The sequence below is a fragment of the Colletes gigas genome, unplaced genomic scaffold (genome assembly GCF_013123115.1).
Source record: "Colletes gigas isolate AHSC1104 unplaced genomic scaffold, ASM1312311v1 Colletes_gigas_Sc00041, whole genome shotgun sequence".
NCBI classification, from domain to species: Eukaryota; Metazoa; Arthropoda; class Insecta; order Hymenoptera; family Colletidae; genus Colletes; species Colletes gigas.
This window is the reverse complement of record NW_025106670.1, coordinates 20483-82537: the sequence shown is the minus strand read 5'-3', so window position 1 is coordinate 82537 and position 62055 is coordinate 20483. Positions and strand designations below refer to the sequence as shown.

Below are 62055 nucleotides of genomic sequence, written 5' to 3'. Positions count from 1 at the left end.
ATCGTTGCGCGCGCAGGTGGGCCAGCTATCCTGCTCGCGCACAAAGTGTGCCCGAGAGGTGCTGCCAATGAGCGTCGTGGTGGCCACGGCATGAGCGAAACATTGAAAGGAAACAAGGCACGTGCGTGTTGCTAAAAATGAGAGTTAATTCTCGAACATTCCGCCCGCCATCAGCCACTTGTGGCTGATGATTCCGCTGTTGGTAGGATGTTTTGGCGCCTCGTCCTTTCCAAGTTTTGAGAGTGAGTGGACCGGCATAGTCCATGCCGGTATGAGAGAATGGCGATGACGGTGTGACTCGAGAAAGAGGTAGTTGGCCCATCAGCTGATGGGCACGGATCCCCCTTTGGCGAGCACACGTCAAACACCGCAGAATATGAGCCTTGACTGGAGCTCTTCCTCCGATGATCCAGTAGGTTTGTCGAATGTAGGCGAGTGTGAGTTGAGTTCCACCATGAAGAGTTTGTTTGTGAGCGTGATCTATAATCAATTCAGACAAACGTGAGTGGCGAGGCAAAATAGCGGGATGTTTACCCTCGTAGCGGAGCTGAGAGTTTTCCAATCGTCCGCCGACTCTGATGATTCCCTTATCATCAATGAAGGCAGTCAGGTGACTGAAGGCATGAGATGAAGGCAGCAATGAGTGTGAGGTGAGCATCTTCATTTCATGAGCGAAGTAGATGGTCTGAGTTGCCCTGATCCAGAATTTCTGAGCATCTTCCAGATCACTCGGCAAATGTGAGGTATAGGCTGGTGAGCAGTGGACCCCTTTTAATTTTGCTATAAATCTGAAACAAATAGCAGTGATGGTGAGAAGTTTCTTGAGCGTTGAGTATTTGTGAATGAGATCCCACTGATACTCGATCTTTTGGGAGATGAGCGCAGTAGGAATACTTGGACGCGCTTCTAGTGCACATGAGGCGTCCTTGAGCTTCGGTTGTGATGGCCATGAGTCCTGGGGTTGAGTAAACCATGGTGGTCCCGTCCACCATAGCTGATGATGTTCAAGCTGAGCAGTTGAAAGGCCTCGTGATGCGCAGTCAGCTGGATTCGATGTTCCAGACACATACCCCCAATGTGCCTCAGGTGTGAGTTCTTGTATCGCCAATACTCTGTTTCTCACATAATCCTTCCAGCGTGATGCGTGAGATTTGATCCATATGAGTGTGACTTGAGAATCCGTCCACAAGTGAGTTGTAGCAATGTTGAGATTGAGCTTCGCTTGAACATAGCTTGCCAGCCTTGCAAGCTTAAGAGCTGCTGTGAGCTCCAGTCTCGGGATAGTGAGTTTCTTGAGAGGTGCGACCTTCGTCTTGGCGCACACCTGTGACGTCACCTTGAGATTTGTGGACGGTGAGAAGACCGTGATGTAGATCACGGCTGCCATGGCGAGCTGAGATGCATCAGAGAAACCGTGTATTTCCACCACTGAGTCTTGACAGGTGTTGAACCAGCGTGGAATTGAGAGTCTGGCCAGACTTGTGAGATCTTCTCTGAGGATGAGCCATCGTGCTGTGATGTGGGATGGTAGTGATTCATCCCAGTTGAGTTTGTGCAGCCATAATTCTTGCAATAAAATCTTACAGCGAATTATGACCGGTGAGAGGAAACCAAGTGGATCAAATATCTGTGCTACTTGAGATAGTATGAGGCGTTTACTTATCTTGGTTGGGGGTGAGAATGAGTCCTCCTTCGATGAGGATGTAAATGTATCCTTGAGAAAATTCCATTGCATTCCGAGTATTTTGGTTTTGCAGTCGTCCAATGAGAGTGATGAGCCTTGAGCATGAGCTTCAGGTGAGATGGCTTCGAGTAGCGCGGGGCAGTTTGAATGCCACTTAGCAAGTGGGAAACCGCCCGCGTTGCACAGACCTTGAAGCTGATGAGCGAGTTTCTTGAGATCTTCTGGTGAATCTGCTCCTCCAAAGATGTCGTCGACATATCTGGCATGAGTGATCGATGGTACGGCCAGAGGATAATGATGACCTTCATCCTCAGCTAATTGCAGCAATGTTCTGACCGCAAGATACGGTGCTGCCTTGGTACCGTAGGTGACCGTAGTGAGCTGAAATTGAGTCTCTTGCAGGTCCTTATCCACCCACAATATTCTTTGCAGATCCCAGTCGTCTTCATGCACTCTGATTTGCCGATACATTTTGGTAATATCGGTTGAGAATGTGTATCTGTGCTGACGAATCCATAGGAGCACGTCAGCGATGTTGAGCAGTAGGTTTTCACCAGTGTGCATGATGTCGTTGAGAGAATATCCAGAAGATGTTGAGCTTGAGCCATTGAAGACAACTCTCAGCTTCGTAGTCGTGCTGTCTGGTTTCAAAACACCATGATGAGGCAGATAGAAAGTTGTTGAGTGTTGAGTGTCACTGTGAACGTTGAGTGTCACTGGTTGAGAGTGAGAGTCACTAGTGAGTTTGAGCGTCACTGCACTGGTTGAGCGACACTGCGCGACCGTTGGGGCGTGGGCATTGTTCACAACGAACACGCGCACACAAGGTGAATTGAAAGTTCACGAGCGTTATGTTAAGAGAAAACCACAATGGTTTATGAATTCACTTCACACCTTTGCACCATATCATATCGCGATCCGGCTCGAAGGACCAAAAATGTTTGAGATTGAAGTGAACTGTAGAGATTTTCATTGAGATGCCGGTTATGAGAGGGTTCGCGAAAAATGACTATGGTGCAAAGTTAATTAAACAAGGTCTTTATTAACAACATTGTCCCGTTTGTGAAATACATAATTAATGAGCGGTACGTTAAGTAAGAGTTTTACACGAGCGGTTATGAGAAATGGCGATATTATTGATCGCCATTTCTGAGCGCGAGTGAGAATGAGAATCAACCGTTTATTACGAGTTTAAAACTCATAATACCCTTGCAATTATATTAATTGCAAGGGATTTATGAGCGTGAGCCTTGATAATTAGTTGTGAATTAATTACATTGAACACAGTAGATTATATGCGGCACAAAAGAACAAAGGAAACTAAGACTGAAAAACAGAGCACACTTGTCGCGTTTTAGATTACGAACAAGACTGGCTTAATGGCCGCGCTCGTGGTCACCACGAGGTTTCGACCGGCCGGTAGCGAGATCGTTGCGCGCGCAGGTGGGCCAGCTATCCTGCTCGCGCACAAAGTGTGCCCGAGAGGTGCTGCCAATGAGCGTCGTGGTGGCCACGGCATGAGCGAAACATTGAAAGGAAACAAGGCACGTGCGTGTTGCTAAAAATGAGAGTTAATTCTCGAACAATAACATATAGAATACAATTCAGTTCCATCGATAAAAGGTTTTAGAACCTTGTGGGTGTAAGTTTCCTTAATCATAATCGGTAAACATTCGAACATGATTACATACCATACAACTAATGTGCTGTTTGCTGTAATTTTTAAAACTCGTATCAATGTCAGGATTATTTTAGGAAATCTAAACAGATTTTTAGGCGGGAGGGGTGTGCATACAATGGCGGCCAGCTACTTAAGACCGCTGGGTAGTTAAATTGTATTTTTCGTATACTAAACTCATGTGAAATATATTTATAACATCGCAATAATTTTATTTACTGACATAAAAATTCTTTAACCCTACAGGCTGCGTGTTTCCGGTCATTAGCTTGCAAAATCCAGTTATCTGGCGTTTGAATTCTCTGTAAATGGGAGCAATACCTCGTTTAATATATCTGACGGAGAAACAGAATCATGAACCACTTCTCTAGGGCGGATTCGGTCCTCTCGGGCGACCAAGCCTTTGTCTTGTTATATGCATTTTTCTAAACTTCGAACTAAATAAACTTTCACTAATAATAAACTCGAACACTTAAACGGAACGAAAGAATGCTCGACGTCAACTAACGAGTCCTTTGCAAGGATTTCTATTTTTGATTTTCTCGCGCAACCTTTCCGTCTGATCACCCTTTTTCAATTCTCTTCTTTTTCCAAAAGTTTTGGTGACCGGACAACCAACTCGGCTACCTTCAAAGGCCACATTCGAACGTCAACGCCAACCAGACGTACGTTTGCGTTTGAATTTAAGAATCGATAAGGGGCAATATAACTTTATTACCGCAAACTGAAGTAACATTCAATTAGAACAACAACAACTGTTTAATGGATTCCGACATATCAATGTAATTATTCCTTCAATTCCATGAATTCGGCCAACATTTTGTAACCTAACCTCTCCCCAAAACGTTCACTGAACCTCCTCCACCTTTCGCGGTTGATTTCATGCATTTTGGTGAAAATTCCTCGTCGACACGACGTCGAATTCTTTTAAACTTGGACATATCGGTAAAAACAACTTTTGATCATTCTGCTGTTGTCCAGTTGCGATGATTCAGTGGCTCTCTCCATTGATGGAATTAATTCACGAACACACATATATTTCGTGATCGTTCGGTGTAGAGAGTTTATACATTTTTAACAATAACTCTATTCAACAATAAATAACAATAATCTTTTTATCTAAGTACGAGCAGTTGTTTCGTTTATGCTTTTTTTTCGTCATGAGTGGGAACCTTTCTCCTGGCGCTTGCAGCGCCGCCTGGCGTTCTGTAAGCGAAGCTTTCGGTTTCGTTTGAAAATGAACGGCTTCTTTCGAACTATATTTAATCTTCTTTGCACTGTTCGAACACTAATTTCCCTGATAATTTCGATACTGCGATCTTGAATACAGTGATCCATCTTAATTATGTCAACAGTGATGGTAATTAAGGATCTGATGCAACTATGTAACGTAAAAATAAGCAAAAAATGAAAAACACGAATCTTAACACATTACCGACCGATAGCCTATTAATCGACTGTTTTACCGACCGACAGCCGATTAATCAACTGTTTTATCGGTCGGTAAAGTGTTAAGTAGTTGTCCTACCTAATCTGAGAAAATATTAAAAATATTTGCAGTTTACAAGTATTGCAAACAAAATTATTGCGATGTTATAACTATATTTCATATGAGTTTAGTATACGAAAAATAATTAGCACCGTTTATTTCTTCGACTAACCAGCCGCCATTGTAATTCGTATCATTTAAAAAATAATAAACTCCATGTACCTCGAGTTAATTTCGTCTGAAAAAAAATGATACAATAAAATATTGGCAAATATTAATAATGGAATAGAAACAGAAGGGGAAATCTTTTAAAATCGGACTTAAATAAATTAAACTAAACACACAGAAATTATAGATGGTTGATCCGCTGTAAATGTTAAATCGCGAGACAAACTGTATTTAAAAATATTTTATTCGAAAGATTCTCGAAGAAATTAGATGTTTTTCTTACTCATGAACACCGTCCTGATAATTTTACCATTTTTTGTATATTTCTCCAATATGTCGGCTTCGTCTGTATTTTGTAATTGGTTCCAGTCGTGCTGAACGTAATACAAAATCGTTCTCACCTGTCGTGGACAGAATTCGTGATAATCGCCAATGAAAACGCGAGGTGAAGGAAAAAATTAACAATTCGCCATCGCTTACTTTGTCCATGTGGATGTAGAATGTTAAATACTTGTCGAACAATGTATACCAGCTAATGATAAATATCAATGACTTCGAAACCTCTTGTAAATCGTTCTCGTTCGCGAACAACGCGGCTACCTGGAATACTCGTATTTCCTAGACAACCGTAACGCCGTTAAAAACAGAGATTTTTACCTGAAACAGTACAATTATCGCGGGGGAAACCAAGGAACAGAATCGTCGAATCTTTTCCGGCCATCTAGCCTCCATGTTCCAGAGTCCCAAGTATATCAGAAGCTTGTGGGTGAGCTTGTAGTAATGATAGCCAGCGAAGTCCATTCCCGATCGCAAGTTAAAGTACAACTGCGAGTAAACGATCGCTCCTCCGTTCCACCCTCGATGTACTCTAATAAAATATTCCCTCCCTTCGAATTTACCGTGGAAATTCGTAGCAAATTGCATAGAAATTATATCGCAAGTGGCGTATCGATCCGTAATGTAAGTTCAAAGAAAAGTGCCGCTACGGAGAAACAGTTGCATATTCTGTGACATTATATCGTTACATGTAGCTATTTTCTCGCTGTGAACCCTTCTTTTTCATAAATTTTTAACCGATCGCAAGTTGCAACTAGGGGAAAAGTGTCCCACAGTCTGGTTTTAAGACCTCACCTCGCGTTGGAGCTGAACTTACAATCAGTAAGTTGCAATCAACCCTTAAGAGTCAGTTATAAGTAAACCTCGCTCCCGACAGAGAGACTCTACCACGCATTGAAGTCACTCCAAGCGCCGCTAGTTCGATCGCAATACCTAAGTAACAAGAACTTAACAAGAACTTAAAAAGAACTCTTTAAAAAGGAAACTTCTGGTACTTCTAATCAAGAAACCTTCGTTCCACGATCCAAATATCAATGAAACTGGGAATGTGTCGACTCTGTTTTTTAATATTGATACAAATTGTAACAAGATGAACGAATGTAAAGGTACTATTAATTTATATTACTTTGAAATTTTACTACATTTTTAAAACATTGAATATTGGAGCAAAGTATAACATTCATTATTTAATGATAAATTGGATAAATTGTTTAAATGTATTGATACGAAAGAAGTTCCCTGGAAGTCGTCTATTTCAATAATGTGATCGAATGAAACTTTGACAGAAAATTTTTACATCTATCTTCTGCTATTTTGACTATTTCGATCTATACTATCTACAACGCTGAGTTGGATCCAGCAAGAAGAAAATCCTTGTGTAGAAATCCAGTTCCGCTTTAACACTAGATTGCCCAAGGAAGTAATTTTGACTGCTTTTTAATTTCAATTAGAAAAACAATTATGTATATAATGACACAATTTCTTAGAATTTTGTGACTTTTTGCACACCATATAAATGCGTTTATTAATAATTGTAGTTACCTCCTCCCTCCTTCATTTCCGGTATATGTGTTATACCTATATTGGTCAAAATATGGTCATATTGACTGCTTGGGAAATTTTAAATAATCAAATGACTCTTATTATTGAATTGAGTAAATTTCTTATATGACCAGTTCCGACTCTGTATTGAAATAACAGTTTTCATTTTTTTTCGATTACCAACACATGATAACATACAAGTACATGATAAATTGACGATTTGGGCGTACCTAATCCAGACCTAACCCAGATCTAACCTAGACATAACCCAGACCTAACCCAGACCCAAGATCTGGGTTAGGTCTGGATTAGATCTGAGTTAGGTCTGGATTAGATCTGAGTTAGATCTGGGTTAGATCTGAGTTAGATCTGGGTTAGGTCTGGATTAGATCTGAGTTAGATCTGGGTTAGGTCTGGATTAGATCTGAGTTAAATCTGAGTTAGGTCTGGATTAGATCTGAGTTAGGTCTGGGTTAGGTCTGAATTAGATCTGAGTTAAATCTGGGTTAGGTCTGGATTAGATCTGGGTTAGGTCTGGGTTAGGTCTGGATTAGATCTGAGTTAGGTCTGGGTTAGGTCTGGATTAGATCTGAGTTAGGTCTGGGTTAGGTCTGGATTAGATCTGAGTTAGATCTGGGTTAGGTCTGGTTTAGATCTGAGTTAGATCTGGGTTAGGTCTGGGTTAGGTCTGGGTTAGGTCTGGGTTAGGTCTGGATTTTGAATGTACAATACATACCAATCCAGACCTAACCCAGACCTAACCCAGATCTAACCCAGACCTAACCCAGAGCTAACTTAGATCTAATCCAGACCTAACCCAGAGCTAACTTAGATCTAATCCAGACCTAACCCAGACCTAACCCAGACCTAACCCAGACGTAAACCAGACCTAACCCAGACGTAAACCAGACCTAACCCAGACGTAAACCAGACCTAACCCAGACCTAACCCAGATCTAATCCAGACCTAACCCAGATCTAACTCGGATCTAATCCAGACCTAACCCAGATCTAATCCAGATCTAATTCAGACCTAACCCAGATCTAATCCAGATCTAATCCAGACCTAACCCAGATCTAACTCAGGTCTAACCCAGACCTAACTCAGATCTAACTCAGATCTAATCCAGACCTAACCCAGACCTAATCCAGACCTATTGAAAAATTACAGTTTCTCAATAAGCTAAAGTAATACTTGTTATTCGAATCTTTATGCAGTGATACTTGTTCTAACAAGTTGTTTATTTTACTTCTGCGCCCTAAATTCATAATATTATAACATAATATTAAAAATTAATTTTAAACAAATTTCTTTACACATTAGTTAGTCTTTCACAATGAAGTCATTTTGACTGCTTTTGGCCAATATAGGTATATACTAAGTTTTAGTATTTCTAGTGTTAAGAAACGGTTCTTTACCTTATTTACTAATATTTTACTATTTGTTCCGCTATTATTGGATCCCGTAAAGTTTGTATCAAGTCTCGATGGATGATATTACCATAAAATAAGACGCTGTGTTTCTTACTAGCTGAAATGTAAATTACAATTACACGCATTCCTCGTGGGCAACGTTATTATTAATAAATAAAGCGATGTACCGTTGAAAATCCTTCGATCGATGCGTAATAGAAGTTATAAAATGTGAAACGGAAAGGTTCGTTGCACCTTGTCATGATGATTAGCAACAATTTCTGTGTAATTATAGACATATTGTACCACTTGGTGTGGTATCTGAAAATATCGAGAAAATCGAAACTCTAGATTGCCTCGTATGATTTTTATTTAGCGTTTTCAAAAAATACAGCAGTTTTTTCACGCTTACATCACCGTGACGAAGTTGTTCGCGCAATCCAACAGTTGCTGTATCAAATAATTTATGTAAAACATATACAACAGCTCGGAAATGGAGAACAGTAACGAGATCAGGAATTCTTCGAGGTCGTGTGTCGAAAATGCTGCTCGAGACAACTGGAAACAAAGAGTGCCTTTTTTAATACCACGAGCATGTTCTATTTATCGGTTAACGAAACGAATTATAATAGTTACCCACGCGAAATAAATTAACGCTCAAGGATACGACGCCGAGTATAAAAAGAACAGAATAAGAGTATCTCTATTTTCCTAGTTTGACCTTGAGTTTCTTGTTCGAGTGCAATTTTCTCCCTTCTTTCGAACACGCCGGCCGACATACGTCACCTTCGTTACGTGGATATACATCGACTGCTAGAACCCTGAAACGTTTAACGCATGCGCAGAAAGGAATTCCGCGAGGGGAAATTCCCAGTGCGCATGACCAAAATTCCCACGATGTCCATCACTGTCTCTGACTCTCAGTCACTGGGATCGCACTGTCGGCGTCACGAATTGTCGCCGAAAATATTTACTCGAAGATAATTACCCTTTAATACTTTCACTGTGCGTTTATATAAACATTTGAAAAATGAGTTTTCTTGGTGATTATACACAATGTCCATTCGACAAATCGCATCGCATTATACGTAGTAGATTGCAAACACATTTAGTTAAATGTGCGAAGAATTATCCAGGTGTCAAGCTTGTGTGCATTTATGATGCTTCGCACAAAGTGGATCCACAGAATTACGAGGTGAATTTTTCATTGAAATTTTCATTTTTCCACATCTCGAAATGTTTCAGCTACTTTGCGCGCCGAGATTCTTTTTATTTCTATGTGTCTCTGCTCCTATTCTCCATTTCTTTTTCTCATCCTTTGTTCTCTCTTGGTTTCTTTTTTCTCAATTTCCGAAGGAATTTCTCTTTTTTCTATTCCGTTCATTTTTTCGACTCTTGTTTATGTTTAGAATCACCTTAAAGAGTGCGAAAGCAGTGGAAATATGAAATGTTATGAGTATTCGATGGAACCAGCAGTAACAGTTGGAACAATTCCCATAGAAAGTGCGTGCAATGTGGAAAGTACTACAATGAACGACGAGGACTGGTCCGGAGTGTGTAATCAGTTTTACAAATTTTAGATGTATCATTATTCTATGAATTTATTGCAAAAGCATTTTTAGACTATTATTCAAGGAATAACCTTTAATGAAAATAATTATATGTCTTAGGATAATCCTACGTACGATCCATGGGTTGCATCCGAAAAAAAAAATGTATTAAGGACGGGCGTGGGTCTGTCGAAGGGGCAAAGGAAGAAACATAAACAACTCGAACGAGAAAGAGTTGCTAAACTTGGTGACCACGACAACAGCAAACATAATATCAGTAGCGTCGAACAATCGGTAAGTATACATTATTTTTTGCACTCACATTTATGATATCTTTCACCAATATCATATTTATTTTCTCTTTAACAGGAATTAGAAACACCTTTAAGAGTTCCCAAGAAAGCTATTAAAGCATTATCGTGCGATTCAAATTCTTTGAACAATGTTACAAACAGGATCTGCTACAACGAGATAATTTCCAAATTGGAAAAGGTTTCCATGGAGGAAAGTATGGAAAATGCACGGTCGGAGAAAGAATCCGTAGAAAACATTTTTAACAATACCTTTAACGAGAAATCGAATCGTTCTGTGAATTTGAAAAATGTTTCTCTGTGCGAAGATAAAGAAGAAATGAATACTTCTGCGATTCGACAAACTACCTTCGAAGCAAAAATAAATACTTCGGAGTTAAAGAATGACAGTTCTTTAAAGATCTCTAAAGAGAACAAAGTTAAAAAGAATATATCTTATCAGAATTTAAATGAAAAAAAGACCACCTGTTTAAATCCTAGTATAGCGGCTACGTTTTATCAACAAGCAAAGAAAATTAGTACAGGGAGGGGATTTACTATTGCTTATCAAAAGGCAAGAGACAATCAGGAAGTCGTTAATACTTCAGAGAATTTCTATAGTATCTATGGCTATGACGAAGATAAAAGTGACGATAATGATACAGCGGTACAGAATAAGTAAAATTAAAGTTTCTATTATTATTAGATTATATTATCGGTGTATGCAAATGTAAATTTCTTTTTTCATACTATGACATGTATATATTATTAAGAATAAAGAACACTTTGATCTTAATAAAATTTATCTTAATACCAACGTGTAATAATAACTACAAAATGAATGGTATATTTTGATGGTTTTCTCTGTCGTTTGAATTGTCTGCGTTCATATAGGAGATTGTTTATTCGTTTAAAGGAAATACGCAACACAGAATACTCCACCTCTAATAGTAAGTATAGTTTAGAGAATTTTATATTAAATTACCAAAATTTATTTTATTTTAACAAACTAACCAAGAAGGAAAGGCTCGCATTCACCTTTTAATTTAAAAAAAAGAATTAATTGCTACTAATGAAACAAAATAATAATTAGCTTAAACGAATTTCTTTTTACCAAACAACGAATAGAAAATTTATTGTCTATAACAAGTATACTAATTGCAATTAATTTATAATTTTATTTTCTTCGCTCTCGATCACATACATCTGCAAATTCAAACAGTCAGTTTTAATAGTTTTTAGCGGAAGTAACTTCTGATTTGTCATTTCGAAGGCGTCTTCGTTAATGATCCATGGAAAATCATCGCAATGAGGATTTTCACTTAGAGCAACGTGAGCAGTTTCGTACGTTTGAATTTCAATAGAGAAAGTTGAATCCTCCGGCAATGGTTTCAGGTACGCTTCGCACATGGATAGTTTTAAACAAATTGTCCTTAGTCCTTCTTCAGTCTTTAAGTAATACGGATCTTTTCTATAAGAATTGTCCAAATAATAAAAATTTCCATCGCGCAATTAAGAAACTATTTAAAAAGCACGTACTCTCTGGTATCTGCTTGCAATTTAATTAGATCGAAAGCAAATTTTTCAATCGGTTGTTTGTTTTTGTTGTAGAAAATAAGGTTCACCAGTTTCACGTTATTTTCATTCTCCTTCACCAGTTCCCCGATAGCGTTCAAAATATTTTTTAAATACTCGTTGAGCTCTGGATGTTCGGAAACGTACACCGTTGTATCGTATAGTTTTCTCTTTGCAAAAATCTCTTTAGGATACAAATTCCTGAAGAACAATATATGATTGAACGCTACTTCCAGAAATTCTAACAGGATATCACTGCCAACTGTAAATAAATTTCATGAATTTCTAAATGTCTCAGTTTATTATTTGTACTTTTTTAAATGGCATTTACCTATTTCATCTTGAGACATTTTTTATTGTATTTATAATTAAAAAAATAAAAATGAAAACTATTTAAAAATATTCCCTTTTATAATTAATAATTTTTTTTAATAAATTATGTTTTAATAACAGTAATTGAAATATTTAATAACCGCAGATATATTTAAAATTCAATAATGTGCCTACAATAAAAAGTTGTTTAATTTTAGAATATATCGTACATCGTAAAATGGCGTTTTATTTTATTCGTTTATTCGCGGAAAAATCATTCGCATAAAATGTATTTTATGTTCGAAATTACGAAATTATGATTTTATTGGAATAAATTATTCTTAGAAGATGTATTGTATTATTTAGAGATTGATTTGACGCGCGCCTTGAAAGAAACCGATTGCATATGGCGATCAGTGTACAACAGACGTTTAGAGTGTTTTGATGATACTTTTCTATCAATACGTGGAAAGTATCAATAAGCACTGGTGTTAAGTGTGTTTGCAAACGTGATTACTTTTTTTTTACAAACTAGTTAATGTTATAGGGGAAGAACAGAATGTTGTAAAGGTTGTAGCGGCGTTTTTCATAACCTCGAAAACCAGCAACGAGCTATACTTTCGTGCAGGTATAAAATCAACGATTTTTCAGGCGTGGAAGATCGTTCTTGTATCAGATATTTGTTACCGATTCAGTATATCACCCACGTTTAGTCCTCTACCTTTGTTTTCAATTACAGAATTTTAGTAAAATCGATTCTATCGAGTGCCACTTTTGTTCCATTTTTACGTTGCTGGGTAGATCGCGATTTTCTCATGGCGCGAAATGTAACGAATCATGTACTCCATTGAATGTAAGATAGGCGTTGTGTACTTGTTTTAATGCTCGTTTTAATCACATGTAATTTTTAGTTACACGGTTTTTTCTTTTAGTTCTTTTCTGCAGAATCGTAAACGTTAAAATGTTGAAACCTGTTTTGACAAAAGCATCGAAATCTAGTAAAAAATGATTACTTTGTTAAAAGGTGTAAATTGATGTATTTTCCTCTCTTCGAATAAAATTGTTTCTAAAATTCATTGAATTCTTAAATTTCTAAATTAAAATTAGTTTTGTTGTTTCAGAATTTAAGATTTAGGTTAATATGTTTTAGATAAGAATGCCGCCAACAAAGAAGACTGATTTGGACAAATTAGCATGGGCTTGGGTAGAAAGTGTTTTACCAGAACGAATAGAAACTGTACATTTGGAAACTGCTTACAGAATAGGTTTAAAAACATGTAAAAATTGCAAGTAAGTTGTATGTTTGTCGAAAAGAAGTTTACGTTTTTTGTTTTTTAATACTTCAAAGTAACCATTTTGTTTTCAGACGCAATTGCACAAATAATCCGCAATGTCTAACAGGACTAGGGGAGGAAAAGTATCTGAAATCGCAACCTGTAGAAGTAATGTCTTTAGAAAGTTCTTTATCGGAATTACGAGATCCTACGGAGTATGTTGGGTTAAAGAATCTAGGTGCAACTTGTTATGTTAACAGTCTAATTCAAATGTGGTTTCACAATGAAGATATGAGGTATGTATTTGCAATTAGCGATATACGTTTAATGCATTTGCAATTCTGAAATGCGATTTGATGTTTCTAGGAGGATAATATACAAATGGAACATCACAGACGATCCGGAAGAACGGGAGGCTGTATGTCAAGCTAAGAAGGGAGGGCTACCATTTCATCCAGTGACGGCGGTTGGGCAGTTGCAATACATATTCGCAATGATGCAATTTGGGAATCGTCGTCTCCTTGATCCAATGAATCTTGCTGTTGCGTTGTCTTTGGATACTAGAACTCAACAGGACGCACAGGAATTCTCCAAGCTACTCCTCTGCCATATCGAAGGGAAACTGCAACAAACCGCAGAACTGAAGGAGATGCTGCAGACGCTGACTCAAGGGAAATACAGCTATATCAATTGGTGGGTTTTCTGAAGTGGAAAACAAATGAGAATTGTCCTAAACGATGATGATGCTGATGATCTTGACGATGAGAACATGGTAGGACACGTTGCTCGCTACGGTGACTGGTGCGATCAACTGATCTGACCGAGAGAGAAGCCAATTTTTCCTGAATAACTTGGATTTTATGTCTGACGCAGTTGTTCGAAATGCGGTACCGAATATCCGACATCCACTACATTCTACGAATTGGACCTGCAGCTTGCAGCTACCCTGAAGGAGGCTGTAGAGAAATACTTGTCCGTGGAACAACTAACCGGACCAAATCAATATCATTGCGTTACCTGCAATGACAAAAAGGATGCGCGTCGTTTTATACGCTTGGAATCCCTCCCAGAAACGTTAAACATACAATTGATGCGTTTCGTCTTTCATAGGTAGATATTTCTAATTCGATACTAAACACTTAAAATATTCATACCATGTGTCCGCGAGAAGAAGGCGCAGCGTGTTTACATTCCCACTCTTGTAGTCTGCTTGTCTGCAGATCACAGACAGTGATCGCTATTGGTCGAAGTCGGTGACAGGTCTGGGTTAGGTCTGGGTTAGGTCTGGATTAGATCTCAGTTAGATCTGGGTTAGGTCTGGATTAGGTCTGGGTTAGGTCTGGGTTAGGTCTGGGTTAGGTCTGGTTTACGTCTGGGTTAGGTCTGGATTAGATCCGAGTTAGATCTGGGTTAGGTCTGGTTTAGATCTGGGTTAGGTCTGGGTTAGGTCTGGGTTAGATCTGGGTTAGGTCTGGGTTAGGTCTGGATTAGATCCGAGTTAGATCTGGGTTAGGTCTGGTTTAGATCTGGGTTAGGTCTGGGTTAGGTCTGGGTTAGGTCTGGTTTACGTCTGGGTTAGGTCTGGATTGTTAACTAATCCAGACCTAACCCAGACCTAACCCAGATCTAACTCAGATCTAAACCAGACCTAACCCAGATCTAACTCGGACCTAATCCAGACCTAACCCAGATCTAACTCAAGTCTAAACCAGACCTAACCCAGATCTAACTCAGATCTAATCCAGACCTAACCCAGACCTAACCCAGACCTAACACAGACCTAACCCAGACCTAATCCAGATCTAAACCAGACCTAACCCAGATCTAACTCGGATCTAATCCAGACCTAACCCAGATCTAACTCGGATCTAATCCAGACCTAACCCAGATCTAACCCAGATCTAAACCAGACCTAACTCAGATCTAACTCAGATCTAATCCAGACCTAACCCAGACCTAACCCAGACCCTAGATCTGGGTTAGGTCTGGGTTATGTCTCGGTTAGGTCTGGTTTACGTCTGGTTTAGGTCTGTTTTAGGTCTGGGTTAGGTCTGAGTTACGTCTGGGTTAGGTCTGGGTTAGGTCTGGGTCAACGACGAGTACTTCCTGTTTAGATATTACCATTGATTCGATAAGTTTCTCGTAATCAGAAAATTAGTTTAATTTAACATCTTTGAAATTCATTTATAGCAAAGAGAATTAATTTGTATTTATCAAAAATAATATAAATCCGCTCGAACTCACTTCTTCCGCTGTCGTTTGAATCATGATTCCGATGGCTTCCTTGATTTAATATCAATGATTATTAAAGATACTAAATTAAACTAATTTTTCATTACGAGAAACTTATCGAGTCAATGGTAATATCCAAACAGGAAGTTCGTTGATAGCTAACGTTTCCATTGGAAGACAACGTTGCTATTTTCGTCACCGTGTTCGGCCAATAGCGATCCCTGGCTGTGATTCGTAGACTAATCAGTGGGCTGCAACAGGAGTGGGGATGTAAACACGCTGCGCCTTCTTCTCGTGGACACATGGTACCCTTCATATTACCAATATGTATTATTTTGTTTGACAGAGATTCTGGGCAGAAAAGAAAGCTGAATTCTTTTATACAGTTTCCAGAGGATCTTGATATGTCTGAATATGTAAGATGTCCGCCGCAATCACAGTTGTACAGTCTTGTCGCGGTTCTGAGTCATAAAGGTTCATCCGCGCATTCGGGCCATTACATCGCCAATATATGTAATTCGAATGGAGAGTGGTATCAATTTAGCGATGATAAAGTCGAGAAAATGCAGAACAAAAGAATCGAAGACGGTGTTAACGGTGAGCACAAATATTACCGCGACATATTTAAAGAAATCTATGATGTAATTATCGGAAGTTATTGCATAGTTTTTGTTCTTATAGAAACTACGAAGATCGTTAGGCGAGGGCGTATACCAAAAGGTTGTCTTTCCTCAAATACCGCGTACATGTTAGTGTATAAAAAAGTTACGGTCGAATGGCGGATGAGCAACTGGAAGAAAGCAAAATCGAAGAAGGGGGAAATAGAAACAAACAATCATAACACGGAACATAACATGTTTATCGATAAAGAGAAACCGGACTCGTCGGACGAAGGACAGCGTAAAAACGGACCAGATTCTACGGTGTCCGATTCGAGTGGCCCCGATGAAGTAGTGGAGCTGGACACAGAAAATAAAATGGACGCCGAAACCGAAGCGTTGTCTTCTCAAGACATTACTGTACAGGAAAAGATAACGTCTATGATGCTGGATTCCAATATCGACGAACACAATGGTAAACACTACGAGTCTGATAACAAAGAGGATCAACACGATGCACAAATTAAGAAACCGTTCGCAAATAACACAAAACTAGATTACAAACAGTTGAATGGCGCTGCGCATAGAGCTATGAGCTGCGGGGAACGTGATTTTTACGAGGAAGTAAGTTCTTTTTCTTGCTTTTGTTACATATTTATCGCATTTGAGAGGATACACTTTTAACATTTTGCAGATGGAGTTCGAGAGTTGGGAGGTCAGTCCAACGCTTCGCGATTTAGTGAGGCAAGAAAACGTGAAGCACGAGTTAAGTTTATTGGCCATTCAGCAAGAGAAAGTACGTATTAACAAATGGGGATTGAATCCAAGGAAGTATAGAAGTATGCATTAATTAAAAATTTTGTTTCAGCAAAAGGAGATCGAAGATCAGAACTTGAAGAGGCAGCTCATTATAGATGTGTATAATATTGTTTCCAACGCGGTCACGTGGGAGAAATATCAGTGGATTCCAACCGATTGGTTGTCGAAATGTCTTACTGGTCATTCATGCTCCGACGGAGTGCCACCGATCGACAATTCCAGCCTAATGTGCTCGCATTATCGACTCGATCCCCTAAAGGTGAACCGTGCCAAGTGTCTACCTGTACTAGCCGCGGAAATGATCTACGCGAAATATCGCGGGGGGCCACGATTGAATCAGAACTCTCTCTGTGAAATTTGCGTGAAACGTCGATACAAATTGCTACGTTTCAAACTGTCGCTCGAACGCGATCACAAGGAGGTGAACGAGCTTGTGCGGAATTTCAAAGATCCGTGAGTCCCCCTTCAAACTGTTTGTAATTTAATCAAATGTAGTCGGTCGAAGAATATTCATTTTTATATTCTTAGAACTGAGACGAGTTACATCGTGGGCGCCGACTCCTTGAAGTCCTGGCGGAGACTCGCGATGGAGAAGTTCACGGAGGATTTGGAACACGAAATAGAAGAAGAGGACTGTCAAGGGCCGAACGGTCCTCGAATCGATACCAAACCGGCGAGCAAAGAAAGCGAGGGATCGAAGGATGTCGAGGAAAGCGAAAAGAACGAAGTCATAATCTACTTCAACGAGGATCTGCTTTGTGAGCACAATTCGCTGAAGACGCCCGACTCTTCGAGAAAAGTTGTGCCCTGCGAAGCCTGGATCATTCTACGGAAATATTTCCCGGAGTCTAAGGAATATCTGATCGGTTCTGCGTCCTGTTCAATTTGCGAAGTAAGTTTCATTTAAATTCTATAGATTAATATTCTTGCAAAGTTATATACAGTGTGTCTCACGAGCTCTGTAAATATCTTGATTGTTAACCTTTTGACTGCGGCGCGTTCTAGAAAGAATCCATCAACGTAGATGGCGCGATCGTCGCATGGCGCTGCGACTGGCGGCGAAAAAAAGTACTCGACGATTTAAGAGACCATTCTAACATTCTAAATGCGAATAAATTAAAATATTTTCGTATATATTGATGGACTAGTGAGAGTGTATATACACGTCTTTAGCAGTCAAAGGGTTAAAATAAGTACCTACACTATGGTATAAATGGTATTCTTGTTTTCATTCCACAGAATGGGTCCCCAATAGATGCGACAGAATTTCTGTGGTATTTATGAGTGTTTTGTTCCGCAGGAAAAGATGGAGAACGCGCAAAGAGCGAAGAAAGATGTAAAGATAAAAGCGAAACAGCAAAAGGACGAGCTGAACGAGTTGTACCATGGCAGAAACAGAAACGAGATACTGAAATGCGAGGATCCGGAGAAGAAGTTCTACATCGTGGAGAAGAGCTTCCTGGACAGTTGGCGTTCCTTCGTTCGGTGAGTGACTTCTGTTAACGTATTTATACAGGATGCCTCAGAATTTAAGGATGAAATATAATGGTTCTTTACCATTGTGCCACGTACGAATTAATTTTATTATTGGCGTGAAGGCACTCTGATCGACAATTAATATTGCAAGAAAGGAAAGGCCTATTTAATTTGTGGAGCTGCTTTTTTTCGGCCATTGATGGGGAAAATTTTAATAGGAGATTCTGGAGGCCAAAATAAGAGGAAAATCAAGAATATCAATTTCTTGACTGAGGCCTCGTTAAAAAGTTATTAAAAAATAAAATTCAAAAATTTCAAATCATTCTGAAAAAATTATATTTAGTTAGAGGAGTCAATTACAAGTATTTTTAGTGAATAGACATACCCCCGAAATCCTAATCATTTTCGAGAAAAAAAATTCAGAAAGTGCCTAAATCTTTCGGCGAAAAAAAAAATTTCAAATCATTGTGGAAAAATTATTTTCCATTGCAGTGGTGAATTACAATCATTTTTAGTGAATAGACATACCCCCGAAATCCTAACCACTTTCGAGAAAAAAATTCGAGAAAGTATGAAATTTTTCGACAAAATTGAAAAATTTCAAATCGTTCTGAAAAAATTATGTTCGGTTGCGGGGGTCAATTACAATCATTTTCGGTGAATAGACATACCCCCGAAATCCTACTCACTTTCGAGAAAAAAATTCGAGTAAATTATGAAATTTTTAGGGGAAATTAAACAATTTCGAATCATACTAAAAAAATTATATTTAGTTACAGGGGTCAATTACAAGCATTTTTGGTGAATACACATACCCCCGAAATCCTACGCACTTTCGAGAAAATAATTCTTTACCGAAAACCTAATGTGAGGCTTCCTTGAAATTTCATGCGAATCTTTAAAATGTCATAACTCCTGAACGGATTGGAGGATTTTAATTTTTCAAAATGCAAACAACGCGTATTTTAGTGGAGAATACATACAAATTCTAACAATATTGAAAAAGTTGGTCCTTGACAATGTAAATTGAGAAAAACCCCCTAAAACTGAACCAATTTTCAAACGGTCATAACTCCTACAATAATCGAGATATCTTATTGAAATTTATTTCTAAAGCAGAGTGCATGGGTACCTACAAAAAAGTGTTACACAACTTTTCTGTACAGCGTCAAACAAATTTTTAAGAAAAATCGACAGTGGGTAGATGCCTAAATTTTTACGACGAAAAAAAAGAATTTCAAATCGCTCTGAAAAAATTATTTCTAGCTAAGGGGGTCAATTACAATTATTTTTGGTCAATAGACATACCCCCGAAATCCTATCCAGTTTCTAGAAAAAAATTCGAGAAGGTATGAAATTTTTCGACAAAATTAAAAAATTTCGAATCGTTCTGGAAAAATTATTTTCGGGTGCAGGGATCATTTGTAATTATTTTTGGTCAATAGACATACCCCCGAAATCCTATCCAGTTTCTAGAAAAAAATTCGAGTAGGTATGAAATTTTTCGATAAAATTAAAAAATTTCGAATCGTTCTGGAAAAATTATTTTCGGGTGCAGGGGTCATTTGTAATTATTTTTGGTCAATAGACATACCCCCGAAATCCTATCCAGTTTCTAGAAAAAAATTCAAGAAGGTATGAAATTTTTCGACGGAAAAAAAAAATTTCAAATCGTTCTGAAAAAATTGTATTCGGTTATGGGGGGCAGTTGCAATAATTTTTGGCCAATAGACATACCCTCGAAATCCTAACCATTTTCTAGAAAAAAATTCGGGAAGGTGTGAAATTTTTTGACGAAATTAAAAAATTTCAAATCGTTCTGAAAAAATTATATTCGGTTAGGGGGGTCTGTTGCAATAATTTTTGGTCATTAGACCTACCCTCGAAATCCTACCCATTTTCGAGAAAAAAATTCGAGTAGGTGGTCAAATTGCCGTTCAACAGCCACAACTTTAAACGTTAATAACTTTTTAAGGAAGCTTCCATTAACAAATTAGTATTCTTTATTTTCGACTTATTTTGGCCTCTAGAATCTTCTATTAAAATTTTCGTGGTGAATTTCAAAATCAAGGGACAAGAAAATGGGCCCAAATTACCTTTTGAAACTAATTAAGTATGGTAAATGGCTTAATGGCTTTCCTATTGTCAAAAAAGTTACATTCTCCAGATGACAAAATTAACTAATTTAAATAATATTGAACATGTCCTATAATATAAAATTTTTGAAATTCCAAAAAAAAGTGCAAATATCTATGTGCAAGATAGTAACGTATCATCATACTTTCGAAACAAACGATCATCGAGATTTCATCGCAAGGGATTAATCTCATCCAAGATTCCGTCGATCCAGCTAATTTTAGCGAAAAGTTCAACGATTTTTACACGAACCTGGTAATTTTTACGTACCCTCGCGCCGTCTCAAAAGGCAACGTACCAAACGAGGCAGAAAAAGCGATAAATCATTCCGGCCAGTGAGAAAGCGTCCTCGATCTTCGTTCGAGCGCGCAATTAAGCAACCGAAGACGCGGAGTCCAGGCCTCGGGGATGAACCAGGGATGTCCCAGGGACCAGTGCCGGAAAAGCGGTCCGCGAAGGGCGGCGGGGGGATGGAAAAGGGCGAAATTGCGCCCGCGATGAGCGTCGAATAAGGCGAAACGGTATTAAGACGGCGGGGCTGGTTTCCTCGAGGCTGATGTATCATTTGCCGGCGGGTCGTTAGGCGGTTTCAATTAGTTTTCCGTTCTGGTCCCGGGCTCGGCATCCACACGAGGTTTTGGGGGAGAGCCCCACCGCAGCCCTTAATCGCGCGGTTCAGTTTTTTCTTATAATTAGGAAAAGCTCGTTAATGCGACCCTACTGTCCCTCCATCTCTCTTCACCTCGTTGGACTTCTCCAGCATACTAGCGTTGTGTTGTCACAGGAAACCGCTCGTGGTATATCACGAGACGGAATCCGTTAACGGTTCAGCGTTGCACACGTCGTGCAATCGCCCTTTTCGGTTAGGGCGATCGTCGATTGTTAAATCGAGCCGTTCTCAACACATTACCGACCGATAGCCTATTAATCGACTGTTTTACCGACCAACGCTTACCGACCGATAGCGTATTAATCAACTGTTTTACCGACCAACGCTTACCGACTGATAGCCGATAAAACAGTTGATTAATAGGCTATCGGTCGGTAAGCGTTGGCCGGTAAAACAGTCGATTAATAGGCTATCGGTCGGTAAAGTGTTAAGACGAGCACCGTCATCAGATCGTCGCGAGTTCGCGTCCAGCCACAACGTAACAGATCATTATGTGTTTCACCTTATATAAATAAGTCTTCTGCTCGTTATCGTTATCTGTGCCTGTACTTTCGACCACAGTGCATCTCCTATTGCTATCCCATTAACAATACGTTGTAGTGTACTTGTACAAGTTGCTGGTGCTTCTGCATTTCGACATTTTGATTTTTCCCATTCACCGTTGGGACAAGTTTGATCATCGATGGTCGGTGTTTCATTATTGGTGCATCATTGGCGGGAATTAGGATGGTTAATATTTTGACATGTGTATTTGCTACACATTCATTTGTTTCCTTTCCGAAATAAAGAAATGCGGGATTATTTGATATTGTTTTGTCGAATCGACAAGATTTAATATGTCGAGTAATGTCGTCAGTTAATGACAAGTAGCATGCTGCAGGTCGCATAGCGTTGCCTCAGTGGAATCATACCTTAACACATTACCGACCGATATTAATCGACTTTTTTACCGACCAACGCTTACCGACTGATAGCGTATTAATCAACTGTTTTACCGACCAACGCTTACCGACCGATAGCCGATTTATCAACCGTTATCGGTCGGTAAAGTGTTAAGAATGTTAACACATTTGACTATTAACGTAGATTACACTTTTCCTCAGAGTTTTGTAACTTTCATCCAAGTATCACGTTGTGAATTAATTAACGTAACGTTTTCATTGAGATTGAAGTTTTGTCGCGTTCTTACCTTTACCTTTACCGTTAGCTGTTGACAATTCCAGGAGGAACACAGATGCCTATAAATTTTCACGAAAACCCTACAGAAACCCGATAATTACCGTCGCGGGTGGAAAAAGGGGTCTGAAAAATTAATCACCGCGCGAGACACGAACGAAGACAATGCCACCGGGCCGGAAAAATATTTTCCACCTTTTCCCTTCCTCGGTTATGGTCGATGTTTCTACAATGAAACTGTAACAACATTTTAAGGGGATCCGGGGAGTCGTTGTGGTGGGAGGAATGAAAGAACGTCGCGAAAACGTGTGTGCCTTGCTGGTCCAAGCGATGAATGCCGAGGAATGCGCCGATTGGAATTCGCGAACGTTCTTTGAATTCTTGCTAATTTTTTCTGCCCGTACCCGGTTAAAACAGTGTGGAATCGATGAGATCCAGATGTTCGATCTATATAGTTGTTCACTTCTGAATCAAATTCGTTCGACTTAAATTCGATTAACTTCGTTTGTTTGAAATTGTTTTTAATTTCTTTGCTAAAAGTGAGTTATCTCATTATCTGATTATATAAGGACATTTTATGAATTTTTTAGTTCCAGACGATGTCAAAATTGGTCATCTTTTTAACATTCTTCTTTCTCCTAAGTTGTCTCTTGTGCCTGTAATTCCATTTAAATTCCATCTCGAAGTGTATAATTGTAAACAAACTATTTATTTCTGTTAAAAAAGAATTTTTATTTTTATATTTTATAAATTCTATTGGATTTAAAATTTTGATTCTCAATTATATATTTTTATCGGGATTTATCAGGTGAAAACTATATTTTATACAAAATTCTGTAGCTTATGTTTTCAATTGTTAGTTTAAAATTACAAAACTTTTTCGGTTATAACTTCTACGATAGTGAAGGTATCTCATTGAAATTTTTTTCTGAAGCGGAGCCCATGGGTACCTACAAAAATGTATTAGACAACTTTTCTGTAGAGCGTTAAACAAATTTTTAAGAAAAATCGATAGGTGTCATTTTTCGGTGAAAATGAAAACTTTCAAATCGTTCTAAAAAAATTATTTTCGGTAGCGGGGGTTAATTGTAATCATTTTTGGTCATTAGTCATACCCTCGAAATCCTACCCACTTTCGAGGAAAAAATTCGAGAATGTGTGAAATTTTTCGACGGAAAAAAAAATTGCAAATTGTTTTGGAAAAATTATTTTCGGTTGCGGGGGCCAATTACAATCATTTTTGGTCAATAGACATACCCCCGAAATCCTAACCATTTTCGAGAAAAAAATTCAGGAAGTCGACAAATTTTTTGACAAAATTGAAAACTTTCGAATTGTTCTGGAAAAATTATTGTTGGTTTCAGGGGTCAATTACAATCAATTTTGGTCATTAGTCTTAACCCCGAAATCCTACCCATTTTCGAGAAAAAAAATTCCTAATCGAAAATATAATTTATGACCAGAATGTTGCCCAAAAATTTCATGCGAATCTTTAAAATGTCACAACTTCTGAACGGATTGGAGGATTTTAATGTTTCAAAGGGCAAACAACGCGTATTTTGGCGAAGAATATATAGGAATTCTAATAATAGTGAAAAAGTTGTCCCTTGATCCCGTAAAATTAGAAAAACCCCATAACAATGGTCCAATTTTCAAACGGCCATAACTCCTACATTAGTGAACATATTTCAATGAAACTTTTTTCTGATATAGAGTTCATGGGTACATATAAAAAAGTATTAGACATCTTTTCTGTAGGGTGGCAAAGAAGATTATTAAAAATGAAAAACAAATTTCTAAGAAATATTGACAGAGTTGCTGCTGAAATTTGTCGGCGAAAAAGAAATTTTTTAAATCGTCCTAAAAAAATTATTTTCGGTTGCGGCGGTCAATTACAATCATTTTTGGTGAATAGTCATATCCTCGAAATCCTAACCATTTTCGAGAAAAAAAATTCAGAAAGTGCCTAAATTTTTCGGCGAAAAAAAATTTTCAAATCATTCTGAAAAAATTATTTTCCATTGGAGTGGTCAATTACAATCATTTTTAGTGATTAGTCATACCCCCGAAATCCTAACCATTATCGAGAAAAAAATTTACAAAGTTCCTAAATTTTTCGACAAAATTAAAAAATTTCAAATCATTCTGGAAAAATTATTTTCCATTGCAGTGGTCAATTACAATCATTTTTAGTGAATAGACATATCCCCGAAATCCTAACCATTATCGAGAAAAAAATTCAGTAAGTTGACAAATTTGTCGACGAAAAAAAAAAGTTTCAAATCGTTCTGAAAAAATTATGTTCGGTTACGAGGGGCAATTGCAATCATTTTTGGTCATTACACATACCCCCGAATTCCTATCCACTTTCGAGAAAAAAATTCGAGTAGGTGGTCAAATTGCCGTTCAACAGCCACAACTTTAAACGTTAATAACTTTTCAACGAAGCCTCCATCAACAAATTATTATTCTTGATGTTCGCCTTATTTTGGCCTCCAGAATCTCCGAAAATCGTCCAAAACGAAAAATTCAAAAACTTTTAGTTAGTTTATGTACCGACTGTACTAAAAAAATATAAAAAATACTAAATTTGTAAAAAGTAGTGGAACTTACAAGAAGAAGTATCATTTATTCGAAGAAAAATTTGTGTTCATAATGGAACTGATTAAATGACCATATATAGTCAATATTATAATGTTAAACACACTTTAATTATTCTTTACATATTACATAGGTTAGTATAAATAAATTGCAGTAACGCACGATCTTCAGCCTTGTATCATAGGTGTCGCCACTTTGGTCGCGTGCTTATTACCGCGAGATTACGAACGTCTCTATTTAAAACTATTTATTAAAAGAATAAACAAAAAATCAATTTTTTCAACCTCTCAGACGAGAATCTCTCCTGAATCATTTCGAGCCGTTAAAAATTTCATGTTCGTCCATTTTTTGGGGCGTTAGGATCCTTTTACAAGCACACGATAAGGCTCTACCCTCACTCGGTCGAAATACTTAGCCACGGGGTTGAGACGACCGCCACTTATTTCGGGTTTTCGCGAGCCTTTGGCCGGTACCGAAATCAAGTATGACATGACACACGCCGTAATCCGCGCAAAGGGTTGATCCCAGTTTAGCCGACTGTCCGTAAACCGCGCGTAACCAGCGGGACTTAAGCCCCGGCAAATTTGAATCCGTCAATCTTGAGCGTCCAGGAGGAAACACATAATCAGCCAGCGCGCGCTCACGTAATACCCCCGGTCCGGGCATTAAAGGCTTTTTTCCACCGGTGTCAGAAAGATTTAACACTCCTGTTTCGAGGCCGGCTTAATTTCGCCGCGTGACAACGACACTACGCCATTTTCCCAAGGGTGAGTTCTTTCGAACCGATTGGGGAAGACCTAAAACTTCACTTATCAAACTCTTAACCCTTTAGCTACTCCTACGTCGAATGTCAGTTTTTATCCCTTTCGACATTTTTTCGAGTCGAAACCAAAGAGATATCGTTCAGCCTTCGTTGTCTTTATCGACAATTAACGAAGATCAGTTAATCGCCTTCCCAAGTAGCCAGAAAGCTCTTCACGGGCCAAGGAAACAAATGGTCCCGTGGGTTGCAATCTGTTCAGGCTGCTTCCGTGCAAAGTCCTCCTCCAATCCGTCAACGTCACCTGGACGGATCCGCGAAAGGATTAGGTATTTGCATAGACGATCGCTCAACTTCTATCGAAAAGAGGACCCTCCCCCCCCCTATGGTGCCTTTTTACTGTCCTCGATACGTCGCGAGTATTTTCAAGCTTTTCGCGTTGCATCGCAACAGCATGGATGTTGTGTTTTGCACGAATCTTTCTAGCGCATGAAATTTTCTGAATTCGGTGAATTTTTCTTGATAACCTCTCTAAAATGTTAAATCTCATCTATAGGTTATTTAAGAGAAGATTAAAACTTTGCTTTCACGCCATTGTAAGCTACATAACCTAAAATTTGTTTCAGTACTTATTTTCGTAATCTTACTAACCCCTAAACGTTCATCCAGTCATCCAATTCTTTAGGAGATGTCAGTGTTTGGGTTTTCCTGATTTGCTGGCCATTGTGTATCGTTTAAGTAGTTGTGTATGCTGCGTTATTGGCTATTTCAATGTTGTGTGCGGTTTGAAACTGTGTTGCTATTAGGTTTGCCTTTTCTTCATCTGTTAATGCAGTTTCGTTGCACTTTTTTAGCGTCTTTTATTGTTTTTAATACCTTGATCATTTTCCATGAGCTTTTACCATATATTGAAAATATTAACACATTACCGACCGATATTAATCGACTTTTTTTACCGACCAACACTTACCGACCGATAGCGTATTAATCAACTGTTTTACCGACCAACGCTTACCGACCGATAGCCGATTAATCAACCGCTACCGGTCGGTAAAGTGACCAAACGACGAAACTTGATGCAAAACTACTGTCATAGTTCTTAAAACACCTAAAATATTTGCGTGTAGACTAGAACACCCCCCTCGAGGGATTAAATAGACCGATACTTTGATTGTTCTAAGATCTAATGCCAACGATAGGCGACAAAAGGACGGAAAGAGCTGAGAAAAGGATAAGAAGTGTCGAGAATGGTTTCGTATAATTTTTATTTCTCAATACTTTTCCACAATATTAGAAACAACCATAACCAAAAGTTTCTGATCAAAATGATTGAAATCGTGGTAACTGTGGAGGAATATTCAACAAATTCCATTGAAACCAAATGTACCTTCAACGATTTAAAATATTTTTAAATGAAACAAATCAGATATAATTCTTAACACATTACCGACCGATATTAATCGACTTTTTTACCGACCAACACTTACCGACCGATAGCGTGTTAATCAACTTCTTTACCGACAAACGCTTACCGACCGATAGCCGATTAATCAACCGCTACCGGTCGGTAAAGTGTTAAGATAAATGAATTTTTTAAATAAGAAATATTAATGATTATTTATATTCATTAATTTTTAAGTTAGAAGCTTAAATCTTTATATTTCTAATATTTTTAATTTTTATTGTATACAATCCTCGAGCGACTCCCCAATATCCCAGTCGTCCAAGTCAGAGTGCTTATATTAACCAATTAATAATTAATAATTAATAATTTCCAAACTACGTACGTACGTCGGATTGCCAAGGGAAAAGATTATGAATCATAAAATGGTGAAGATACAAGATAGATCAGTTCATAAAAGACTAAATTTCGATCTACTGATTTGTCAGATCGTTTTGGTTATTACTATTGTGAGAATTTAAAATATGCTTTGTGGTGGCGCCTCCCACGCTCGCCGCTAGAGGGCTCCGCGCTCTCACAAGCGTTCTCACGACCCTCGGTTGCTATATATACGATCCTCGAGCGACTTCTCAATATCCCAGTCGTCCAAGGCAGAGTGCTTATATTAACCAATTAATAATTAATAATTAATAATTTCCAAACCACGTACGTACGTCAGATTGCCAAGGGAAAAGATTATGAATCATAAAATGGTGAAGATATAAGATAGATCAGTTCATAAAAGACTAAATTTCGATCTACTGATTTGTCAGATCGTTTTGATTATTACTATTGTGAGAATTTAAAATATGCTTTGTGGTGGCGCCTCCCACGCTCGCCGCTAGAGGGCTCCGCGCTCTCACAAGCGTTCTCACGACCCTCGGTTGCTATATATACGATCCTCGAGCGACTTCTCAATATCCCAGTCGTCCAAGGCAGAGTGCTTATATTAACCAATTAATAATTAATAATTAATAATTTCCAAACCACGTACGTACGTCAGATTGCCAAGGGAAAAGATTATGAATCATAAAATGGTGAAGATATAAGATAGATCAGTTCATAAAAGACTAAATTTCGATCTACTGATTTGTCAGATCGTTTTGATTATTACTATTGTGAGAATTTAAAATATGCTTTGTGGTGGCGCCTCCCAGGCTCGCCGCCAGAGATTAATCGACTCTTTTACCGACCAACACTTACCGACCGATAGCGTGTTAATCAACTTCTTTACCGACCAACGCTTACCGACCGATAGCCGATTAATCAACCGCTACCGGTCGGTAAAGTGACCAAACGACGAAACTTGATGCAAAACTACTGTCATAGTTCTTAAAACACCTAAAATATTTGCGTGTAGACTAGAACACCGCCCTCAAGGGATTAAATAGACCGATACTTTGATTGTTCTAAGATCTAATGCCAACGATAGACGACAAAAGGACGGAAAGAGCTGAGAAAAGGATAAGAAGTGTCGAGAATGGTTTCGTATAAGAGAAACAAGAGGGTTCGACTGTAACGCTGGCTGCAGAGGCCTCCTGCAATGAATCAACTTATTTAAGGGTAGTTGGATTTCGCGAGTCGATGCACGGCGACTACCGACCACCCCTACAACCCCTACAGCACGCCTCGTAGAATGATTTATAGTTTTCCTTCCGTGGCCACCCATCCACCTACTCACCCTTCGGCCCCACTCCCTCGTGCAAACGGCACCCCTCTGCCAAATGTACGCAAAATAGTCGGAATTTGTTCGCGAGCGCTCTCCTGGCCAAACTTAAATCCCGGTAAGAAGATGGAGTGGATCGAATATGAAGTAACGAGGTCTCGATTAATACGGTTTTAAAATCGACGCCTCGGAAAAACAACACGACCATTGGATATTCAATAATGCATTTTGCCGGTGGAAAAAAATAGGAAGACGGAGATCGAGTGATTGATGGATCGGTTTACGCTACTTGGTCGCCGCCATTGTTTCGTTTGGGCGTTTTCGCGTTTCATATTCGTGGATAGCTCGCGACCGACGATCTTGATAGATCAGAGCAGTGGTTTTTAACATTTTCTGTTCTCCACGGACCACTTTTCGTAGTCTAATTAGGAGTCCATGACTCCTTCTTTGAAATATTAAGCTTTTTGCACCGAGGTCTGCCATTTTTTAATTTTACACCGTTTTGGAAGACGTCTTGCTTCTAGCAAATCATGCTGTATCTCCGCCATTTTGCATTTTATTTGAACAAAAAAAATTTGCAAAATGAAATTGAAGTATACTCTAAATGGTCCCCAAAACCTTACAGATATTCATTGATTCTTTATCCCTCGAAATAATTCTTGAAAATCGGCTTAATTTCTTATTTAAATAATTTACTGTCTGTGCCCTTGAACGATAATCAAGGATGAACCGCGAAAGAACGCTGACGAATCGCGTGGCGCGAGACTCTAAATAATTATTAATGACCCCCCCCCCAGCCCGGAAGATGTGACTCCAATCGTGTTGACACTGCATTGTAAGCCGCAGACAATGCTCCGGTGGCTTTCTGAAGCGTGTGCCGGCGGTCCAGAACGGTGGCGTCGGAGGGCAGGGGCCGTAATTAATAACTTGGAATTGATTAAGGTGTCAGATAAGTCCATGGAGCCCGGTGGCCCCGTGGCTCTCTGCCTTTCTCCTTTCTCCGTCGCCGCGACACGTTACGATATGATTAATAATTTCGAGATAACGCCACCTTCGTCCCTGGGAGTCCCTGTGCCTTTTGGCCCTTCGAGAGGGACCGATTTGCTTTGCGGCCCCACTTACGGCCTCATAAATGACTAATTATTCCTCTTACCGTCCTCGCGACGTTTCTGTCCGCTCTGCTTGAGGAGGAAATCGGGAAACTGACCTTTTCGTTTATCTTGTTGGCGCTACTGAGGGTAGGATCTCGTGAGAATCGTGGGAGGCGTGAAAAACCTGCCTTAGGCGACTGAGATATTGGGAAGGCGCTTGAGGAGTGTATATATAGCAACCGAGGGTCGTGAGAACGCTTGTGAGAGCGCGGAGCCCTCTAGCGGCGAGCGTGGGAAGCGCCACCACAAAGCATATTTTAGATTCTCACAATAGTAATAACCAAAACGATCTGACAAATCAGTAGATCGAAATTTAGTCTTTTATGAACTGATCTATCTTGTATCTTCACCATTTTATGATTCATAATCTTTTCCCTTGGCAATCCGACGTACGTACGTGGTTTGGAAATTATTAATTATTAATTATTAATTAGTTAATATAAGCACTCTGCCTTGGACGACTGGGATATTGGGGAGTCGCTCGAGGATTGTATACAATAAAAATTAAAAATATTAGAAATATAAAGATTTAAGCTTCTAACTTAAAAATTAATGAATATAAATAATCATTAATATTTCTTATTTAAAAAATTCATTTATCTTAACACTTTACCGACCGGTAGCGGTTGATTAATCGGCTATCGGTCGGTAAGCGTTGGTCGGTAAAGAAGTTGATTAATACGCTATCGGTCGGTAAGTGTTGGTCGGTAAAAAAGTCGATTAATATCGGTCGGTAATGTGTTAAGAATTATATCTGATTTGTTTCATTTAAAAATATTTTAAATCGTTGAAGGTACATTTGGTTTCAATGGAATTTGTTGAATATTCCTCCACAGTTACCACGATTTCAATCATTTTGATCAGAAACTTTTGGTTATGGTCGTTTCTAAAATTGTGGAAAAGTATTGAGAAATAAAAATTATACGAAACCATTCTCGACACTTCTTATCCTTTTCTCAGCTCTTTCCGTCCTTTTGTCGCCTATCGTTGGCATTAGATCTTAGAACAATCAAAGTATCGGTCTATTTAATCCCTCGAGGGGGGTGTTCTAGTCTACACGCAAATATTTTAGGTGTTTTAAGAACTATGACAGTAGTTTTGTATCGAGTTTCGTCGTTCGGTCACTTTACCGACCGGTAGCGGTTGATTAATCGGCTATCGGTCGGTAAGCGTCGGTCGGTAAAACAGTTGATTAATACGCTATCGGTCGGTAAGTGTTGGTCGGTAAAAAAGTCGATTAATATCGGTCGGTAATGTGTTAAGAATTATATCTGATTTGTTTCATTTAAAAATATTTTAAATCGTTGAAGGTACATTTGGTTTCAATGGAGTTTGTTGAATATTCCTCCACAGTTACCACGATTTCAATCATTTTGATCAGAAACTTTTGGTTATGGTCGTTTCTAAAATTGTGGAAAATATTGAGAAATAAAAATTTTGCATTTTAAAGCAGGTTTGTTTATTTTTTAATTTTAAATTTTATATGTAAAAAAAAAGGACTTTTTACTTTAGAATTCCTCTTCTATGGAATGTTGTTGCTAATTTGCTAATCTTTGAGAGATTTCTAACCCCCTCACGAGGGCCTTCTAGCCTGATTTGTTGAAATTTAACCAGGCGTCTCCGTGTCTTTTTCCCCCGTCGATGAAATATCGACGTTTTCGGCTCGGGATTCGTTTATGCCGTTCCATAAGTTGCCGTCTTGTTTGATATTGGCTTGGGGTGCAGCTCTTTCCGACGTCTCTCGCGGTAATTGACATCCCCAACTTTATGAAGCACTTCTGAGCGACTGGGAATATACAATTTGCAGTCGTTCCTCGCTTCGATCAGTTTAATCGAAACAATTCATCCCGGTATTTTACAATGTATCTGTCTTTTTTCTTTTAATTTCGATAATAGTGCGAAAGAAATATGAATTTTTATATTCTCCAACGATGAAACATATTTTTATTAAAAGTTTTATTTACTTCATTTATTTCTCTAAAATTTGCATAAACTTCTGCAGTTTAATATGCAGTTTAATGACTTGTATTTATGGGAGTATACTAATGTGTGTTTTTGGGTCTTTCTTCATCATTTTTTTTAGGTATCATCGAAACCAGTGAAAATATAGTTTTGAGAAAAACAAGTTTAATGATACAAATGAGGAGTTTGAAAATGCATTGTTCGAACCAAATTCTTCAGAAAATTTTGAAACAAAAAGAACAGTTTTTTTGGAAGATTTATAGTAAAATCCACGTTGGTGGTTTAAGAGTAACACAAACATTGTAATGGGAGTATTTAGAGAGCAAAATACGACGAATATCAAGAATATCAATTTGTTGATGGAGGCTTTGTTAAAAAGTTATTAACATTTAAAGTTCCGTCAGTAATGAATTTTTTTCTCGAAAGTGGGTAGGATTTCAGGGGTATGTCTATTCACAAAAAATGATTGAAATTAACTCTCCTAGCTAAGAATAATTTTTTTAGAACGATTTGAAATTTTTCAATTTTGTCGAAAAATTTCATACACTCTCGAATTTTTTTCTCCAAAATGCGCAAGATTTCGGGGATATGTATAATGACCAAAACTGATTATAATTGACTCCTGAAACCGAATATAATTTTTTCAGAACGATTAGAAATTTCTGAATTTTCTCGAAAAATTTCATAGATTCTCGAATTTTTTTCTCGAAAGTGGGTAGGATTTCGAGGGTATGTCTAACGACCAAAAATTATTGTAATTAACCCTCGCAACTGAAAATAATTTTTCTAGAACGATTTGAAATTTTTTGTTTTCGTCGAAAAATTTAGTCATCTTCTCGAATTTTTTCCTTGAAAATGCCTAGGATTTCGATGATATGTGTAATAGCAAAAAATGATTGTAATCGAGCCGTGCAACGGAAAATAATTTTTTTAGAATGATTTGACAAATTTTTTTTCGTCAACAAATTTCAGCAGCTCACCTGAATTTTTTTCTCGAAAGTGGATGGATTTTCAGGGGTATGTGTATTCACAAAAAATGATTGTAATTAACTCTCCTAGCTAAGAATAATTTTTTTAGAAGGATTTGAAATTTTTTTTTCCTGTCGAAAAATTTCACACTTTCTCGAATTTTTTTCTAGAAAACGGGTAGGATTTTGGGGGTAGGCCTCTTCACCAAAAACTATTATAATCGAGCCCCACACCCAAAAATAATTTTTTCAGAATGATTTGAAATTTTTTTTATTTTAATTTTTTAATAACTTTTTAACGAAGCCTCAGTCAAGAAATTAACATTCTTCATTTTGTTTTGTTTTGGCCCCTAGAATCTTCCATTAAAATTTTTGCCAGGGTTGGTGTACCACCCTGTATATTGCGTCGATGAAATATTGGGAGAACTGGTTAGGGAAAATAATCAATCGATGATTACCGTTAGCAGCAACAAACCTAACCCAGAAATTGGCGAAGCCCTTCGCTAACGATCACATAGTCGTTCGAAACACAAATGCACGCGCACGTACATAAGGAATTCTTCCGAAATCAGGATGTATCTCCCTCGTCCCGTCTCTTTTTCGCTTTCTGCTTCTCCCAGCGGGGGTGGCCAGTGTCTCGGGGGCGGTCATATATCATTCACCCCCTTGTGGTGCGGGGGTGGTGGCAAAAAATCTTGCCGAGCAAAAACTATCATCAGTGCTCGGGCAAAGCGAGCTGAACGCCTCTTCTTCGTCTTCTTCTCTTCCCCACACCCACCACCCCCCCCCCTCCTCTTCGTCTCTCGCTTTTCATTCTTCTTTTGTATATTCTCGGCTCTTTCAGAAGTTTCTGGAAAGGAAGAACCGAAACTGTGCGCTTCGAAAAAGGTTGAGACCCGATGTTCATTAGGTTTCCAGAGTTTGCTTGTGGCAGCGTTTAATGAGAAGAATGACAAAATGCCTCAACTTCTCCCGGGGATTCGCGCTTTTCTTCCCCTCGTTTTCTCATTGTATTTGTAGCTTTAGTCACCCTGTGTACTTTGTTCTTCGCTTTACTTCCACAATTTCGCGGTGTCGAATTATATTTTAACACTTTACCGACCGGTTACGGTTGATAAATCGGCTATCGGTCGGTAAGCGTTGGCCGGTAAAACAGTTGATTGATACGCTATCGGTCGGTAAGCGTTGGCCGGTAAAACAGTTGATTGATACGCTATCGGTCGGTAAGTGTTGGTCGGTAAAAAAGTCTATCTTAAAGTATATCTTATTTTTCGGTTCAGAACAATCGTAGACTAACGAAAAACCTTCTTTGTTAGACCACTTTCGTAATTATGGGCTCATATTTATCCGTGTTGGATTACAGCACAAAATGGCCGCTCCAAATCGTTCGAAAATGGCGAATTGACCCGAGTGAATGCATATAGAAGGAAATTTCTAGTGTTTAAACACAATTTTCATTTAATTATGTATGAAGCTTCGTAAATATGGCGACGATCTTATCGAATGGACTGTACATCGAAGATTTTCGTCTCGGTGGAGTAGAAGGCACGTTCGAGCGGGGTTGGCTCGTTCCCCGCAACGGTGCCAATGTAAATAGAGGCGATCGACTGAGCATGGCGGGCTCCTGTCGTTTTTCGTGGTGTATCGCGGTAGCCGATGGTCACGCCTGGCGTGCAAGCTACGCGTGTTGCCCCCCGATCGGGGAACGCTCGATCGGTTTTGAGAAATCGAGCAAAAACGCAGCCCCTCGGTGCAACGATTCCGCCTCTCGCCGCAGCCTCGTTTCGAGAATCCGCGTCGATATTTTCCCCGGACGCTCCCAAGCTTTCTTCCTTTTTTCACCGTCTTTGCTCATTTTTTCCCCCGACTTCCGTTTCGTTCGATGAAAGAATATTTAGTTGGGATTCTTGAAACGTGTTGGCATTTTTTTAATGGAGCCAAGAGACCTGGGAGCTAATAATAATGTAATGTGTTTGATATGATTAGTGAAAAGTTTGAAATGAATGTCTAAGGTCTCTTATGCTAGTGGAATCTTTCGAAAAAAGTACCATTAATTGAGTAACGGTTCTAATCGACAGGTGTTCGGTACCATACGTATTTGAAACTACTTATCGCGACCAGTTAATTAAGAATGTAAACAAACATATTTTGTGGCCTTTTTCCTTATGAAAAATTGGGAAATATGAGTCTATAATTCTTTAACAATATTTTCAAAAAATCTGAAAAAATTATGCATCAATTGTCATAATGTTAGGCTATAGTTGTAAAAATATAAACACGGTCATGCAAGTAATTAAGGCAATATGAAGCTTTTTTACCATTTTTTTATCATTTTTCATTTTTTTGACTACGTTCCACCCCTTCGAAAATTCTGGAAAAATTACGCATTAATAATCATAATGTTAGGCTATAGTTGTAAAAATATGAACACGGTCATGCAAGTAATTAAGGCAATATGAAGCTTTTTCACCATTTTTTTATCATTTTTTATTTTTTTGACTACGTTCCACCCCTTCGAAAATTCTGGAAAAATTACGCATTAATAGTCATAATGTTACGCTATAGTTGTAAAAATATGAACACGGTCATGCAAGTAATTAAGGCAATATGAAGCTTTTTCACCATTTTTTTATCATTTTTCATTTTTTTGACTACGTTCCACCCCTACGAAAAATCTGAAAAAATTAGAGATTACTAATTCTGTTGAGAGCTTTATACTGTAAAAATATGAATATGGTCATGCAAGTAATTAAGGCAATATAAAGCTTTTTCACCATTTTTTTATCATTTTCTATTTTTTTGACTACGTTCCACCGCTTCGAAAAATCTGAAAAAATTAGAGATTACTAACTCTTTTGAGAGCTTTATACTATAAAAATATGAACATGGTCAGGCAAGTAATTAAGGCAATATGACGCTTTTTCACCATTTTTTTATCATTTTTTATTTTTTTGACTACGTTTCACTCCTTCGAAAAATCTGAAAAAATTAGAGATTACTAATTCTTTCGAGAGCTGTATACTGTAAAAATATGAATATGGTCAGGCAAGTAATTAAGTCAATATAAAGCTTTTTCACCATTTTTTTATCATTTTTTATTTTTTTGACTACGTTTCACTCCTTCGAAAAATCTGAAAAAATTAGAGATTACTAATTCTTTCGAGAGCTGTATACTGTAAAAATATGAATATGGTCAGGCAAGTAATTAAGTCAATATAAAGCTTTTTCACCATTTTTTTATCATTTTTCATTTTTTTGACTACGTTCCACCCCTACGAAAAATCTGAAAAAATTAGAGATTACTAATTCTGTTGAGAGCTTTATACTGTAAAAATATGAATATGGTCATGCAAGTAATTAAGGCAATATAAAGCTTTTTCACCATTTTTTTATCATTTTCTATTTTTTTGACTACGTTCCACCCCTTCGAAAAATCTGAAAAAATTAGAGATTACTAACTCTTTTGAGAGCTTTATACTATAAAAATATGAACATGGTCAGGCAAGTAATTGAGGCAATATAAAGCTTTTTCACCATTTTTTTATCATTTTCTATTTTTTTGACTACGTTCCACCCCTTCGAAAAATCTGAAAAAATTAGAGATTACTAATTCTGTTGAGAGCTTTATACTGTAAAAATATGAATATGGTCATGCAAGGCATTAAGGCAATATGACGCTTTTTCACCATTTTTTTATCATTTTTCATTTTTTTGACTACGTTCCACCCCTTCGAAAAATCTGAAAAAATTAGAGCTTACTAATTTTGTTGAGAGCTTTATACTCTATAAAAACAAACATGGTCGCTTGATAACTTCGACAAAAAATCGCCGGTTAAAATATTGTCGAATTTTTTAAAAATCGAATTTGCATCCAAAAATTCTGAAAAAATTCTCGAACATGTACATCAGTCGATAGAATAACCATGATTTTTTTCATAACTTTTAATTGAGCAGAACGGAAGATGTTAAGGATAAACCAAAAAAATGATTTTCACCCTATAATTACCCTTGTAGTAGAGATAAGGGGTTGAAACTCTGTGAAAAGGGGTGTATTCGAACCATCTATCAAGTGGTATTAACCCCGATCACTTTGATTTTGGGGGCACCTTTATGCCTATTTGGCTATTTTTGGGATTAAAAACAGTTTGGATTAAAAATATTGTTTAAACTAAAACCATCTTCCTAGCCACTCGTTTCTTAACGTGGAAGAGTCTTCAAGTTAATCCAACGCGATTTAACTTTAAAAATGACCCAAGGAAGCTCGTTGATCGAATTTTTGTTTACAAAATCACCATAGTTAAAAAATTGACAATATTTTGCTGGTAAAGGTTTAAAAATGCATCGACGCGTAGGGTACAGGTGGTTGGAAACCGGAAGCGTCCCTGTGAGACGTTCTGGCGGTGATATTGGCGATCAGAGTCGCGAGGATCGTCGAGATCAGGGAACGTTTAGTCAAATACCGTCGGGGAGCGGTAAATCAGGGAAAACCTGGGGATAGTCGTGTTCCCTTCGTCCCGGCCGGAAGACAAATGTCACCCGGTCGGAGCAGGAGGCTCGGCCTCTCTTGCGCGCGTTCGATGCACGGCGTTGCGTCGGTAAATCAAGCCTGGTGATATTAAAAGGCCGCTTATACGCGAAAACACAAGATTTATTTCTGCTGAAAAGGAGAAGACGGCAAGAAATCGGCTGTATACGGCCGCCCAATCAATGGACACTGCCGACGGGGGTGAAACGGACGACGAGGACGGACCCCCCGATTCGAAATTAACGGAATGGAACAGGAAAAAAGCTTCCACGCCCCGTAGAAACCCAGACATCAGGGGGTAGCGGGGGACTCTTCTACAATTAGGATCAATTTCTTGCTGGGGATGAGATCTAACGAAACCAGAGCGATTTAATTTTGTAGATCCTTCAAGAAGTTCGAAGAAATTAAGCTTCGACAGAAGAAGTCTGATAGATATTAGGTTGCAAACCAAGTTTCATAATTATTTTCAATATCTGATACTCGTAAAAAGGGAAACGTTCGATGCATTGTGAGCCTCGAAAATCTCTGCATTCCTTCGAAGGAGCGGAATCCGCGAGGACGAAGATCCTCCCGCCAATAACTCGAAGAATGTGGGTCGACTGCAACTCGAGCGATTATTGCTCCCCGTACCGTTAACGAAGCCTCGTTACCGGCGAACTTTGTAAATGCCTGGCGACAGGAAGAGGCAAGGATCGCTTTTTCGAACAACGAACGCGCCGCGAACTGCTCCGGAATGCCCGTGCATCATCGCGAGCCGGGTTAACGGAAGCTGAAGTCATAATTAAGCTTCCAACGCATGCCGCTTTTGTGTTTTGTCATAGATGATCGGGCAATCTGTCGTTGAACCGCGCAGCTCGAAATCGGTCCTATTTACACCTAGAGATTAGACATTTTTATGATACTGAAATGCATTATGTTAGGTCATCGTATTTGCGCCAAATTTTGTGTGCAAAGTCGACACTGAACTCCTTAACAACAGTCATCTACAAAGCTCCCAATTTGCATAAAGATCCGCGGTATACTTATAATGATAATGAACAGAACAGCTGAGTGAAGGTTAATCGTTTATGAAAGTTTAAGATTCACGGAGGATTTCGCAGCTACGTGGAGGTGGATGAGGTACTCGAAGATGAAGAAAGATGAGATCGACACGTCGAATCGTTTCTGAATCGTTGTCAGCGGGCGGAAGCCGGTTCGGTGCGCGCTAGAATAACGAAAGCTAATTAGGCGCTCCGGCACGAAAAAGGGGAGGGAATCGCGGCAAAAAGCGTCGATAATCGACATCCTGCCCGCAGTCCGTCGGTCAACTACGGCTACTCTGGTCGGCGTAAATTTAGTCCCGGCCCTCGGTTCGTCCGCAACGGAACGCTATTCCTCGCGACCGTGGCCAGAGTCCCCCTGAGCAAACAAGAAGATCGCCCGGTGGACCTCGCTCGGGCGTAAAAACAAAATCCCGTGGACGATGCTCCGGCGATCACGGTATGCAGCCACCCCGGGACCCGCGATCCTGGAAGCGGAAAGGAGCGTGCTCGACTCGAAATCGGTCGCTACCTTCTCGGTCTTCGCGACGACCCTCTTTCCTACGTTCGTGGAAGCACGCGAACGTAGCGCAAGAAAATTTCACCTGGCCCAGGGAGAAGGTGAAATCTTCGCGATCATGGGACCTTTTTTCCCTTTGGATGAGTCCTTTTTTTATCCTCGCGAGTGTGGCTGCTAGTCGAGGCGGTTTAAAGAGGATTCTTTTGGATCAGGATATATTATTCGAGGAGGATTCTGTTCATTTTCATCTTGTTCGTTCTGAGGTAGCAATTGTTCACTTTGTCTTTTGGCAAATTCCAGAAGAAGTTTAATATTCTTTGGCGATGTTTGCTTCCTTTAAAATCAGCTTCTTTAACCTAGACCTAACCCAGACGTAAACCAGACGTAAACCAGACGTAAACCAGACCTAACCCAGATCTAATCCAGACCTAACCCAGACCTAACCCAGATCTAATCCAGATCTAATCCAGACCTAACCCAGACCTAACCCAAACGTAAACCAGACCTAACCCAGACCTAACCCAGACGTAAACCAGACCTAACCCAGACCTAACTCAGATCTAACTCAGATCTAATCCAGACCTAACCCAGACCTAGGGTCTAGGTTAGGTCTGGATTAGATCTGAGTTAGATCTGGGTTAGGCCTGGGTTAGGTCTGGATTAGATCTGAGTTAGGTCTGGGTTAGGTCTGGATTAGATTTGAGTTAGGTCTGGATTAGACCTGAGTTAGATCTGGGTTAGGTCTGGTTTAGATCTGAGTTAGATCTGGGTTAGGTCTGGATTAGTTAATAAATCAGACCTAACCCAGACCTAACCCAAACGTAAACCAGACCTAACCCAGACCTAACCCAGACGTAAATCAGACCTAACCCAGACCTAACCCAGACCTAACCCAGACCTAATCCAGACCTAACCCAGACCTAACCGAAACGTAAACCAGACCTAACCCAGACCTAACCCAGACCTAACCCAGACCTAACCCATACCTAATTCAGTCCTAATCCAGACCTAACCCAGATCTAGGGTCTGGGTTAGGTCTGGATTAGATCTGAGTTAGATCTGAGTTAGGTCTGGGTTAGGTCTGGATTAGATCTGACTTAGCTTTAGGTTAGGTCTGGATTAGATCTGAATTAGATCTGGGTTAGGTCTGGGTTAGGTCTGGTTTAGATCTGAGTTAGATCTGGGTTAGGTCTGGATTAGATCTGAGTTAGATCTGGGTTAGGTCTGGTTTAGATCTGAGTTAGATCTGGGTTAGGTCTGGATTAGTTAATAAATCAGACCTAACCCAGACCTAACCCAAACGTAAACCAGACCTAACCCAGACCTAACCCAGACGTAAATCAGACCTAACCCAGACCTAATCCAGACCTAACCCAGACCTAACTCAGATTTGTTCGTATTGAAGTAGCAATTGCTCACTTTGTCTTTTGGCAAATTCCAGAAGAAGTTTAATATTCTTTGGCGACGTTTGCTTCCTTTAAAATTTTTCAAGGGAAAAACTCAAAAAACTGTTTTGAAACTAAGAAACTAAGAAACTAAGAAACTAAGAAACCTAAGAAACTAAGAAACTAAGAAACCTAAGAAACTAAGAAACTAAGAAACCCCCTGCATCCACCAACCCCCAAAGTCATCAATGGTAAAAACATAAAACACTGTTGCAATAAACGTTCCATTTGCAACAGTTGATGAACCTGTATTGGAACATTGAATATTGCCAACACAAGTGAATACATTTCCAACATTTGGGACCAAAATGACCTCCCATGCATCAAAAAGGCGAGACACTTTTAATCGCAAGCGTGGTCCCAAAGAGTTCAAGAGTCACAATCACTGTGATAATCAATGTATTTTGAAATTATAACTGTTTAGATCCAGCAACGAAAGTCATCGAGTTCCGCGTGTCGCGACGCCATCGCAAAAATGGTCGCGACGCGTCGTCTCTCCATCGCGGCCACACAATGGCGTGCATAAAACGTACCCCGACGCTGTCGTACCGCAGCTCGCTGAAAGTAGTGCAAGAAAATAATAGAAGCGAGTATGATCGCGTCGGCTCGGATAACGAGCCGGATGATTTACAGTTTATCCTTACACCTCCATTTACGAAGGGACCGTGAGGAACACTCGCGATCGCTTTAAATTCGCTCTCGTTGATGCAACTGGTCGCCCGTCTGGGGGGGGGGAGGGGGCGAAGGAGAGAAGACGGTCTGTTTCTCATCATCCTTGGGCCCCCTCCCTCACCCCTATCGGTCTCTTCTTATTTTCAGAATGTCCCGCGGTACCGGGCGCAACATTGTTTTTCTCCCTCCTCGTCCCACCCCCTTCTTCCCTCTCTGTCCGTTTGTGGACAGGGTTTTGGGATTCCTTTTTCGCCGGACGGACACCGGTGGACCTTTTACCACGGACACGTATACTTCTCGGGGGCCCCCTCTCGTAATGATCGCAACGCTCCGTTGCACCCGGCCTCCGGGGGGGCTCTAGCAACCCGGGACCAAACCGTCCCCCCCACCGTTCATCCGGTTGTTCCTCCACCACACAGTGGCTCCGCGATTGTTATGTTATAAATTATTATCGTGTTATTACCGTGGCAGGCTCCGAGAGTTTTTTTCCGCGATCGAATCGAGTGGAAGGGTACATCGTGTGCGTTTACGGGAGAAGTTTGTTTGTGAACGGTTGCCCGTGTTCCTTGGCCGACTAGTTTGCGGAAAATGATCCCCGAGTTGTAAGACTTCCTTGAAATAATCTCGATTCACTTACCCTGGCAGTTAGGGGACTATAACAGGGGGGCAAGTATCCTTAAGATTCCTTGCAATTGGCACACACGGATATTGAGAAGAATTTGCAAACTAAACGTGTCATATTAATATAATGAGCCATTATTAAGTACTATCATACTATTAAGTACTATATAATGAGCCATTATTAGGTACTATCATACTATTAAGTACTATATAATGAGCCATTATTAAGTACCATCATACTATTAAGTACTATATAATGAGCAATTATTAAGTACTATCATACTATATAATGAGCCATTATTAAGTACTATCATACTATTAAGTACTATATAATGAGCCATTATTAAGCACTATCATACTATTAAGTACTATATAATGAGCCATTATTAAGTACTATCATACTATATAATGAGCCATTATTAAGTACATACTATCATACTATTAAGTACTATATAATGAGCCATTATTAAGTACTATCATACTAAGTACTATACAATGAGCCATTATTAAGTACTATCATACTATTAAGTACTATATAATGAGTCATTATTAGGTACTATCATACTATTAAGTACTATATAATGAACCATTATTAAGTACTATCATACTATTAAGTGCTATATAATGAGCCATTATTAAGTACTATCATACTATATAATGAGCCATTATTAAGTACTATCATACTATTAAGTACTATATAATGAGCCATTATTAAGTACATACTATCATACTATTAAGTACTATATAATGAGCCATTATTAAGTACTATCATACTATATAATGAGCCATTATTAAGTACACACTATCATACTATTAAGTACTATATAATGAGCCATTATTAAGTACTATCATACTAAGTACTATACAATGAGCCATTATTAAGTACTATCGTACTATTAAATACTATATAATGAGCCATTATTAGGTACTATCACATTTACGCCATATTAAAATGAATTCTACATCGAGTGTTACATATTCGAAGAAAATTCCAAGCAGAAAACACACATGGATAAACATAATAATTGAGAAGTATGATCGAACGAGTAAGAAATAACTCGAAAAATTGACAAACAGAGAAATTTGAAATCCCGAGGAACGTCTAGACGAAAAGAGTGAGAAAAGTCGGATACCCAGAGAAAGAAAAGACGTGGAAGGGAGGTTATCAGAGTGTTGGTGAACGAAACGGAGAGGTTTCACCCCTGTTTCGGTCGAATAATCGTGTCCTCGTCGAAAGCGGTTTGCTCGAGCTAATATTGAACCATCGCCCACGTTCAAAGGGATATGTCGGTGAAGGAATGGTATTGTTGTCCCCTTCGAGGCGATTCTTCTTCGACGCGTGTCACTTTTGGCATTTCTAATGGAAAGATTGCTGTATCAAGTAACATCCAACAAAACTTTCATTACATCATATATACATATATATATTCCTCCCTTATCTTCCTCTTAAAATCGAAATTCATATTCCAAATAATAGTAATTAAATAGTAATTTAATAGTAAATAATAATAACTAATCAACGGATTGATTCCTCTCTGTGTATATTTAACAAAAGAAAAAAGAAAATTTGAATTAACTTACTCTCAAAGAAATTCAATTGCTCGCGCTGAAAAAATGAAAATTAATTATAGAACTATTATGTGATTTATGCAATTATACTTGAAAAATGGTAAGAAATTCAAGTGTCAATCCTGGTGTCATAGCAATCGAAGTCTGTTTTATGTTTCGTTACGCCTGGAAGCTCTGTCCCGCAGTGCTCCTCTCTTTCGTCTCGCAATCATGACAATTTGCGTCTGCTTACGGGGAGCCAAGCAGAGCTGAGGATTCCTCCGGTCCCTGATACGTTCATCGCGTATCGCGGCTTTTTGTAGAATGGAAAAATAAGGTATCGTCAAAGGAAAAGCGATTTACTCTGCCGCAACCGAGCGGGGTTAATACGACCGACGGCATGAAATTGAAATCGTTCTGTGTCGTTGCGCAGAGTGCAAAGAACGTCCTCCGGAAGACGCGAGCGCGCGATTCGGTGGCATCTTTTCTGCTCTTGATTAAAGTTCCGCGCCGATCGCGGCGTTGTCTCCAGGCTCGTTCGTGCATAGAGCAGGATATTACGCACCGGTACTGAATAATGATATTTCGACCGCAGGTGATCATGTTAACCGCAATGATCACGAGCATATCTGAGAAGCAGGTATGTCGCTCCTGTTGCTCTCTCTCTGCTCGACTTAATTGAAGTTTGCAACGGAGTTTCTCAAATTTCGAGGCAAATCTCGCGAATATCCTAGTGTTTTCTAACTAATTTCAAATCTGAGTGATGTTCGATGATATGGACCGTTTATTTTGAAAGTGGTGTCCATTTTTGAATAAAATGAGATATCATGTAATTCATGCTTAATTTAATGTCAATTTTTTGTGTGTAACTAGTCCGTGTTTAATTTCTTAAAAGATTCCCATGTTTTGTGCAATTTAAAATTGCTCGGTAAATGAAATTTAATCATCGATTATGAAAGTGGTGTAAGTCCAATAGACAGAGGTAGGTGGCTTGGCAGGCGGTTCAAAGAGGATTCTTTTGGGCCAGGATATGTTATTCGAGGAGGATTCTGTTCATTTTCATCTTATTCGTTCTGAGGTAGCAATTGTTCACTTTGTCTTTTGGCAAATTCCAGAAGAAGTTTAGTATTCTTTGGCGACGTTTGCTTCCTTTAAAATCAGCTTCTTTAACCCAGACCTAACCCAGACATAACCCAGACGTAAATCAGACCTAACCCAGACCTAACCCAGACCCTAGATCTGGGTTAGGTCTGGGTTAGGTCTGGATTAGATCTGAGTTAGGTCTGGGTTAGGTCTGGATTAGATCTGGGTTATGTCTGGATTAGATCTGAATTAGATCTGAGTTAGGTCTGGGTTAGGTCTGGTTTAGATCTAAGTTAGATCTGGGTTAGGTCTGGATTAGATCTAAGTTAGATCTGGGTTAGGTCTGGATTAGATCTAAGTTAGATCTGGGTTAGGTCTGGATTAGATCTGAGTTAGATCTGGGTTAGGTCTGGGTTAGGTCTGGATTAGATCTAAGTTAGATCTGGGTTAGGTCTGGACTAGATCTAAGTTAGATCTGGGTTAGGTCTGGATTAGATCTGAGTTAGATCTGGGTTAGGTCTGGTTTAGTTAATAATCCAGACCTAACCCAGACGTAAACCAGACCTAACCCAGACCTAACCGAGACCTAACCGAGACATAAACCAGACCTAACCCAGACCTAACCGAGACATGACCCAGACCTAACCCAGACCTAACCGAGACATGACCCAGACCTAACCCAGACCTAACCGAGACATAACCCAGACCTAACCCAGACCTAACCGAGACCTAACCGAGACATAAACCAGACCTAACCCAGACCTAACCGAGACATAACCCAGACCTAACCGAGACATAACCCAGACATAACCCAGACCTAACCCAGACCTAACCCAGACCTAACCGAGACATAACCCAGACCTAACCCAGACCTAACCGAGACATAACCCAGACCTAACCCAGACCTAACCGAGACATAACCCAGACCTAACCCAGACCTAACCGAGACATAACCCAGACCTAACCCAGACCTAACCCAGACCCTAGATCTGGGTTAGGTCTGGATTAGATCTGAGTTAGATCTGAGTTAGGTCTGGGTTAGGTCTGGATTAGATCTGGCTTAGCTCTGGGTTAGGTCTGGATTAGATCTGAGTTAGATCTGGGTTAGGTCTGGTTTAGATCTGAGTTAGATCTGGGTTAGGTCTGGATTAGTTAATAATCCAAATTATCTTAACCCTTTGCACTCAGCAGCAGAGCAAGATGGAACCACGAAAATTATCGAGATATTTCCGAACGATTTCCTCGACAATCGCGACTGACCCTTTCTCTCCCACCCTTTGGTAGAACCACCCCCTTGTGCGGGAGTTCTCCTGTTTTCCTCCTCCTATCTCCAGGGAGCAATAATCGCCGCGAGCTCGGAAAAATTCCGCGACAAAAGTTAAACAAAGCCTGCGAATGAGAAATAAAAAAAATTAGAACGAGGAGCATTCGCGACGTGAGGGGAATAGAGGGATACAGACAGCCCGGACAACAGAGTGTCCCTGGTTCGACTGTAATAAGGGTGACCAATTTTCTCCGCCGTGCCCGCGCCTCCCTGCGTTCGACTGTTTGAACAAGCCTCATAATTAATACGCGTATTCGCTTCTGGAAAACCCACTCGAGGGTATCCGGCTGGCAGAGACATTTTTTTAAATACTCCGTCGCGGATATTTGCTTTTCCACGACGACCTCGCGGTTCCCGAAACAGGTTTCGCGAGCTTCTTTTTCATCCCTCTAGGTGGACGCGTTCCTGTGACTGGGCGATTTTCAGGGTTTTTAACATGGCGAGGGGACAAGTTCGCGATGCTGGGATTTTCATATTTTCATTTATTCTCTGTATCGGAACGTGGGAACGTTTTTTCATACATTCTCGAATTTTTTGCTCGAAACTGGGTAGGATTTCGAGGTTAAGTCTAATGACCAAAAATTATTGTAATTGACCCCCGCAACCAAAAATAATTTTTCGTTTCAGACATGTGCATTTAAAATGCTGTAATGTAATTATTATTTTACTAAAATTTGTATTTCTTTGTTATATCACTTCATAATAAAAAGAAAATAGTTCGCTGTTCGTGACATGTACATATTTTTTACCGGTAGTTAGACTTTTACGAAGATTGATATATAGTTAACCATGGTGGACGATTTTCACTGTGAACACTGTAGAAATTGAACTAGACTAAATTTTTATCCGCGTTGGAATGAAAAATCGCGCTCTATGCAATTGTCGCCAGTGTTGTAGGGGGGTGGAAACGCTCTGTACGTAGAAATCCAAGCAGATTTCCTCGTTCGACTGTGCTCTCCGCCTACGATCGCGTACCTGGCTCGTTTCGCGGGAGATATCTGTCTTTAAGAGCATTATCTGGATGGCAGACGGGTAGGGGGACGGCAAAAACCGTCCGCCCTCTCGTGGTATGTGAAAAATGATGCACAACCCCAATCCCCCGACACATCTCCACCCCTCCCCCCGGCCCGGAATGTCCCGAAGGAAGCGTTCCTCCTCGTCGTCTTTCTGGTCCACGGCCCCGAAAGACGTGTCACGGGGCGAGGTTGCGTTATTCGAAACGATTAACTGGCTGACAGTGTTCGTAAAAAATAATCCCGAAAATATATTTTTAATGCCGCGGGGGATTTATCATGCAAGGCAGGGGGCGGTTGTCGTTTGAAACGCTCGTTCGAAAGGGATTCGGGAAAAGTAATGACTCAGACTGGCGGATGTTTATGCATTTATGGGAAATTTTAGTTTTCAAAAATCTACAGAATTTAGTTAATATTGCAAGAATATAAGAAACCATGCCCCGTCTCGGCTTTGTGCAAAAGCAATTTATGACATATTTTTTATTTTTTTTTTTTTTTTTTTTTGGGGGTTACTCACTGTGTGTTTGCAGTACCGCGGTTTTACTCCCTATAACCTGCAATTAGTATGTTAGGTTGGTGTTGTTGTGTAATGTTTTATCTAATTAGATTTCATGTTTGGAGTTAGAGGGAAAAGTGAATTTATGACCAGACGATCGTCCTGACGTATATATCCGCGACAATGCAATTCTCTCGCGAGAAAGCGCTCGAGAAGCTTCGCCACCTGGCGGTAACATCGCAGTACTGCTACGGGCATGCGCGCGCATGTAGACTGTCGTATATAGGGGTCACGGTGGTCCGCCAAACAGACGTACACCTGAAATCTTTGCACATAAATTACGTGTTAATAACGCGCTTCTGAGACATGCTACATAGGCGATGCCCATCATAGAGTATGCAAAAATAACGTGTCAAAATTTGAGGAAGATCGGTTCAATAGGCCTTGAGTTTTGCGCGAACATAAAAATCTCTATAGATACTTAAAGTAAGGTACGAATTGAGCTACGAAGCTCCAATTTCACATCAATTTTATTAATAAAAATATGAATTTGCATGAAGATCCACAGTCTAGTGACGACTGTTTCAAGATGTTTGAATGATCGTTTTTTTCTTTCTTTTTAACGATATTCTAACGACTGTTGTAATTTCTTGTTTCAGGTACGCTGAAGTGTTCTCGAAAGCACCGCCAGTTGGCGTTCGAAACGCCACGCTTCTCTGCGAGCCACACAAAGGGTTTCTGTATCCACCCACGATTAACAACGAATTGTAAGTAATTTTTCTGCTTCTTTGTTTTCTTATCGAATTGAAATCCCACCCACTTTAGAGAAAAAAATTCGAGCAGATACTGAAACTTTTAGACGAAATTGAAAAATATTAAATCGTTCTAAAAAAATTATATTCGGTTGCGAGGGTCAATTACAATAATTTTTGGTCATTGGACTTAACCCCGAAATCCTACCCACTTTTGAGAAAAAAATTCGAGAATGTATGAAATTTTTCGACAAAATTGAAAAATTTCAAATCGTTCTGAAAAAATTATTTTCGATCGCAGGGGTCCATTACAATTATTTTTTGTCATTATACATAGCCCCGAAATCCTACTCACTTTCGAGAAAAAAATTCGAGAAGGTTTGGAATTTTTCGACGGAAAAAAAAAATTTCAAATCGATTTGGAAAAATTATTCTCGGTTGCGGGGGTCAATTACAATCATTTTCGGTGAATAGACATACCCCTGAAATCCTACCCATTTTCGAGAAAAAAATTCCTAATCAAAAATGTAATTTATGTTGCCTGAAAATTTCATGCGAATCTTTAAAATGTCATAACTTCTGAACGGATTGGTGGATTTTAATTTTCCAAAAGGCAAACAACGCGTATTTTGGTGTAGAATATGTAGAAAATATAACAATATTGAAAAAGTTGTTCCTTGACCCTGTAAAATGAGAAAAACCCAATAAAAATGGTCCAATTTTCAAACGACCATAACTCCTACAATAGTGGACGTATCGTATTGAAATTTAGTAGAGAAGTAGAGCTGATGGATACCTACAAAAAAGTATATATATAGAAAATTGTGTTACTAGTGAAAGTTGAATAACTCGATGCAACTAATTTGATGCACTTTTGTGCATTGGTGCATCATAAAAATGCATCTTTTTTTAAAAAATGGAAACCTACATTTTTGACTGCACCAATCGATGCAGTTTCTTATGCTCTACATAAAAGTTCAATGATCAATTTACCCGTTGCAACTAATTCTATGCACTTTTGTGCATTGGTGCATCAGAAAAATGCATCTTTTTTTAAAAAAATGAAAACCTACATTTTTGACTGCACCGATCGATGCAATTTCTAATGCTCTACATAAAAGTACTAACACACTTATGCCCTAAATTCATTCGTTAGGAAGTTATTGATGGTAAAAGTTCAATAATCAATTTCCCCGTTGCAACGTTTTTTCTTTCAAAGAAAATTCCGAATGTCAGCACGAAGAGAAGTCGACTGTATTATAAAACGAAAGTGAGTGACCTCCTGGCACCGCTTTCTTCCATTTCTCGAAACCTTCGAGCTCGCGTGACGTGATGGATACGCGAAAATGTCACCAGCACGGCCTCGGGGGCCAAACGTGGCAGACCCCTCTGACCATTATGCTAAACCATTGTCCACTATCTGCCTAAGATAGCTGTTCACCCTCGACTGTGTCGAGACCCGTTAAAAAAATCATTTTTCCCCGACGATCTTCGACCTTTCCTCTCGATTCTTGGCCATCGATCAAATTATTTGAAAACAAACTCGATAAATAAACTGTTTCACAAAGGTAATTTATTAAACTCGTCTACTTTATTTATTAAAGGTCTACTTTCACTGATGGTTTATAAAAAAAAAACATCGAAAAATTTCTACGAATATGCGTTATACGCGCACTTTCATGATGCGCGTATTCGGCCCGCGCGATACCTCGCCCCGTAGCAGTACCGCGATGTTACCGCCAGGTGGCGGAGCTCATCGAGCGCTTTCTCGCGAGAGAATTGCATTATCGCGGATATATATGTCAGGACGATCGTCTCGTCATTAATTAGTTTTGCACAAGGTCGGGCGAACCCGAGACGAGGCATGCTAGTTAATATATATATGTATATTGCCTTATAATTTGACAAAATTTTGAGAATATTCCTATTTAGTTAGCGTGTTAATTTTAATTTTGACATTACACATGTGAAGGTTTAATTACTATGTAACGAAAAAATCATTGGTCCAATTTATTTGTATCTAAATAATCGATAATCTGCAATGGACGTTTTATTTAGATTTATTGGATTAATTATCACGAGTGTAAGTTAGCTGGAATTATATTGAATAAACGCGGGCGATATCCTGTCTTCGTGTTCCTTTTTTCGAATCCCGGACGAGTATTTCTCTGATTCCCTCGATTTTTCTCTGGCTGACGATGCTGCATCCGCCATTATTCGTGCGTTAGGCAAATACACGAGGAGAGAGGACAAGCTCGTCCAGGGGGCGGTTTTTGCCCCGTGAAAATTCAAATGAGACCGCGCGGCATATTGCGCTGAATCGAAATTAATGTCGCGCAACTAATTATCGGTCGACAATCATCGTCGTCCCGTATCAGTTTGTCGTTCGTCCCGCAGCCTCCATAAATTTCTGCTCACGCCGTCGGGGGGACGTATCCGACGCTAATTTTTATTATCCGCCAGGCGACAATTTCAAATTAAACCGTTTAACGAGCGTTGGTACACTTTTTCTCCGCTACGCGGCGCGACCATCGCGTTCCGTTCATAAACGCGCGTGGTATTCTATAAACGTTGCTCACATCGGTACTTTCGACACCGTTTACAGAATCTGAGACGTTAAATTTGTTTATTCGAGCCTGAAGATCAGGTTTTGTCGGGTGATAAATACCGAAGGTTGGTTAAAATATATTATATCTGTGGTTTTTAACCTTCTTATTACTTGGGATCCATTTTGCAAGTGGAATGGAGCTCGTCTTTTAATGCGATGTTTCTCAAAAGTAGTGTTCTTAATACGTGATGACTGTAAAGAAATATTATAGATAGTAAAATGGTAGAGAATGTTGTAATTTATATAGTAGATATGTCTAATAGAGGTTTCAAATTAGAGCTCTATGATAGAGGTACTCAATAGAGCTCTATAACAAAAGTACCCAATAGAGCTCTACAATAGAGGTATCCAATACAACTATTCAATAGAATGATCTAATAGAGCTATCAAATAGAGGAATCCAACAGAGCTCTATAATATAGGTATCCAATTAGAGCTCTATAATAGAGATATCCCATAGAGTTAACCAATAAAGCTCTGTAATAGAGGTACTCAATAGAGTTCTATAATAGAGATACTCAATAGAGCTTTTTAAAAGAGGTACTCAATAGAATTCTATAACAGAGGTACTCAATGGAGCTTTACAATAGAGGTACTCAATAGAACTCTAGAATAGAGGTATCCAATTAGAGTTCTATAATAGAGTAATCCCATAGAGTTATCCAATAGAGCTTTATAATAGAGATATCTCATAGAGTTATCCAATAGAGCTCTATGATAGAGGTACTCAATAGAGCTCTATAACAGAGGTACTCAATAGAGCTCTACAATAGAGCTATATAATAGAGGTATCCAATACAACTATTCAATAGAATGATCTAATAGAGCTATCAAATAGAGGAATCCAACAGAGCTCTATAATATAGGTATCCAATTAGAGCTCTATAATAGAGATATCCCATAGAGTTAACCAATAAAGCTCTGTAATAGAGGTACTCAATAGAGTTCTATAATAGAGATACTCAATAGAGCTTTTTAAAAGAGGTACTCAATAGAATTCTATAACAGAGGTACTCAATGGAGCTTTACAATAGAGGTACTCAATAGAACTCTAGAATAGAGGTATCCAATTAGAGTTCTATAATAGAGTAATCCCATAGAGTTATCCAATAGAGCTTTATAATAGAGATATCCCATAGAGTTATCCAATAGAGCTTTGTAATAGAGGTACTCAATAGAGTTCTATAATAGAGATACTCAATAGAGCTTTTTAAAAGAGGTACTCAATAGAATTCTATAACAGAGGTACTCAATGGAGCTTTACAATAGAGGTACTCAATAGAACTCTAGAATAGAGGTATCCAATTAGAGTTCTATAATAGAGTAATCCCATAGAGTTACCCAATAGAGCTCTATAATAGAGATATCCCATAGATTTATCCAATAGAGCTCTATAATAGAGATATCTCATAGAGTTATCCAATAGAGCTCTATGATAGAGGTACTCAATAGAGCTCTATAACAGAGGTACTCAATAGAGCTCTACAATAGAGCTATATAATAGGAGGTATCCAATACAACTATTCAATAGAATGATCTAATAAAGCTATCAAATAGAGGAATCCAACAGAGCTCTATAATAGAGGTATCCAATTCGAGCTTTGTAATAGAGATATTCCATAGAGTTAACCAATAGAGCTCTGTAATAGAGGTATTCAATAGAGTTCTATAATAGAGATACTCAATAGTGCTTTCTAAAAGAGGTACTCAATAGAATTCTATAACAGAGGTACTCAATGGAGCTTTACAATAGAGGTACTCAATAGAACTCTAGAATAGAGGTATCCAATTAGAGTTCAATAATAGAGTAATCCCATAGAGTTATCCAATAGAGCTCTGTAATAGAGATATCACATAGAGTTATCCAATAGAGCTCTATGATAGAGGTACTCAATAGAGCTCTATAACAAATGTACTCAATAGAGCTCTACAATAGAGGTATCCAATACAACTATTCAATAGATTGATCTAATAGAGCTATCAAATAGAGGAATCCAACAGTGCTCTATAATAGAGGTATCCAATTAGTGCTCTATAATAGAGACATCCGTGTCTCATAATAGTTTACTTTCAGAACTGAGGTATAACATGCATATTTTTATTGTTTAAAATTTTAGTGGACAATGTTGGAAATGTTTCGAGAGTCACTGTATATAACGGAGCTCTGCCTCGATGAATTATTTACTTAACAATCTGCAAAGGATGAAAACGCGCACAGAGTCGGTCTACGAGCGATAGCCAGGGGCGTATTCGCGCAAGGCGGAATTCACGATTTTCCGGCAACGGCGTAGAATCCGTGATGGTTTTTGCCCCGTCTCCCTTAATTATACCGCAAATTAGAAATTTCTTGCCCGCGCAGCGGCTCCAGCTTTTTGCCCAGCGATTGTTCGCCTGATCCTGGCGTGGTTCCTGAAGCTCCGCGTACCGCACCGGCATCTCGCACCGCTATGATCAATAACACTTTGAAAAATCCCGCTAAATACCTGGCGTCGTAATATTTCGTTCGACGAAGAGCACTTGCAACACCCTATACACGGTGTCCATCTAGAAATCATTCGTCAAATTTCATTTGAGAAATAAGGTAACTGAAAAATGGAAATTACGTGACCCCCTAGAAAATAAACTAAAACCATCGTTTTCATCACTGATCCTTTTCATTTCACCACTGAAATTTGCTCGTTTTGGAACTTCGTTTTCGAGAAAATCGAGTTTGATCGTTCATTTTGTATACGTGTAACAGAGTTCGATTTGAACTTTGGCGTAAGCGGAAACAGTATTCGATTTTCCAAATTCAATTATCTTCTTATTTGTGAATAAGACTTTTCGAGCTTACAGTTTAAAATTTGCGAAAGAAAGGAAATTTGAAATGAAGAAATTTGATTCGGATTTTGATTATTTATTTAATGGATCGTTTGTACTTCCGTTTGTTGTTCATCGAATTGTAATTATATCTAATTGTAATTTTATTAGAATTATTTTATTTTTTTTAAATTTTTAAGGAAAACTACGAATCTTTTTTAAAAATTCTAGGAATATTGTACTTCCAGAATTTGATACTGCGAAAATTATGAAAGTGATGAATTATGATGATGAAAATTATGTGAAAACTTTAAAGACACATATATGTTTGTGTGTTGGTGTTTTATATTTACTAATTTATGTTTCTAAATTTTGTTGCAGATATTCCGTGGTAACTGCCGAGGAGTGGTCAAAGTTGATGCAGTTTTACGACGTCGACTATCCAGTCATCATCAAGAAGAGTGGCTGCGAGTTTTACACAGATCCGAGTGAGTAGAAACATATTATTTTTTCTAATAAAAAATTTCAAATAATTTTGAAAAAATTATATTTAGTTACAGGAGTCTATTACAAGTATTTTTGGTGAATAGATATACCCCCGAATTCCTACCCAGTTTCGAGAAAAAAATTCGAGAATGTATGAAATTTTGTCGACAAAATTGAAAAATTTCAAATCGTTCTGAAAAAATTATATTTAGTTACAGCAGTCAATTATAAGCATTTTTGGTGAATAGATATACCACCGAATTCCTAGCCACTTTCGAGAAAAAAATTCGAGAACGTATGAAATTTTTCGACAAAATTGAAAAATTTCAAATCGTTCCGAAAAAATTATATTCGGTTGCGGGGGTCCATTACAATTATTTTTGGTCATTATACATAGCCCCGAAATCCTACACATTTTCGAGAAAAAAATTCGAGTATATACTGAAATTTTTCGACGAAAAAAAAATGTTTCAAATCGTTATAAAAAAATTATTTCTTGGTTCTGGGATCAAATACAATCATTTTTTGTGAATACGAATGCCCCGGAAATCCTACGCGCTTTCGAGAAAAAAATTCAGGAAGGTAAAAAAAAAAAGAAAATCAATGCAATTTAAAACATAATTTGAATAAATCAGAATTCTATGGAACATTTAGGTTAACAAAGTGCACGTTAATGAAATAAACAATAATATCAATAAATTTTGTTACCAGCAAATCCCAACGCCTATTTTAAATCTACGTTAACTAAAAAATAGGGCAATTTAAACGTGGATAGAGGAACAAACAAATTCAATTACACTATAGTTGCATTTTATAATTCTGCAAGTGTATGATATCTCTTTGGTTTGGACTTGAAAAAATGTCGAGTGGGACTTGACGAAGGTGCTCCTGAGATCAAAATTGATGTCGAATCACACTCGACATAGGAGTGCAAAGGGTTAAGATAATTTGGATTATTAACTAATCCAGATCTAACCCAGACCTAAACCAGACCTAAACCAGACCTAACCCAGATCTAACTCAGATCTAAACCAGACCTAACCCAGATCTAATTCAGATCTAATCCAGACCTAACCCAGAGCTAACTCAGATCTAATCCAGACCTAACCCAGACCTAACTCAGATCTAACTCAGATCTAATCCAGACCTAACCCAGATCTAGGATCTGGGTTAGGTCTGGGTTAGGTCTGGTTTACGTCTGGGTTAGGTCTGGATTAGGTCTGAGTTAGGTCTGGGTTAGGTCTGGATTAGGTCTGATTTACGTCTGGGTTAGGTCTGGGTTAGGTCTGGTTTACGTTTGGGTTAGGTCTGGGTTAGGTCTGGTTTACGTCTGGGTTAGGTCTGGGTTAGGTCTGGATTAGTTCTGGGTTAGGTCTGGGTTAGGTCTGGGTTTGGTCTGATTTACGTCTGGGTTAGGTCTGGGTTAGGTCTGATTTATTAACTAATCCAGACCTAACCCAGATCTAACTCAGATCTAAACCAGACCTAACCCAGACCTAACTCAGATCTAATCCAGACCTAACCCAGATCTAACTCAGATCTAAACCAGACCTAACCCAGACCTAACTCAGATCTAATCCAGACCTAACCCAGATCTAACTCAGATCTAATCCAGACCTAACCCAGACCTAACTCAGATCTAATCCAGACCTAACCCAGACCTAACCCAGACCTAAAACAGACCTAACCCAGTTCTAATTCATATCTAATCCAGACCTAACCCAAAGCTAACTTAGATCTAATCCAGACCTAACCCAGACCTAACTCAGATCTAACTCAGATCTAATCCAGACCTAACCCAGACCTAACCCAGATCTAGGGTCTGGGTTAGGTCTGGATTAGGACTGAATTAGGTATGGGTTAGGTCTGGGTTAGGTCTGGATTAGATCTGAGTTAGGTCTGGGTTAGGTCTGGATTGGGTCTGAATTAGGTATGGGTTAGGTCTGGATTAGATCTGAGTTAGGTCTGGGTTAGGTCTGGATTAGGTCTGAGTTAGGTATGGGTTAGGTCTGGATTAGATCTGAGTTAGGTCTGGGTTAGGTCTGGATTAGATCTGAGTTAGGTCTGGGTTAGGTCTGGATTAGATCTGAGTTAGGTCTGGGTTAGGTCTGGATTAGATCTGGATTAGATCTGGGTTAGGTCTCATTTACACTATTGTTGCATTTTATAATTTTGCAAGTGTATGATTTGGTTTGGTTTGGATTTGAAAAAATGTCATGTGGGACACAGGAGTGCAACGGGTTAATACAACGAGAAAAAGGTAAAGAATAACAGAAAAGGTCGATCGTGTCGCAATGTTCGATACATCCGTCTCTCGTCGTGTACGAATACCAACCAGACAGTAGGAAATCGTACAATAATCGTTACGGTACGATCGTCCATAAGAAAAATCCAGTGGCAGATATTGATGTCCGGCGATTACCAATTAGACATGACGAAGAGATTACCCGGTCCCGCGTTCTCTGTCACGTGAATACACACGGACCAGGGAAAAAAGTGACGGTGTAACGAATCGTGGACGTAAATTGAAAAGATTGTAACTTGACTATAGTTGCACATGTGCGACGCGATTGGCGTATCAATTTCCTGGTAAAGTGCAGACCCCGAAGACCGATCGCGCAATTAACGGCTTTCTCTTTATTCCATCCTGGGACCGTTCGATCTTATCGGCAATTAATTTTCGTAGGATTCCGGGGGGATCATTATGTAAACGATCGTCCCTAGACGGATCGTTACTGGTACTCGCCCCCCTGTGTTTCTCCTTCTTTTCCCCTCCCCGTGTGTACGTGCACGGTCTAATTATAATTATTGGTACACTGTGCAGATACTCGACGCGTCGGTGATTTTTCTTTTTTGAAACCACTCTCGATGCGTGGAGAATAAATTTGTGACTCAATCGAACCCTGTAGTTGGATACTTTTACCTCTGTGATTGGGTTTCACTTCCTTTTTGCCCTCTGCAAACTTCGTTAGAATTGTTATAAATAGACTGGCGGATATTTATGCATTCATGGGAAATTTAGAGTGTCAAGAAACTGTAGAAATTGCATTTAATGTGCAAAAATATAACAAAAACTCGAGTAAGATAGGAATTATTGTATTTGGGGGTTGAAAGAACCCTCTACGAAGCTCTTATTTTAGTAATTTTATTAATAAATATATGAGTTTGCATTTATTATAACAGTAAAAGACAATTACTTAACACATTACCGACCGATAGCCTATTAATCAACTGTTTTACCGACAAACGCTTACCGACCGATAAAACAGTTGATTAATAGGCTATCGGTCGGTAAGCGTTGGCCGGTAAAACAGTCGATTAATAGTCTATCGGTCGGTAAATTGTTAAAAAGCAATAGAAATTTTAATCAGAATGTATAATAGTTTACAACGACATTCTATAAATAAATAGAAGTGCAAATATATTTTTTTCCAAGCCTTAACTCTCCGTCATACTTAACGGGAAATATATTAGTTATGACAATCTTCAGAAAGCAATTTTACAAGCAACATTGTACTTGAATAATGAATCAGAGTTGAACGCACACGTTGAGGCGTGTTTAGGTGAGAAAGTGTGGGTGAAAGTGCGTATTTTTTCTACTTTCCCGCTCCTCCCTCGCGGGCATCTAACCCAAGGAATAATGCCAGAAGACATTAGCCGTCGATTTACATAAATCTCCTCCGCGTTTGTTTCGTTGGATTCTCTGGCAGATCCCAAAGTGTCTCATTATAATTAAGAAGTATCCTGAAAATTAACCGTCGGAAAAAGCGTCATTGTGGGGAGAGCGGGGTGGATGGTGCCAGTCGAAATGGGGTTCTAAAAGTTTCTCAACCCCTAGTCTTCGCAATTGCTCTTCGTTCTGAGGTCTTTAGCGTTTTAACAGCCACGAGATCATTGTCCAATTCTAAATTGCACATATTAACGAATTTTTAATTGATTTTAAATATTCATAGCCTGTGCTAACAATGAAAAATATGCAGAATTTTAAGAATTTGTACAATAATATTTTGTGTTGCATAAATATATGCAGGAAAAATTTTTAGGGGAAATTTTGGAGTCCAAAATAAGACGAAAATCAAGAATATAAATTTGGTGATTGAAAAATTTCAAATCGTTCAGGGAAAATTATTTTCGGTTTCAGGGGTCATTTATGATTGTTTTTGGTCAATAGACGTACCCCCGAAATCCTATCCAGTTTCGAGAAAAAAATTCGAGAAGGTGCTTAAATTTTTCGAAGAAATTAAAAAATTTCTAATCGTTCTAAAAAAATTATTCTTGGCTAGGAGAGTTAATTACAATCATTTTTGGTCAATAGGCATACCTCCAAATTCCTACACATTTTCGAGAAAAAAATTCGAGAAGGTATAAATTTTTTTGACAAAATTGAAAAATTTCAAATCGTTCTGAAAAAATTATATTTGGTTGCAGGGGTCCATTACAATAATTTTTGGTCATTATACATAGCCCTGAAATCCTACACATTTTCTAGAAAAAAATTCGAGAAGTTGTACAATTTTTCGACAAAATTAAAAAATTTCAAATCGTTCTAAAAAAATTAGTTTTAGCTAGAGGAGTCAAATACAATCATCTTTGGTGAATAGACATATCCTCGAAACTCTAACCATTTCCGAGAAAAAAATTCCTCACTGAAAATATAATTTGAGTCCCAGAAATGCAACTCCAAAATGTCATGCGTATCTTTAAAATGCCATAACTTCTGAACGGATTGAAGGATTTTAATGTTTGAAGTGGCAAACAACGCGTATTTTAGCGAAGAATACGTAGAAATTCTAACAATATTGAGAAAGTTGTTCCTTGACCACATAAAATGAGAAAAACTACATAAAACTGGTCCAATTTTCAAACAGCCATAACTCCTGCAATAGTGAATATATATGAATGAAACTTTTTTCAGAAGTAGAGCTCATGGGTACCTACTAAAAAGTATTAGAGAACTTTTCTATAGGGCGTCAAACAAAATTATTAAAAATGAAAAACGAATTTCTATGAAATATTGCACAGGGTCGCTGCTGAAATATTTCGACGAAAAAGAAACTTTTTAAATCGTCCTAAAAAAATTATTTCTTGGTTCTGGGATCAAATATAACCATTTTTGGTTAATAGACATACCCTCAAAATCCTAACCATTTTCGAGAAAAAAATTCAGTAAAAATTCAATTTTTTCTCAAAATTGAAAACTTTCGAATCGTTCTGGAAAAATTATTTTCCATTGCAGGGGTCATTTATAATCATTTTTGGTCAATAGACATACCCCCAAAATCCTAACCATTTTCGAGAAAAAAATTAAGTAAAAATTCAATTTTTTGTCAAAATTGAAAACTTTCGAATCGTTCTGGAAAAATTATTTTCCATTGCAGGGGTCATTTATAATCATTTTTGGTCAATAGATATACCCCCGAAATCCTATCGACTCTCTAGAAAAAAATTCGAGAAGGTGCTTAAATTTTGTCGACGAAAAAAAAAATTTCAAATTGTTCTGAAAAAATTAATTATTTACGCGTACAAACAGAAGCAAACTCGCTTTATATCTACCTTGCCTTTACCTCTAACAGAAAGCCCGCAAGTCGAAACGGTACGATTCAATTGGACCCGTCTCCCCAAACACAATGGCTCCCTTCTCAACTTCGAACCCCGAAAGTCCGATCAGATTTACGCGGAACCATGGGCAGAGCCACGCGCAAGGCCACTTTGTCGAACGAGTGATCCTTGTCGTCGTCTTGGCAGGCAAATTGGCTCCCGCAGGTGGCACCAGGGGGATCCAAGGGATCGATGTTCACGTCCTTGCTCCTCGAACGATCCACGTGTCCCCCGTAGGCCTCTAAACATCCCATTGTCTTGTCCGTCTCTCGATCGCGGCCTTTTTTCCCCGCGACATTTGTCAAGGCCCTCCGGATGGGGGATCGTGAATTTGAATTGCAAAGACTCCGAACGACTCCACGTCTCGACTCTCAGGATGTCCGGCCTGTGGACCGCGGGATCGCCCAGATGGAGATGTCGTTTAGGCTTAAAATCGTGATGTGATAGCTTCTTCGTGATGAGTACTCGCTGGTTGATCCTCATCCCCCCGATCGATCCCCCCTGTTGCTAGTTCTTCTTCATCCTGGTACAGAGAGAAGCTCAAAGCTTGGACTGTTCCATCACCCACGTGTTAAGGGTTTTGATCAGTCGATTGGCTTAGAACCAAAAGGTCAATCTTAAGACGTCTGTTGGGAATTCCAAGAGTTATCAGCGTACCCCTCATTTGGTTAATGTAAAATAAGTCCTGTTCTCTGTATTTGGGTGACTAGGGGCAGTTGAGGTGTTAAATGCGTCGATTTTCGCTTAAAAAGATCCTGTTTTCCGAGGATTTTCGTTTAATATCACCGTGTAACGAGTGCCTCGTTAGTCAGCGATCGTCTTTCGAACATTAACCCGGGTGCATTCGCATGAGAAACGTTTCCTTTCCCGGACTTTTCAGGAGCGTCGTCATCGCGGCGGTCCTTTAGGGTGGTATTCAATCGCGTCACCTCCGGTTCTGTCAACCCTGGAGGCGGACGAAGGAGCGATCAGGGTTGTCGAGTGATTGATACGAGGTTGGACGGTGCCTAATGCGCCTCCGCGAGCAACGGAGAAGGAAAGACCACCCCTTCGAGGCTTTAAGAGTCCGGAACGATCGTCCGGTGGAGGCTCGTTAGTCAGGGCCGTATCAGTCACCGAAAGCAACCCCCGATTTTTTGCTCCGCAGGGCCAAGTACCTCTCCCTTGGTTCACTTTTGTTACCACCAGACACTGTGTATGCCCTTAACACCGAGCTAAATTGTCTGTTTGTTCTGGACCTAGGGACTCTGTCTTCGTGAATCCTTCTTTAAACGATACGACGCCCCGTTGAAGGATTTCGTGGAAAACGTAGACTATTTCTGTTCACCCTCCTCTATTCATAAAACATTAAACTTTGCTACTTTTTAGCCTCCAATTCGAAGCAGAATTGGAAGGCGGTTCAAAGAGGATTCTTTTGGGGCAGGATATGTTATTCGAGGAGGATTCTGTTCATTTTCATCATATTCGTTCTGAGGTAGCAATTGTTCACTTTGTCTTTTGGCAAATTCCAGAAGAAGTTTAATATTCTGGGCGACGTTTGCTTCCTTTAAAATCAGCTTCTTTAACCCAGACCTAACCCAGGCGTAAATCAGACCTAACCCAGACCTAACCCAGACCTAATCCAGACCTAACCCAGACCTAATCCAGACCTAACCCAGACCTAACCCAGACGTAAACCAGACTTAAACCAGACCTAACCCAGACTAAGAATAGATCTGGGTTAGGTCTGGGTTAGGTCTGGATTAGATCTGAGTTAGATCTGAGTTAGGTCTGGATTAGATCTGAGTTAGATCTGGGTTAGGTCTGGTTTAGATCTGAGTTAGATCTGGGTTAGGTCTGGTTTAGATCTGAGTTAGATCTGGGTTAGGTCTGGTTTAGATCTAAGTTAGATCTGGGTTAGGTCTGGGTTAGGTCAGGATTAGATCTGAGTTAGCTCTGGGTTAGGTCTGGATTAGATCTGAGTTAGATCTGGGTTAGGTCTGGTTTAGATCTGAGTTATATCTCGGTTAGGTCTGGGTTAGGTCTGGATTAGTTAATAATCCAAATTATCTTAATAATCCAGACCTAACCCAGCCGTAAACCAGACCTAACCCAGACCTAACCGAGACATAACCCAGACCTAACCCAGACCTAACCGAGACATAACCCAGACCTAACCCAGACCTAACCGAGACATAACCCAGACCTAACCCAGACCTAACCGAGACATAACCCAGACCTAACCCAGACCTAACCCAGACCTAATCCAGACCTAACCCAGACCTAATCCAGACCTAACCCAGACCTAACCCAGACGTAAACCAGACTTAAACCAGACCTAACCCAGACTAAGAATAGATCTGGGTTAGGTCTGGGTTAGGTCTGGATTAGATCTGAGTTAGATCTGAGTTAGGTCTGGATTAGATCTGAGTTAGATCTGGGTTAGGTCTGGTTTAGATCTGAGTTAGGTCTGGTTTAGATCTGAGTTAGATCTGGGTTAGGTCTGGTTTAGATCTAAGTTAGATCTGGGTTAGGTCTGGGTTAGGTCAGGATTAGATCTGAGTTAGCTCTGGGTTAGGTCTGGATTAGATCTGAGTTAG

At 39.1% G+C, this 62055-nt stretch overlaps 3 protein-coding genes across 3 annotated transcripts; 2 read left to right on the top strand and 1 right to left on the bottom strand.

The window, feature by feature from the left end:
* Positions 1 to 9178: 9178 nt before the first annotated feature.
* On the top strand, positions 9179 to 10899 carry LOC122402892. The gene is made up of 4 exons (XM_043406049.1): positions 9179 to 9504; positions 9719 to 9862; positions 9980 to 10153; positions 10229 to 10899. The coding sequence occupies exons 1-4, from the start codon at positions 9340 to 9342 to the stop codon at positions 10829 to 10831; spliced, it is 1086 nt and encodes a 361-aa protein (XP_043261984.1). The 5' UTR covers positions 9179 to 9339; the 3' UTR covers positions 10832 to 10899.
* Positions 10900 to 11313: 414 nt separating this feature from the next.
* Positions 11314 to 12102, bottom strand: LOC122402914 (mitotic spindle assembly checkpoint protein MAD2B). Its single transcript, XM_043406103.1, has 3 exons — positions 12056 to 12102; positions 11689 to 11986; positions 11314 to 11620 (listed from the first exon to the last, which is right to left on the bottom strand). Exons 1-3 carry the CDS (start codon positions 12072 to 12074, stop codon positions 11314 to 11316), a joined length of 624 nt encoding a protein of 207 aa, XP_043262038.1. The 5' UTR covers positions 12075 to 12102.
* A 348-nt stretch (positions 12103 to 12450) lies between these two features.
* On the top strand, positions 12451 to 53880 carry LOC122402925 (ubiquitin carboxyl-terminal hydrolase 48-like; the record flags this gene model as incomplete). Its single annotated transcript, XM_043406123.1, has 13 exons — positions 12451 to 12664; positions 13187 to 13326; positions 13403 to 13606; positions 13677 to 14003; positions 14184 to 14420; positions 15889 to 16139; positions 16224 to 16765; positions 16836 to 16937; positions 17010 to 17413; positions 17489 to 17852; positions 18261 to 18445; positions 47893 to 48000; positions 53774 to 53880. Coding segments are annotated over exons 2-13 (2965 nt in total), but the record flags the coding sequence as incomplete, so codon positions are not given.
* Between the last annotated feature and the right edge of the window lie 8175 nt (positions 53881 to 62055).

Coding starts and splice junctions, on each gene's coding strand:
- LOC122402914 (XM_043406103.1), bottom strand. Junction 11,621..11,688: donor TTGCAAGCAGATACCAGAGA/GTACGTGCTTTT, acceptor CAATTCTTATAG/AAAAGATCCGTATTACTTAA.
- LOC122402892 (XM_043406049.1), top strand. CDS start 9,340: ATGAGTTTTCTTGGTGATTATACACAATGTCCATTCGACAAATCGCAT. Junction 9,505..9,718: donor TGGATCCACAGAATTACGAG/GTGAATTTTTCA, acceptor GTTTATGTTTAG/AATCACCTTAAAGAGTGCGA. Junction 9,863..9,979: donor ACGACGAGGACTGGTCCGGA/GTGTGTAATCAG, acceptor TATATGTCTTAG/GATAATCCTACGTACGATCC.